General features: G+C 51.6%; 1 protein-coding gene across 1 annotated transcript; it reads left to right on the plus strand.

Moving 5' to 3' along the window:
* The first annotated feature begins 23,547 nt into the window (after positions 1–23,547).
* Positions 23,548–26,850, plus strand: IRF2BPL (interferon regulatory factor 2 binding protein like). The gene is given in 4 exon segments (XM_069950464.1): positions 23,548–23,691; positions 23,694–23,916; positions 23,918–24,271; positions 24,273–26,850. Coding segments are annotated over 4 exon segments (2,073 nt in total). The 5' UTR covers positions 23,548–23,639; the 3' UTR covers positions 25,717–26,850.
* The last annotated feature ends 45,239 nt before the right edge of the window (positions 26,851–72,089 follow it).

A 72,089-nucleotide genomic window follows, 5' to 3' on the forward strand; every position in this document is an offset into this window, starting at 1 on the left:
AAAGTTGCAGGAACCCCACAGATTCCAAAGGGGAGACAGACATATTGGAAAAGGTTAACAGGGTTAACAAAAGCAGACTTTCCTGTAGCACTGTCAGTGAGTGGTACTTGCCAATACCCTTTAGTCAGGTCTAACAGAGAAAAATCTAACATGTTCCAGTCTCTCCACTAACTTATCCACATGTGGCATCGGGTGGTAGTCAAACTTTGACACCTCAATGAACTTCCAAAAATCTTAACAAAACCTCAATGTTCCATCTGGTTTAGGAATCAGGAAAATGGGGCTTTACCATTAGCTCTTGGATTTCTCAATAACCCTGAGGTCCAACGTATTCCTGACCTCCTCTCATATGGCCTACCTAAGGGTCTCTGGTACCTTGTCTTACAACATGTCTCACATCTCACCTAACCAGAACAGTCCGACATGGAGAGAGAGGAGCGGCTGCACATCCCACCTATGGCATATACTAATGCTGCTCAGCCTATTTTTTTTTTTTAAAAAAAAACAACTTCAGAATGTTGGAATATGAATTGATCAAGCCATATGGCCCCGTGTACGAACGTGCAGGTGTCCTGGTTCCCTACGCTAACTCCACACCGTGTCGGTCAGCGACCGCCACCCCCGCAAAGCGTGCACATGCAGGGAAGGTCATGGAACGGCCCTGCAACCCCCATGTCACAGGACCAAACCCAAATTGCCCCCCAAAAGTGCCAGCCAGCACCACTGGCGGGGAAGGCTGCCCCCAAACAACACAAGTATGGATATGGTATTACACTAACCAAAACTGCTGCAGACAGAATGGGAAAAACATAGAGGTACTGTCATGTAAGCACAGGTTAATGCTCTGCTGACATGGGTCTTTTAACCCCTTAACGACATCGGGCGTAAATTTACGCCCTGATGCCGGTAAGGGAGTTCAGAGCGGGGCCGCGCAGCGACCCCGCTCTGAACCGCGGCGGTCCCGGGTGCCGCGTGTAGCCCGGAACCGTAGGTATTAGCGGGCACGGTCCGATCGCCGTGCCCGCTAATACAATAATCAGATGCAGCTGTCAAACATGACAGCTGCATCCGATTACCGGATTCAGCCGTTCCCTGGTGTCTAGTGGGGAGATCGCTCCTCCGGGATGTTATCCCGGAGGAGCGATCTCCGTTTCTAAAGCCGGCCGGGGGGCGCTCCAAGATGGCGCCGTCCTCGGCTCGGCACTCATTTACTTCTGGCTGCAGCAGCCGAAAGCAAACGAGTGCCTATCTCATGGATCTCTGCAGCATATCTATGCTGCAGAAATCTCTATGAGAGATCAAAGCACTTATACTAGAAGTCCCCCAGGGGGGAATAACCCTAACCCCAGGGGGGAATAACCCTAATCCCAGGGGGGAATAACCCTAACCCCAGGGGGGGAATAACCCTAACCCCAGGGGGGGGAATAACCCTAACCCCAGGGGGGAATAACCCTAACCCCAGGGGGGCTTCTAGTATAAGTGTTAAAGTAAAAAAAAAAGTGCTGTTAATAGTAAAAAGCCCCCTCCCCTAATAAAAGTCTGAATCACCCCCCTTTTCCCAGGTTATAAATAAAAGTAAATAAATAAATAAACAAACATGTTTGCTATCGCCGCGTGCGTAATCGCCCAAACTATTAATTAATCACATTCCTGATCTCGCACGGTAAACGGCGTCAGCGCCAAAAAATCCCAAAGTGCAAAATTGCGCATTTTTGGTCGCATCAAATCCAGAAAAATTGTAATAAAAAGCGATCAAAAAGTCGTATATGCGCAATCAAGGTACCGATAGAAAGATCACATCGTGGCACAAAAAATGACACCTGACACAGACCCATAGACCGAAGGATAAAAGCGCTATAAGCCTGGGAATGGAGCGATTTTAAGTGACGTATATTTGTTGACAATGGTTTAAATTTTTTACAGGCCATCAGATACAATATAAGTTATACATGTTACATATCGTTTTAATCGTAACGACTTGAGGAACATATATAACAAGTCAGTTTTACCCCAGGGCGAATGGCGTAAAAACACATTTCCCCCAAATAAACAAAATGCTTTTTTTTTTTCAATTTCACCACACTTTGAATTTTTTTCTGGTTTCGCAGTGTACTTTATGCAAAAATTCAGCCGACATTGCAAAGTACAATTAGTGACGCAAAAAATAAGGGGTCATGTGGGTTTCTAGGTGGAAAAATGCAAGTGCTATGGCCTTTTAAGCACAAGGAGGAAAAAACTAAAACGCAAAAATCGAAATTGGCTCTGTCCTTAAAGGGTTAAAGGGGAGTGCCAGCTGCCGAGAAAGGGGAGAGAAATGCAAAATCTGACATGGAGAGAGAAGCGGCTGCACATCACGCCTATGGCTAATACTAATGCTGCTAAGCATGTGCACGCTCTGCGGGGGCGGTGGTCACTGACCGACATGGTGTGGAGTTAGCGTAGGGACCCGTGTGAACCAGAGGACCTGCACATTGGTACACAGGGCTATTATGGCTTGATCAAATAGATGGGATGTGCAGCCGTTTCTTTCTCTCCAGTTTCCGTGTTTTACAGTTCTCCCTCTCTGAACAGCACGCACTCCTTTATAAGACCCACATGACCAAAATTAGCAGGATATGCCTGTGCTCACATGTCAGTATCTTATGCCTTTCCCATTCTGTCTGCAGCAGTGGTGGTGAGTGTAATACCTTATCCATACCTGTGTCGTTCGGAGGCAGCCTTCCCCGCCGGTGGTGCTGGCCGGGTTTTGGTGGGTCTTTTTGGGTCTGGTCCTGTGACATTGGGGTTGCAGGGCCATTCCATGGCCTCCCTTCCCTGCATGTGCACGCTTTGCGGGGGCGGTGGTCACTGACCGACACGGTGTGGAGTTAGCGTAGGGACCCGTGTGAACCAGAGGACCTGCACGTTGGTACACGGGGCTATTATGGCTTGATCAAATCATATACAGACACTCTGGTGTTGATTTTTAATATAGGCCAAGCGGCATTAGTATCAGCAATAGATGGGATGTGCAGCCGTTCCTTTCTCTCCAGTTTCAGTCTAAGGCTAGGTTCACATTGCGTTTTCAGCGTCCGTTTAACGGATCCGTTTTTTGCAAAAAACGGATGCATTTGTGTGCATCCGTTTTTGATCCGTTTTTCCATTGACTTCCATTATAAAAAAAAAAAAACGGATCAAAACGGATCCGTTTTTTTTGACGCACAATAAAGTACTGTTGACACTACTTTTTTAACCGTTAAAAAAAAACACGGATCCGTTAAACGGCTGCTGAAAACGCAGTGTGAACCTAGCCTAACCACCCAGCCAGCACTGTATCCTTGGTGGCAAGGAGCAGTAGAATTTGTCCAGAACGGCCCTCTTGACCATCTGTGCTGGACTGCACTCCTCTGGTTGTAGCCACTTCCTCACTAGGTGGATAAGGTCATGAATCTTGGAAAGTGGGGGTAGGCTCTCCGAGAATGTCCAGTTGTGCACTCCACCTGCACTTACCTGTATGGTTACTTCTAGTCTAGCCAGGATCTCTGCCTTTAGCTTGATTTAGTTACATGAATCCAATTCGCTTAGGTCATAATATGCCTTTTGGGGTCCACCTGTTAGGAAATGTGCCACTACATCAGCCCACTTGTCCCCAGGTAGCCTTCCACACTCTGCAACTCTCTAGAAGACGGTGAGATTCCATGTCATCTGCTGGAGTCGTTTTATGTCACCTTATGTGGGTTAGCTCAGTAGCTTTGCCTGTATAAAATCCTGCATGTCCAGCACTAAACAGTACAACTGCTGACTATACATGCAGCTTATTACCAGCTAGACGGAACACATAAAACAGAAGAGAACACAGTCCTTTTTACCCCAGTCAGGTATTCAGCTCCTTGGAGGCCAGTAGCCTTAAGGGTCATTTACACATCCGTATAATTCCGTCTGTTCACGGACAGTGTTCTGCGGACTGAACCTGGGAGCACCCAGCATCATGATTAGGAGCTCCTAAACAGTTTAAAAGTTCACGCTAGAGTACTGACACAGACACACGGCTTTTTCTCATGTCTCCGCCAGTGACACCTGTACTTCTCCAATCCTATAGATGTAACAGTTGAACCTCTGTGAAACATAGTGCCCACGTATGATTAACCCCTTCACTGCATCACACAGGACATACAGAAAGTCACAGTAGCCTCTAAAGGAAGGTAAAAGATCATAGAACCCTTGGCCTCTACAACCACCACCAGTTCTTGTACTGACCACTAGATGTCGCATTAGCTCCACCGCATGTTCAGCCACTGAAAACCAGACACAGACGGCGCTATACTGCACACGAGAGCACTACAAATACACAGAAAAATAACAACAGCTATCAACGGATTGTGACAACTTATCTCCACCACACACTGACGGCTACAAGATTAGGGATATGGTGCAACATGGTGGTGTTCATGTCTAGTTACAAGAGACAGCTGTCATGTACAGGGAGATGGCGAAAGGTAGAAGTGCCCTATAGGGGCAGATAGGCTTCATGTAACACCGGAGAGTGTAGGGATTTTCTGTGGACCATACCAGACCTCTGTTTGTTATGTTCCCTCAGAAGCCATATTACGGAGATAGCCTCCCCCCTACACACATGGCCTATGTGACTGCTTAGCATGTTACATGTAAGAAACAGGGAGAGAGCAGTTCTACAGCAGTGAACTGTATGACCACAAGGAGGGGCAGAATACATCTTCTTACACTTTTTCTTCTTTTGTGACTGTTTATGTTGTTGCTGTGTTGATTACATCACAACAGACCTAGAAGGAAATAAAATGGCTGCCGCAGAGGGTGGGGGGTGTTTACTGACTGTAACAGCGAGGAGAAGTGCTCAGCACCATGATTTCTCAGACAAGTTCCAGGAAAACAATCACAGCACGGTCCTGAGCCAGGACGCACCCGACTGCGGCTGACAAATGCGGCCTGTGTGCAGCCAAGGCGGCCAGGAGATGGGACTGCAGCTGGAGTCAGAGCAGTTCAGCCGGGGTCAGATGTGTCATGCGTCCTAAGATTCTGCCAAATGTGTAGTCAGTGTACAGACAGGCAGTACAGGATCCCACAACGTACATGAAAAGTAGTGCACTCCATTATACAGGGATATGCAAATCCAACATGTGTCAAGGAGGACTGCAAATAATACACTGCTAACACGTCTTCTCTGCCATCACACGCCATGACTTGTCTGGCGGCTCTGAAGCATGTGAGAAGTCATGTCCTCCGCACAACAACCAGTACCATTGCCACTTAAAGGAGAGGTCCAGGTTGGGACCTTTTTTTTCAAAAGAGACTCCCAGGCTTCAGCGCCGGGGTCCGCTGTCCTCAGCTCCGGTTCTAGGTCTGAGTGGAGACCTTGGACATGTCAGGCCTGCTCAGCCAGTCAACAGGCATAGCGGGGTCCCACCTCGGCCGCTTACTGGCTGAGAAGGCCTGACACGTAACGTCCCAGGTCCCCACTCAGACCTAGAAGCAATCGGGAATTAGAGTGAAGGACAGCACACCCCTGAGCTGGAGCCGGGGAGGTAAAAGCCCGTACTTATGTTCACCCACCTCCTCCCCGGCTGATTTGAAAAAAAAGTCAGAGCACGGACTTCTCCTTTAAGCTCACCCAGCAACAAAGTAAAAGGAGGCAACACTCTGGGAACTGGGACAGCTAGGTGACTTCTCGGGATCCTCAGGAACATGGGGCTTACACCAAAATTACACAGTAAAAGAATGTGCAGAAACATGACAGAATAAGATGACGGGATCCTTGAGATGCTCCTGGGAGAGTAGATATCCCTATTAGATCAGCAATGGCTCATTGACTCTATAACTGATCGTGTCTGTAACCATCTACAACCTCATGATAGAGCGCCACAAGTGAGGAGATCCATAGAGTAACACCAGGTGTATGAGCAGAGTCCCCGGGAGAGACGCCACAGGTCAGGAGATCCATAGAGTAACACCAGGTGTATGAGCAGAGTCCCCGGGAGAGACGCCACAAGTCACAAGATCACCAGTGTAACACCTGAATCCACAGCAGAGACGCCACAAGTCAGGAGATCCATAGAGTAACACCAGGTGATTGAGCAGAGTCCCCGGGAGAGACGCCACAGGTCAGGAGATCCATAGAGTAACACCAAGTGTATGAGCAGAGTCCCCGGGAGAGACGCCACAGGTCAAGAGATCCATAGAGTAACACCAGGTGTATGAGCAGAGTCCCCGGGAGAGACGCCACAGGTCAGGAGATCCATAGAGTAACACCAGGTGTATGAGCAGAGTCCCCGGGAGAGACGCCACAAGTCACAAGATCACCAGTGTAACACCTGAATCCACAGCAGAGACGCCACAAGTCAGGAGATCCATAGAGTAACACCAGGTGATTGAGCAGAGTCCCCGGGAGAGACGCCACAGGTCAGGAGATCCATAGAGTAACACCAAGTGTATGAGCAGAGTCCCCGGGAGAGACGCCACAGGTCAAGAGATCCATAGAGTAACACCAGGTGTATGAGCAGAGTCCCCGGGAGAGACGCCACAAGTGAGGAGATCCATAGAGTAACACCAGGTGTATGAGCAGAGTCCCCGGGAGAGACGCCACAAGTCACAAGATCCCCAGTGTAACACCTGAATCCACAGCAGAGACGCCACAAGTCAGGAGATCCATAGAGTAACACCAGGTGATTGAGCAGAGTCCCCGGGAGAGACGCCACAGGTCAGGAGATCCATAGAGTAACACCAGGTGTATGAGCAGAGTCCCCGGGAGAGACGCCACAGGTCAGGAGATCCATAGAGTAACACCAGGTGTATGAGCAGAGTCCCCGGGAGAGACGCCACAAGTCACAAGATCCCCAGTGTAACACCTGAATCCACAGCAGAGACGCCACAAGTCAGGAGATCCATAGAGTAACACCAGGTGATTGAGCAGAGTCCCCGGGAGAGACGCCACAGGTCAAGAGATCCATAGAGTAACACCAAGTGTATGAGCAGAGTCCCCGGCAGAGACGCCACAAATCACAAGATCCATAGAGTAACACCAGGTGATTGAGCAGAGTCCCCGGGAGAGACGCCACAGGTCAGGAGATCCATAGAGTAACACCAAGAGTATGAGCAGAGTCCCCGGGAGAGACGCCACAGGCCAGGAGATCCATAGAGTAACCCCAGGTGTATGAGCAGAGTCCCCGGGAGAGACGCCACAGGTCAGGAGATCCATAGAGTAACACCAGGTGTATGAGCAGAGTCCCCGGGAGAGACGCCACAGGTCAGGAGATCCATAGAGTAACACCAAGAGTATGAGCAGAGTCCCCGGGAGAGACGCCACAGACCAGGAGATCCATAAAGTAACCCCAGGGGGGACATTTATGAAGTCTGGCGTTTTTTACGCCGGGCTAACAAATGTCCCCGCAGCTCTGGAGCTCAGGGGATTTATGTAGAGGCGCATTGCCTCTACATAAATCCTGATTGCACGGAGCCCGTCCATGCGAAAAAATTTTAAACCTACGCCAGCTCAGAGCTGGAGTAGGTTTCAGTATCATTTTTCAGCGAAAAAATGATAAATGCGCCGCATGCAGAGGCCACGCTCCGCGTAACGCCCCCTCTCCGCCCCACTGGCGAAGGCGGCGCAGATGCGGAAAAAAAACCATTTGCGAATACTTTTACTCCGATTTGCCCCATCTGCGCCTAAAAAAGGCATTTACACCTTTTCATACGTCCCCCTGGTGTTTAAGCAGAGTCCCTGGGAGAGAGCGCCACAGGTCAGGAGATCTATAGTAACTCAGAGATGAATGAGTCCCCACCATGCAAGTGGCCAGGGCTCGCTTATCAGGGAGAGAAATGATACCGTCCTGGTGGATCCTGGTTATAAACATTGACGGTATGAGACACAAGGGAGCACATTTACCAACGTGTGCCGCTGGCATACGCCACAGAAAGGCCCTACTCACCGGATGGGAGGGTGGGGGTGGGTGAGCACCTAGTTTATCATGGTATTACAAGGCTGGATAGATAGAAGGGCTGTATATACATACATATATATATATATCGTTAGCCATGTCTGTGCAGCCTTTGGTGCGTATATAGAAAATAAAATTATTGCTTACCTCTTGACGCTCCCCGGGGTCCCTCTGTCTGTTCCCATCTCACCGCAGCCACCCCGTCTATGCAGTGACAGGCCGCTCAGCCAATCACTAGCTAAAATGGGACCGCGTTGTGGCTGGTGACTGGCTGGGCGGCCTGTCACTGCACAGACGGCTTCAGCGGTGGCGGCAGGGATCAGGCAGGAGGATGCAGGGAAGCGTGGACAGGTAAGTATATTTTTATTATTATTTTCTATATACTTTCATCAGCCACCGGCCGCGCACCTCCTATTATACAGAACATTACACGGCCGATGATGCAGATTAGCTGAAAGACAACGATCAGCTGAAGATCGGCTCCTCATTCTCTTTATTACACAATTGGGAAGATAGTAGCCTGATATCTGGCTAAATGTGGTGCAAATATTTCATAGCGAATGGGGCGCAAACCAACAAAAGTCGCACAGTGGGATAACTGCACAAGAAATTGACACTTCTTACTGTTTTCAAATAGAAGCTGCATCTGCCCATATATCTTTGCCCCCACTCCTCTGTCTCTTCCTTCTCTCCTCTGTCTCTCCCTTCTCTCCTCTGTCTCTATCGTCTCTCCTCTGTCTCTCCCTTCTCTCCTCTGTCTCTCCCTTCTCTCCTCTGTCTCTCCCTTCTCTCCTGTCTCTCCCTTCTCTCCTCTGTGTCTCTCCTCTGTCTCTCCCTTCTCTCCTCTGTCTCTCCCTTCTCTCGTCTGTGTCTCTCCCTTCTCTCCTCTGTCTCTCCCTTCTCTCCTCTGTCTCTTCCTTATCTCCTCTGTGTCTCTCCCTTCTCTCCTGTCTCTCCCTTCTCTCCTCTGTCTCTTCCTTCTCTCCTCTGTCTCTTCCTTCTCTCCTCTGTCTCTCCCTTCTCTCCTGTCTCTTCCTTCTCTCCTCTGTCTCTCCCTTCTCTCCTCTGTCTCCTCCTTCTCTCCTCTGTGTCTCTCCCTTCTCTCCTCTGTCTCTTCCTCCTCTCCTCTGTCTCTTCCTTCTCTCCTCTGTCTCCTCCTTCTCTCCTCTATGTCTCTCCCTTCTCTCCTCTGTGTCTCTTCCTTCTCTCCTCTGTCTCTTCCTTCTCTCCTCTGTCTCTAACTTCTCTCCTCTGTCTCTCCCTTCTCTCCTCTGTGTCTCTCCTCTGTCTCTCCCTTCTCTCCTCTCTGTCTCTCCCTTCTTTCCTCTGTCTCTCCTTTCTCTCCTCTGTCTCTCCCTTCTCTCCTGTGTCTCTCCCTTCTCTCCTCTGTCTCTCCCTTCTCTCCTTTGTCTCTCCCTTCTCTCCTCTGTCTCTCCCTTCTCTCCTCTGTCTCTCCCTTCTCTCCTCTGTGTCTCTCCTCTGTCTCTCCCTTCTCTCCTCTGTCTCTCCCTTCTCTCCTCTGTGTCTCTCCCTTCTCTCCTCTGTCTCTTCCTTCTCTCCTCTGTCTCTCCCTTCTCTCCTCTGTCTCTCCCTTCTCTCCTCTGTCTCTCCCTTCTCTTCTGTCTCTCCCTTCTCTCCTGTCTCTCCCTTCTCTCCTCTGTCTCTTCCTTCTCTCTTCTGTCTCTCCCTTCTCTCCTGTCTCTTCCTTCTCTCCTCTGTCTCTCCCTTCTCTCCTCTGTCTCCTCCTTCTCTCCTCTGTGTCTCTCCCTTCTCTCCTCTGTCTCTCCCTTCTCTCCTCTGTCTCTCCCTTCTCTCCTCTGTCTCTCCCTTCTCTCCTCTGTCTCTCCCTTCTCTCCTCTGTCTCTCCTTTCTCTCCTCTGTCTCTCCTTTCTCTCCTCTGTCTCTTCCTTCTCTCCTTTGTTTCTCTCCCTTCTCTCCTCTGTCTCTCCCTTCTCTCCTCTGTCTCCTCCTTCTCTCCTCTGTGTCTCTCCCTTCTCTCCTCTGTCTCTTCCTTCTCTCCTCTGTCTCTTCCTTCTCTCCTCTGTCTCCTCCTTCTCTCCTCTATGTCTCTCCCTTCTCTCCTCTGTGTCTCTTCCTTCTCTCCTCTGTCTCTTCCTTCTCTCCTCTGTCTCTTCCTTCTCTCCTCTGTCTCTAACTTCTCTCCTCTGTCTCTCCCTTCTCTCCTTTGTTTCTCTCCCTTCTCTCCTCTGTCTCTCCCTTCTCTCCTCTGTCTCTCCCTTCTCTCCTCTGTGTCTCTCCATTCTCTCCTCTGTCTCTCCCCTCTCTCCTCTGTCTCTCCCTTCTCTCCTCTGTCTCTCCCTTCTCTCCTCTGTGTCTCTCCCTTCTCTCCTCTGTCTCTTCCTTCTCTCCTCTGTCTCTTCCTTCTCTCCTCTGTGTCTCTCCCTTCTCTCCTCTGTCTCTCCCTTCTCTCCTCTGTCTCTTCCTTCTCTCCTCTGTGTCTCTCCCTTCTCTCCTCTGTCTCTCCCTTCTCTCCTCTGTCTCTCCCTTCTCTCCTCTGTCTCTAACTTCTCTCCTCTGTCTCTCCCTTCTCTCCTCTGTGTCTCTCCCTTCTCTCCTCTGTGTCTCTCCCTTCTCACCTCTGTCTCTCCCTTCTCTCCTCTGTCTCTCCCTTCTCTCCAATGTTTCTCCCTTCTCTCCTCTGTGTCTCTTCCTTCTCTCCTCTGTGTCTCTTCCTTCTCTCCTCTGTCTCTTCCTTCTCTCCTCTGTCTCTCCCTTCTCTCCTCTGTGTCTCTCCCTTCTCTCCTCTGTGTCTCTCCCTTCTCTCCTCTGTCTCTCCCTTCTCTTCTCTGTCTCTCCCTTCTCTCCTCTGTCTCTCCCTTCTCTCCTCTGTCTCTTCCTTCTCTCCTCTGTCTCTCCCTTCTCTCCTTTGTCTCTCCCTTCTCTCCTCTGTCTCTCCCTTCTCTCCTCTGTCTCTCTCCCTTCTCTCCTCTGTCTCTTCCTTCTCTCCTCTGTCTCTCCCTTCTCTCCTGTCTCTCCCTTCTCTCCTGTCTCTCCCTTCTCTCCTCTGTCTCTTCCTTCTCTCCTCTGTCTCTTCCTTCTCTCTTCTGTCTCTCCCTTCTCTCCTGTCTCTTCCTTCTCTCCTCTGTCTCTCCCTTCTCTCCTCTGTCTCCTCCTTCTCTCCTCTGTGTCTCTCCCTTCTCTCCTCTGTCTCTTCCTTCTCTCCTCTGTCTCTTCCTTCTCTCCTCTGTCTCCTCCTTCTCTCTTCTATGTCTCTCCCTTCTCTCCTCTGTGTCTCTTCCTTCTCTCCTCTGTCTCTTCCTTCTCTCCTCTGTCTCTTCCTTCTCTCCTCTGTCTCTTCCTTCTCTCCTCTGTCTCCTCCTTCTCTCCTCTATGTCTCTCCCTTCTCTCCTCTGTGTCTCTTCCTTCTCTCCTCTGTCTCTCCCTTCTCTCCTCTGTCTCTTCCTTCTCTCCTCTGTCTCTCCCTTCTCTCCTCTGTCTCTTCCTTCTCTCCTCTGTCTCTTCCTTCTCTCCTCTGTCTCTCCCTTCTCTCCTCTGTCTCTCCTTTCTCTCCTCTGTCTCTCCTTTCTCTCCTCTGTCTCTTCCTTCTCTCCTCTGTGTCTCTCCCTTCTCTCCTCTGTCTCTTCCTTCTCTCCTCTGTCTCTTCCTTCTCTCCTCTGTGTCTCTCCCTTCTCTCCTCTGTCTCTTCCTTCTCTCCTCTGTGTCTCTCCCTTCTCTCCTCTGTCTCTTCCTTCTCTCCTCTGTCTCTCCTTTCTCTCCTCTGTCTCTCCTTTCTCTCCTCTGTCTCTTCCTTCTCTCCTTTGTTTCTCTCCCTTCTCTCCTCTGTGTCTCTCCCTTCTCTCCTCTGTCTCTCCCTTCTCTCCTCTGTCTCTCCCTTCTCTCCTCTGTCTCTCCCTTCTCTCCTCTGTCTCTCCATTCTCTCCTCTGTCTCTCCCCTCTCTCCTCTGTGTCTCTACTCTGTCTCTCCCTTCTCTCCTCTGTCTCTCCCTTCTCTCCTCTGTGTCTCTCCCTTCTCTCCTCTGTCTCTTCCTTCTCTCCTCTGTCTCTTCCTTCTCTCCTCTGTGTCTCTCCCTTCTCTCCTCTGTCTCTCCCTTCTCTCCTCTCCTCTGTCTCTTCCTTCTCTCCTCTGTCTCTCCCTTCTCTCCTCTGTCTCTTCCTTCTCTCCTCTGTCTCTCCCTTCTCTCCTCTGTCTCCTCCGTGTCTCTCCCTTCTCTCCTCTGTCTCTTTCCCTTCTCTCCTCTGTCTCTTCCTTCTCTCCTCTGTCTCTTCCTTCTCTCCTCTGTCTCTCCCTTCTCTCCTCTGTCTCTCCTTTCTCTCCTCTGTCTCTCCTTTCTCTCCTCTGTCTCTTCCTTCTCATCCTTGTTCTCTCCCTTCTCTCCTCTGTCTCTCCCTTCTCTCCTCTGTCTCTCCCTTCTCTCCTCTGTCTCTCTCCTTCTCTCCTCTGTCTCTTCCTTCTCTCCTCTGTCTCTCCCTTCTCTCCTTTGTTTCTCTCCCTTCTCTCCTCTGTGTCTCTCCCTTCTCTCCTCTGTCTCTCCTTTCTCTCCTCTGTCTCTCCTTTCTCTCCTCTGTCTCTCCCTTCTCTCCTTTGTTTCTCTCCCTTCTCTCCTCTGTCTCTCCCTTCTCTCCTCTGTCTCTCCTTTCTCTCCTCTGTCTCTCCTTCTCTCCTCTGTCTCTCCTTCTCTCCTCTGTGTCTCTCCATTCTCTCCTCTGTCTCTCCCCTCTCTCCTCTGTGTCTCTACTCTGTCCTCTCCTTCTCTCCTCTGTGTCTCTCCCTTCTCTCCTCTGTGTCTCTCCCTTTCTCTCCTCTGTCTCTTCCTTCTCTCCTCTGTCTCTCCCTTCTCTCCTCTGTCTCTTCCTTCTCTCCTCTGTCTCTCCCTTCTCTCCTGTCTCTTCCTTCTCTCCTCTGTCTCTTCCTTCTCTCCTCTGTGTCTCTCCCTTCTCTCCTCTGTGTCTCTCCCTTCTCTCCTCTGTCTCTCCCTTCTCTCCTCTGTCTCTAACTTCTCTCCTCTGTCTCTCCCTTCTCTCCTCTGTGTCTCTCCCTTCTCTCCTCTGTGTCTCTCCCTTCTCACCTCTCTCTCCCTTCTCTCCTCTGTCTCCTCCTTCTCTCCTCTATGTCTCTCCCTTCTCTCCTCTGTCTCTCCCTTCTCTCCACTGTCTCTCCCTTCTCTCCTCTGTGTCTCTCCCTTCTCTCCTCTGTCTCTCCCTTCTCTTCATGTCTCTCCCTTCTCTCCTCTGTCTCTCCCTTCTCTCTCTGTGTCTCTTCCTTCTCTCCTCTGTCTCTTCCTTCTCTCCTCTGTCTCTTCCTTCTCTCCTCTGTCTCTCCCTTATCTCCAATGTGTCTCTTCCTTCTCTCCTCTGTCTCTTCCTTCTCTCCTCTGTCTCTAAATTCTCTCCTCTGTCTCTCCCTTCTCTCCTCTGTGTCTCTCCTCTGTCTCTCCCTTCTCTCCTTCTCTGTCTCTCCCTTCTTTCCTCTGTCTCTCCTTTCTCTCCTCTGTCTCTCCCTTCTCTCCTGTGTCTCTCCCTTCTCCTCTGTCTCTCCCTTCTCTCCTTTGTCTCTCCCTCTCTCCTCTGTCTCTCCCTTCTCTCCTCTGTCTCTCCCTTCTCTCCTCTGTGTCTCTCCTCTGTCTCTCCCTTCTCTCCTCTGTCTCTCCTTCTCTCCTCTGTGTCTCTCCCTTCTCTCCTCTGTCTCTTCTTTCTCTCCTCTGTCTCTCCCTTCTCTCCTCTGTCTCTCCCTTCTCTCCTCTGTCTCTTCCCTTCTCTTCTGTCTCTCCCTTCTCTCCTGTCTCTCCTTCTCTACTCTGTCTCTTCCTTCTCTCTTCTGTCTCTCCCTTCTCTCCTGTCTCTTCCTTCTCTCCTCTGTCCTCTCCCTTCTCTCCTCTGTCTCCTCTTCTCTCCTCTGTGTCTCGTCCTTCCTCCCTTCTCTCCTCTGTCTCTCCTCCTTCTCTCCTCTGTCTCCTCCCTTCTCTCCTCTGTCTCTTCCTTCTCTCCTCTGTCTCTCCCTTCTCTCCTCTGTCTCTCCTTTCTCTCCTCTGTCTCTCTCTTTCTCTCCTCTGTCTCTCCTTCTTCCTTTGTTTCTCTCCCTTCTCTCCTCTGTCTCTCCCCTTCTCTCCTCTGTCTCCTCCTTCTCTCCTCTGTGTCTCTCCCTTCTCTCTCTGTCTCGTCCGTTCTCTCCTCTGTCCTTCCTTCTCTCCTCTGTCTCCTCTCCTTCTCTCCTCTATGTCTCTCCCTTCTCTCCTCTGTGTCTCTTCCTTCTCTCCTCTGTCTCTCCTTCTCTCCTCTGTCTCTCACTTCTCTCCTCTGTCTCTCCCTTCTCTCCTTTGTTTCTCTCCCTTCTCTCCTCTGTCTCTCCCTTCTCTCCTCTGTCTCTCCCTTCTCTCCTCTGTGTCTCTCCATTCTCTCCTCTGTGTCTCTCCATTCTCTCCTCTGTCTCTCCCCTCATCTCCTCTGTCTCTCCCTTCTCCTCCTCTGTCTCTCCTTCTCTCCTCTGTGTCTCTCCTCTTCTCTCCTCTGTCTCTCCCTTCTCTCCTCTGTCTCTTCCCTTCTCTCCTCTGTGTCTCTCCCTTCTCTCCTCTGTCTCTCTCCCTTCTCTCCTCTGTCTCTTCCTTCTCTCCTCTGTGTCTCTCCCTTCTCTCCTCTGTCTCTCCCTTCTCTCCTCTGTCTCTCCCTTCTCTCCTCTGTCTCTAACTTCTCTCCTCTGTCTCTCCCTTCTCTCCTCTGTGTCTCTCCCTTCTCTCCTCTGTCTCTCCCTTCTCACCTCTGTCTCTCCCTTCTCTCCTCTGTCTCTCCCTTCTCTCCAATGTTTCTCCCTTCTCTCCTCTGTGTCTCTCCTTCTCTCCTCTGTGTCTCTTCCTTCTCTCCTCTGTCTCTTCCTTCTCTCCTCTGTCTCTCCCTTCTCTCCTCTGTGTCTCTCCCTTCTCTCCTCTGTGTCTCTCCCTTCTCTCCTCTGTCTCTCCCTTCTCTCCTCTGTCTCTCCCTTCTCTCCTCTGTCTCTCCCTTCTCTCCTCTGTCTCTTCCTTCTCTCCTCTGTCTCTCCCTTCTCTCCTCTGTCTCTCCCTTCTCTCCTCTGTCTCTCCCTTCTCTCCTCTGTCTCTCTCCTTCTCTCCTCTGTCTCTTCCTTCTCTCCTCTGTCTCTCCCTTCTCTCCTGTCTCTCCCTTCTCTCCTGTCTCTCCCTTCTCTCCTCTGTCTCTTCCTTCTCTCCTCTGTCTCTTCCTTCTCTCTTCTGTCTCTCCCTTCTCTCCTGTCTCTTCCTTCTCTCCTCTGTCTCTCCCTTCTCTCCTCTGTCTCCTCCTTCTCTCCTCTGTGTCTCTCCCTTCTCTCCTCTGTCTCTTCCTTCTCTCCTCTGTCTCTTCCTTCTCTCCTCTGTCTCCTCCTTCTCTCCTCTATGTCTCTCCCTTCTCTCCTCTGTGTCTCTTCCTTCTCTCCTCTGTCTCTTCCTTCTCTCCTCTGTCTCTTCCTTCTCTCCTCTGTCTCTTCCTTCCTCTGCTCCTCTGTCTCCTCCTTCTCTCCTCTATGTCTCTCCCTTCTCTCCTTTCTCTCCTCTGTCTCTCCCTTCTCTCCTCTGTCTCTCCCTTCTCTCCTCTGTCTCTCCCTTCTCTCCTCTGTCTCTCCCTTCTCTCCTCTGTCTCTCCCTTCTCTCCTCTGTCTCTCCCTTCTCTCCTCTGTCTCTCCTTTCTCTCCTCTGTCTCTCCTTTCTCTCCTCTGTCTCTTCCTTCTCTCCTCTGTGTCTCTCCCTTCTCTCCTCTGTCTCTTCCTTCTCTCCTCTGTCTCTTCCTTCTCTCCTCTGTGTCTCTCCCTTCTCTCCTCTGTCTCTCCCTTCTCTCCTCTGTCTCTTCCTTCTCTCCTCTGTCTCTTCCTTCTCTCCTCTGTCTCTTCCTTCTCTCCTCTGTCTCTCCTTTCTCTCCTCTGTCTCTCCTTTCTCTCCTCTGTCTCTTCCTTCTCTCCTTTGTTTCTCTCCCTTCTCTCCTCTGTGTCTCTCCCTTCTCTCCTCTGTCTCTCCCTTCTCTCCTCTGTCTCTCCCTTCTCTCCTCTGTCTCTCCCTTCTCTCCTCTGTGTCTCTCCATTCTCTCCTCTGTCTCTCCCCTCTCTCCTCTGTGTCTCTACTCTGTCTCTCCCTTCTCTCCTCTGTCTCTCCCTTCTCTCCTCTGTGTCTCTCCCTTCTCTCCTCTGTCTCTTCCTTCTCTCCTCTATCTCTTCCTTCTCTCCTCTGTGTCTCTCCCTTCTCTCCTCTGTCTCTCCCTTCTCTCCTCTGTCTCTTCCTTCTCTCCTCTGTGTCTCTCCCTTCTCTCCTCTGTCTCTTCCTTCTCTCCTCTGTCTCTCCCTTCTCTCCTCTGTCTCCTCCGTGTCTCTCCCTTCTCTCCTCTGTCTCTTTCCCTTCTCTCCTCTGTCTCTTCCTTCTCTCCTCTGTCTCTTCCTTCTCTCCTCTGTCTCTCCCTTCTCTCCTCTGTCTCTCCTTTCTCTCCTCTGTCTCTCCTTTCTCTCCTCTGTCTCTTCCTTCTCTCCTTTGTTTCTCTCCCTTCTCTCCTCTGTCTCTCCCTTCTCTCCTCTGTCTCTCCCTTCTCTCCTCTGTCTCTCCCTTCTCTCCTCTGTCTCTTCCTTCTCTCCTCTGTCTCTCCCTTCTCTCCTTTGTTTCTCTCCCTTCTCTCCTCTGTGTCTCTCCCTTCTCTCCTCTGTCTCTCCTTTCTCTCCTCTGTCTCTCCTTTCTCTCCTCTGTCTCTCCCTTCTCTCCTTTGTGTCTCTCCCTTCTCTCCTCTGTCTCTCCCTTCTCTCCTCTGTCTCTCCCTTTTCTCCTCTGTCTCTCCCTTCTCTCCTCTGTCTCTCCCTTCTCTCCTCTGTGTCTCTCCATTCTCTCCTCTGTCTCTCCCCTCTCTCCTCTGTGTCTCTACTCTGTCTCTCCCTTCTCTCCTCTGTGTCTCTCCCTTCTCTCCTCTGTGTCTCTCCCTTCTCTCCTCTGTCTCTTCCTTCTCTCCTCTGTCTCTCCCTTCTCTCCTCTGTCTCTTCCTTCTCTCCTCTGTCTCTCCCTTCTCTCCTGTCTCTTCCTTCTCTCCTCTGTCTCTTCCTTCTCTCCTCTGTGTCTCTCCCTTCTCTCCTCTGTCTCTCCCTTCTCTCCTCTGTCTCTAACTTCTCTCCTCTGTCTCTCCCTTCTCTCCTCTGTGTCTCTCCCTTCTCTCCTCTGTGTCTCTCCCTTCTCACCTCTCTCTCCCTTCTCTCCTCTGTCTCCTCCTTCTCTCCTCTATGTCTCTCCCTTCTCTCCTCTGTCTCTCCCTTCTCTCCAATGTCTCTCCCTTCTCTCCTCTGTGTCTCTCCCTTCTCTCCTCTGTCTCTCCCTTCTCTTCAATGTCTCTCCCTTCTCTCCTCTGTCTCTCCCTTCTCTCCTCTGTGTCTCTTCCTTCTCTCCTCTGTCTCTTCCTTCTCTCCTCTGTCTCTTCCTTCTCTCCTCTGTCTCTCCCTTCTCTCCTCTGTTTCTCTCCCTTCTCTCCTCTGTGTCTCTCCCTTCTCTCCTCTGTCTCTCCCTTCTCTCCTCTGTCTCTCCCTTCTCTCCTCTGTCTCTTCCTTCTCTCCTCTGTCTCTCCCTTCTCTCCTCTGTCTCTCCCTTCTCTCCTCTGTCTCTCCCTTCTCTCCTCTGTCTCTCCCTTCTCTCCTCTGTGTCTCCCTTCTCTCCTCTGTGTCTCTCCCTTCTCTCCTCTCTCTCCCTTCTCTCCTCTGTCTCTCCCTTCTCTCCTCTGTCTCTTCCTTCTCTCCTCTGTCTCTTCCTTCTCTCCTCTGTCTCTCCCTTCTCTCCTCTGTCTCTTCCTTCTCTCCTCTGTGTCTCTCCCTTCTCTCCTCTGTGTCTCTCCCTTCTCTCCTCTGTCTCTTCCTTCTCTCCTCTGTGTCTCTCCCTTCTCTCCTCTGTCTCTCCCTTCTCTCCTCTGTCTCTCCTTTCTCTCCTCTGTCTCTCCCTTCTCTCCTCTGTCTCTCCTTTCTCTCCTCTGTCTCTCCCTTCTCTCCTCTGTCTCTCCTTTGTCTCTCCCTTCTCTCCTTTGTTTCTCTCCCTTCTCTCCTCTGTCTCTCCCTTCTCTCCTGTCTCTTCCTTCTCTCCTCTGTCTCTTCCTTCTCTCCTCTGTCTCTCCCTTCTCTCCTCTGTCTCTCCCTTCTCTCTCTGTCTCCCTTCTCTCCTGTCTCTCCCTTCTCTCCTCTGTCTCTCCCTTCTCTCCTCTGTCTCTCCTTTCTCTCCTCTGTCTCTCCTTTCTCTCCTCTGTCTCTCCCTTCTCTCCTTTGTGTCTCTCCCTTCTCTCCTGTTTCTCTCCCTTCTCTCCTTTGTTTCTCTCCCTTCTCTCCTCTGTCTCTCCCTTCTCTCCTCTGTGTCTCTCCCTTCTCTCCTCTGTCTCTCCCTTCTCTCCTCTGTCTCTCCCTTCTCTCCTCTGTCTCTCCTTTCTCTCCTCTGTCTCCTTTCTCTCCTCTGTCTCTTCCTTCTCTCCTCTGTGTCTCTCCCTTCTCTCCTGTGTCTCTCCCTTCTCTCCTCTGTGTCTCTCCCTTCTCTCCTCTGTGTCTCTCCCTTCTCTCCTCTGTCTCCTCCTTCTCTCCTCTGTCTCTCCCTTGTCTCCTCTGTCTCTCCCTTCTCTCCTCTGTCTCTCCTTTCTCTCCTCTGTCTCTTCCTTCTCTCCTGTGTCTCTCCCTTCTCTCCTCTGTGTCTCTCCCTTCTCTCCTCTGTGTCTCTCCCTTCTCTCCTCTGTCTCCTCCTTCTCTCCTCTGTCTCTTCCTTCTCTCCTCTGTGTCTCTCCCTTCTCTCCTCTGTCTCTCCCTTCTCTCCTCTGTCTCTCCTTTCTCTCCTCTGTCTCCTTTCTCTCCTCTGTCTCTTCCTTCTCTCCTCTGTCTCTTCCTTCTCTCCTCTGTCTCTCTCTTCTCTCCTTTGTTTCTCTCCCTTCTCTCCTCTGTCTCTCCCTTCTCTCCTCTGTCTCTCCCTTCTCTCCTCTGTCTCTAACTTCTCTCCTCTGTCTCTAACTTCTCTCCTCTGTCTTTTTCTTCTCTCCTCTGTCTCTCCCTTCTCTCCTCTGTGTCTCTCCTCTGTCTCTCCCTTCTCTCCTCTGTGTCTCTCCTCTGTCTCTCCCTTCTCTCCTCTGTCTCTCCCTTCTCTCCTCTGTCTCTCCCTTCTCTCCTCTGTCTCTCCTTCTCTCCTCTGTCTCTTCCGTCTCTCCTCTGTCTCTTCCGTCTCTCCTCTGTTTCTTCCTTCTCTCCTCTGTCTCTTCCTTCTCTCTGTGACATGAGTTTCAGCTCCTGTGCTCAGTCCGGAGCTCCCTCATATACGTGTGACCAAAGCCTGGAGTCCCCACACTGATCCCCACATCTAGGGGTCCCCACACTGATCCCCACATCTAGGGGTGCCCACACTGATCCTCACATCTAGAGGTCCCCACACTGATCCCCACATCTAGAGGTCCCCACACTGATCCTCACATCTAGGGGTCCCCACACTGATCCCCACATTTAGGAGTCCCCACACTGATCCCCACATCTAGGAGTCCCACACTGATCCCCACATCTAGCAGTCCCCACACTGATCCCCACATCTAGGGGTCCCCACACTGATATCCACACTGATCCCCACATCTAGGAGTCCCCACACTGATACCCACATCTAGGGGTCCCCACACTGATCCTCACACTGATCCCCACACTGATCCCCACATCTAGAGGTCCCCACACTGATCCCCACATCTAGGGGTCCCCACACTGATCCCCACATCTAGGGGTCCCCACACTGATCCCCACATCTAGGGGTCCCCACACTGATCCCCACATCTAGGGGTCCCCACACTGATCCTCACATCTAGGGGTCCCCACACTGATACCCACATCTAGGGGTCCCCACACTGATCCTCACATCTAGGGGTCCCCAAACTGATCCCACATCTAAGGGTCCCCACACTGATCCCCACATCTAGGGGTCCCCACACTGATCCTCACATCTAAGGGTCCCCACACTGATCCCCACATCTAGGGGTCCCCACACTGATCCCCACATCTAAGGGTCCCCACACTGATCCCCACATCTAGGGGTCCCCACACTGATCCTCACATCTAAGGGTCCCCACACTGATCCCCACATCTAGGGGTCCCCACACTGATCCCCACATCTAGGGGTCCCCACACTGATCCCCACATCTAGGGGTCCCCAAACTGATCCCCACATCTAAGGGTCCCCACACTGATCCCCACATCTAGGGGTCCCCACACTGATCCCCACATCTAGGGGTCCCCAAACTGATCCCCACATCTAGGAGTCCCCACACTGATCCTCACATCTAGGGGGTCCCCACACTGATCCTCACATCTAGGGGTCCCCACACTGATATCCACACTGATCCCCACATCTAGGAGTCCCCACACTGATCCCCACATCTAGGAGTCCCCACACTGATCCCCACATCTAGGAGTCCCCACACTGATCCCCACATCTAGGAGTCCCCACACTGATCCCCACATCTAGGGGTCCCCACACTGATCCTCACATCTAGGGGTCCCCAAACTGATCCCCACATCTAGGAGTCCCCACACTGATCCCCACATCTAGCAGTCCCCACACTGATCCCCACATCTAGGGGGTCCCCACACTGATCCCCACATCTAGCAGTCCCCACACTGATCCCCACATCTAGAGGTCCCCACACTGGTCCCCACATCTAGGGGTCCCCACACTGATCCCCACATCTAGGGGTCCCCACACTGATCCCCACATCTAGGAGTCCCCACACTGATCCCCACATCTAGGGGTCCCCACACTGATCCCCACATCTAGGGGTCCCCACACTGATCCCCACATCTAGGGGTCCCCACACTGATCCCCACATCTAGGGGTCCCCACACTGATCCTCACATCTAGGGGTCCCCACACTGATACCCACATCTAGGGGTCCCCACACTGATCCTCACATCTAGGGGTCCCCAAACTGATCCCCACATCTAAGGGTCCCCACACTGATCCCCACATCTAGGGGTCCCCACACTGATCCCCACATCTAAGGGTCCCCACACTGATCCCCACATCTAGGGGTCCCCACACTGATCCCCACATCTAAGGGTCCCCAAACTGATCCCCACATCTAGGAGTCCCCACACTGATCCCCACATCTAGGGGTCCCCACACTGATCCCCACATCTAGGGGTCCCACACTGATCCTCACATCTAAGGGTCCCCACACTGATCCCCACATCTAGGGGTCCCCACACTGATCCCCACATCTAGGAGTCCCCACACTGATCCTCACATCTAGGGGGTCCCCACACTGATCCTCACATCTAGGGGTCCCCACACTGATATCCACACTGATCCCCACATCTAGGAGTCCCCACACTGATCCCCACATCTAGGAGTCCCCACACTGATCCCCACATCTAGGAGTCCCCACACTGATCCCCACATCTAGGAGTCCCCACACTGATCCCCACATCTAGGGGTCCCCACACTGATCCTCACATCTAAGGGTCCCCAAACTGATCCCCACATCTAGGAGTCCCCACACTGATCCCCACATCTAGGGGTCCCCACACTGATCCTCACACTGATCCCCACACTGATCCCCACATCTAGGAGTCCCCACACTGATCCCCACATCTAGGGGTCCCCACACTGATCCTCACATCTAGGAGTCCCCACACTGATCCCCACACTGATCCCCACATCTAGGAGTCCCCACACTGATCCCCACATCTAGGGGTCCCCACACTGATCCTCACACTGATCCCCACACTGATCCTCACATCTAGGAGTCCCCACACTGATCCCCACACTGATCCCCACATCTAGGAGTCCCCACACTGATCCCCACACTGATCCCCACATCTAGGAGTCCCCACACTGATCCCCACACTGATCCCCACATCTAGGAGTCCCCACACTGATCCTCACATCTAGGAGTCCCCACACTGATCCTCACATCTAGGAGTCCCCACACTGATCCCCACACTGATCCCCACATCTAGGAGTCCCCACACTGATCCCCACATCTAGGGGTCCCCACACTGATCCTCACACTGATCCCCACACTGATCCTCACATCTAGGAGTCCCCACACTGATCCCCACACTGATCCCCACATCTAGGAGTCCCCACACTGATCCCCACATCTAGGAGTCCCCACACTGATCCCCACATCTAGGGGTCCCCACACTGATCCTCACACTGATCCCCACACTGATCCTCACATCTAGGAGTCCCCACACTGATCCCCACATCTAGGAGTCCCCACACTGATCCCCACATCTAGGGGTCCCCACACTGATCCTCACACTGATCCCCACACTGATCCCCACATCTAGGAGTCCCCACACTGATCCCCACACTGATCCCCACATCTAGGAGTCCCCACACTGATCCCCACATCTAGGAGTCCCCACACTGATCCCCACATCTAGGGGTCCCCACACTGATCCCCACATCTAGGGGTCCCCACACTGATCCCCACATCTAGGAGTCCCCACACTGATCCCCACATCTAGGGGTCCCCACACTGATCCCCCCATCTAGGAGTCCCACACTGATCCCCACACTGATCCCACATCTAGGGTCCCCACACTGATCCTCCACATCTAGGGGGTCCCCACACTGATCCTCACATCTAGGGTCCCCCAAACTGATCCCACATCTAGGAGTCCCCACACTGATCCCCACATCTAGGGGTCCCCACACTGATCTCACACTGATCCCCCACACTGATCCCCACATCTAGGAGTCCCCACACTGATCCCCACACTGAATCCCACATCTAGGAGGTCCCACACTGATCCCCACATCTAGGGGGTCCCCACACTGATCCCACATCTAGGGGTCCCCACACTGATCCCCACACTGATCCCCACACTGATCCCCACATCTAGGAGTCCCCACACTGATCCCCACATCTAGGGGTCCCCACACTGATCCCCACATCTAGGGGGTCCCCACCATGGAGAGGAGTCCTCGGAGGCTTCGGGACAGGGAAGAGTTAAGTCTGGTGGGTGGAGCTAGAGAGCGCTGTTCTCGGGGTCTCCATGACAACTGAGAGGCATCTAGGGGGCGGGGCCTGGCCGGGTGCCAGCACTAGCCAACTCCCATAATCCTTTGCTGGACATTCGCCCGAAGTAACAGCCAGACAGAATGGGGCGCCCGCCCGCCCGCTCCCCTCCCCCTCACACCCAGGTCACCATTATTAGTCACACTACGTCATGGAGGAAGTGTGTGAGGACAGCGGCCGCCGCGGGAAGTGTGAACGGTGCCGTGCCCACACTCTCCGCCCCTCCTTCTCACCGCGGGCTCGCTGACACCTGTAGTCCTCCCCGGGCTAGCGAGTAAAGCCGCGCGGGTCACGTGTCCGCCCTTCGTCACGTGCGCTCGGGGCCGCAGACAGGGCGGGACGCGGCAGGGCGCATGCGCGGGATAATTCCAGCGACGCCACGGCTTGTTTGTGAAGGCGGTGACGTCACGGCCAGGTGGCATTCCTCGGCTGGAGGGGGCGCGGCGTCATCACGGAGCTCGGCACGCACGCATGCGCGGAGCGACAGCCCTGCCTGACCGAACCTGCGCGACCCCGTGATTGCGCGCTCCGGGCGGGCTGCGGCTTGCAGAGAAGCTGAGGAGAGACGGAGGCAGAGCACGCCGGGGAGCGGAGAGCAGAGCGAGCAGTACCGGAGCCGCGGCAGCCGCCAGCCATCCTCCCAGCCTGCCGGAGCCCGTGCATGCCCCCCTCCCCCCCCGGCGCAGCATGTCAGCCGCACAGGTGTCCTCGTCCCGCCGGCAGTCGTGTTACCTGTGTGACTGCCCCGGATGCCATGGGCCATGATCTGGGACTTCACCGAGCCCGTGTGCCGCGGCTGCGTCAACTACGAGGGGGCTGACCGCATTGAATTCGTCATTGACACGGCCCGCCAGCTGAAGCGCAGCCATGGCTTCCAAGATGGCCGCTCTCCGGGGCCACAGGGGCCCGGATCTGGTGGAGCAGCCAAGACGCATCCGGGCCGTGCAGGCCGCCCTGACCGCCAAGGACACGGCGCAGCTCAACCACCTGGATGGTGCTTCTAAGGCCGCCGCCTCTGGACTGGACAGGTACGGCCTGGCCACGGAACGCGGACGCTTCGAGTACACCCTGGCCGCTGCCGCACGACTTCCCAACGGCCTCAATGGCTTTCCTAAACCGGGAGAGGATGGACCCCCAGAACTTAACCGCCAGAGCCCCAACTCCCGAGGCCGCACGGGCCATGGACTGATCCCGCAACTGGGGCCCGGACAGCTCAGCGTTCCCCCCAACCTGCTGCCACAGACCCTGCTGAATGGCCCGCCCACAGCGTCCTCCTCTGCGGCCCCACATGTGCTGGGTAGGGGCCCAGTGGATCCAGTGGCCTTAACGTCCCCCCTCCCCCACGGCCACCTCTTCGGGTGACCCCAAGCGCCCTGGCTCGGTATCCAGCACTGATCAGGAGCGGGAGCTGAAGGAGAAGCAGCGTAACAGCGAGGCGCTGTCCGAACTAACGGAGAGTCTGCGCAGCCGGGCCGAGGAGTGGGCTGGGAAACCCAAGCCGGTGCGAGACACCCTGCTCACCCTGTCCGCCTGCACGCCCTTCGATGTCCGCTTCAAGAAAGACCACTCTCTTCTGGGGCGAGTCTTTGCCTTCGATGCCACATCCAAGCCGGGGCTCCTGGACTACGAGCTGAAGTTGTTTGTGGAATACCCCAGCGGCTCGCTCAACGTCTTCAGCTCGGCCTCGGGGGTGGCCAAGCAGATGTATCAGGACTGCATGAAAGACTTTGGCCGTGGCCTCTCTTCTGGATTTAAATACTTAGAGTATGAGAAGAAGCATGGCTCTGGGGACTGGCGGCTGTTGGGGGACTTGCTACCTGAGTCAGTGCGCTTCTTTAAGGAGATGGTTGGAGCGGACATGCTGCCACAACCCTACCTTGACCCCGGCTGCCCCATGCTACCCAGTGCACTAGTGAACCTGCCTCGTGCTCTGGCAGCCGCCGCCGCGTCCTCCTCCGCCGGGGCCAGCGGTCAGGCTCGCGGTGGAGTAAGGAAAAGAAAGGCCTCTCCTGAACCAGACTCTGCTGATGGTCAGGTGTGGATTGGTCAGCCAGATGCTATAAAGCTGGGCCTGTCAGCTGCTGGAGGCGCTCCATCCTCCTCATCTTCAGCAGCCTCTTATGGTGGTCCAGCTCCCCCGCCTCCACCACTTGGTCCTGGGCACCCACAAAGAACCACACCACCTGAGAGTACTCCACCAAACGGCCCCTCACCTATGGCTGCCCTGCAGTCCGTGACAGATACTTTAGGTACAGCTCATTCTCCCAAGGACGGTCAGACAGGTGGGGGGCCTCCGGTGCACTCCACCACTTCTTCGGCTCGCAGGAATAGTAGCAGCCCAGTGTCTCCGGCATCAGTGCCCGGGGCAAGACGACTGAACTCTCGTAATGGTGCAGGTTCTGGGGAACTTAATCTTCAAGTGGCACCTGCAGGTGGAGCGCCTCACCCAGGAATGGACCAAGTGCACCCCCAGAACATTCCCGACTCCCCCATGGCCAACAGTGGCCCTCTCTGCTGCACCATCTGCCATGAACGTCTGGAGGACACACACTTTGTCCAGTGCCCGTCTGTACCCAGCCACAAGTTCTGTTTCCCCTGCTCTCGAGAAAGCATCAAAGCCCAAGGGGCAACAGGTGAGGTCTACTGCCCCAGCGGAGAGAAGTGCCCCCTGGTGGGATCCAATGTTCCTTGGGCTTTCATGCAGGGGGAGATTGCCACGATCCTTGCAGGAGATGTAAAGGTGAAAAAGGAGAGAGACCCGTAGTATGGGGGGATAACAATGACTCCTGTGAACAGACCCTTTCCCCCACCTCTAACCTGCTGAGCACGGATAGGCACCTGCTGTGGTGGGGGGGGGACTCGGGGCTCCTGGACCTTGTACATTTTGCATCTACTTCACTCTATCCCATTGTGCCCTGGACCTGTCCACGTGAGACCATGTAACCCGATGATCAGCCCATCCACAGGTCTGGGGGCCATTCTGGGAATTGGAGCTGTGATCTGGGACACTTTCTACTCTTCATCTTTTTTGGGGATAATGTGCTGGATTTTATTATCGTAAAAAAAATTAGGGGAAAAAAAACAAACGTACAAAAATTAAAAAAAAAAAAAAACCCTTCCCTGATGCCGGCCCTCCCTGCCTCGGGCAGAACTTGGATTGTGGCCCCTCTGGACAGTGGCAGGACAGGCTTGTATAAAGCTTTGTGGCCCCCTGGACAGCAGCAGGATGAGGCCTGTTGAGCTTCGTGGCCCCCCTGGACAGCAGCAGGACGGAGCCCTATAAAGCTTTGCGGCCCCCCGGACTGCCGGCCGCACTGACTTAGTCTTATGTACAGATCTTATTTTTGTGTTTGGGAAGTTTGCGGCACTTGATGGTGTGAGGCGGGGGTGCGGGTGGTCTTACATGTCCTTCTTCCTCCTCTCCCTCCCTCTCTTTTCCTTTTCTCGTCTGTTTTTCCCGCTTTTGTGGCGATTTGTGTCACTAGGTTCTGGTTATAGCACTTAGCGCCAGGCTGCTGGTGTGTAAGTTCTTGTCCCGGGGGTGGGGTGGGGGGTGGAGAGAGTATATAGATATATATGTACGGACACGTCCATCTCCCCCACACTACGGAGGGGGGGGGGGTCTACACTTAATGCGGTTGTGATTGGTTTAACCCATGGAGTGCCGGCAGGCAGTGCGGTCTCCAGGCCAGTACCTATTTCTTTATATAGATGACTATAAATATATATATATTTTTCTTTTTGCACGGATGCTTCTCGGCAGTAGAGCAGATCGCCGTCTGTACATTGGGGGGAGGGGGGACCTTTTCTTTGTCCAGAATACATTTCTGTAGTACGACAGACCACTGTTATGTGCCTTGGAGCTGATGACATTGTAATAAATCTGATTCATACTATTGCTTTTGGAAACGGCGTTTTTTTTTGTGAGTGCGGCGCAGAGTGATGTCTGGATGCTGCACCCCCCTAAGGGTTAATGATGTCCCCGCTGCACGCACCCCCCCTAATAACAGTGTGACATGGCGGCAGGTAGTATACTAACATGGTGCAGACCCCTCAGGGGGAGCGATGGGTTAATGATGTCCCCGCTGCCTCCCCCCCCTAATAACAGTGTGACATGGCGGCAGGTAGTATACTAACATGGTGCAGACCCCTCAGGGAGAGCGATGGGTTAATGATGTCCCTGCCCCCCCAATAACAGTGTGACATGGCGGCAGGTAGTATACTAACATGGTGCAGACCCCTCAGGGAGAGCGATGGGTTAATGATGTCCCCGCTGCCCCCCCCCCCCCCAATAACAGTGTGACATGGCGGCAGGTAGTATACTAACATGGTGCAGACCCCTCAGGGAGAGCGATGGGTTAATGATGTCCCCGCTGCCCCCGCCTAATAACAGTGTGACATGGCGGCAGGTAGTATACTAACATGGTGCAGACCCCTCAGGGAGAGCGATGGGTTAATGATGTCCCCGCTGCGCCCCCCCCCCCCCCCCCTAATAACAGTGTGACATGGCGGCAGGTAGTATACTAACATGGTGCAGACCCTCAGGGGGAGCGATGGGTTAATGATGTCCCCGCTGCCCCCCCCCCTAATAACAGTGTGACATGGCGGCAGGTAGTATACTAACATGGTGCAGACCCCTCAGGGAGAGCGATGGGTTAATGATGTCCCCGCTGCCCCCCCCCCTAATAACAGTGTGACAAGGCGGCAGGTAGTATACTAACATGGTGCAGACCCCTCAGGGAGAGCGATGGGTTAATGATGTCCCCGCTGCCCCCCCCCCCCCTAATAAGTGTGACATGGCGGCAGGTAGTATACTAACATGGTGCAGACCCCTCAGGGAGAGCGATGGGTTAATGATGTCCCTGCTGCTCCCCCCCCCCCCAATAACAGTGTGACATGGCGGCAGGTAGTATACTAACATGGTGCAGACCCGTCAGGGAGAGCGATGGGTTAATGATGTCCCCGCTGCCCCCCCCCCCCCCTAATAACAGTGTGACATGGCGGCAGGTAGTATACTAACATGGTGCAGACCCCTCAGGGAGAGCGATGGGTTAATGATGTCCCCGCTGCCCCCCCCCTAATAACAGTGTGACATGGCGGCAGGTAGTATACTAACATGGTGCAGACCCCTCAGGGAGAGCGATGGGTTAATGATGTCCCCGCTGCCCCCCCCTAATAACAGTGTGACATGGCGGCAGGTAGTATACTAACATGGTGCAGACCCCTCAGGGAGAGCGATGGGTTAATGATGTCCCTGCTGCTCCCCCCCCCCCCCCCCCAATAACAGTGTGACATGGCGGCAGGTAGTATACTAACATGGTGCAGACCCCTCAGGGAGAGCGATGGGTTAATGATGTCCCTGCTGCTCCCCCCCCCCCCCAAATAACAGTGTGACATGGCGGCAGGTAGTATACTGTTGCGGCGTGTCCCGGCCTGTCGGTGTACTCTCGGCAGTGACATAAGAGGCGGTATGAATGATGGATTGTATGTGTGCTGATCTCAGGAAGGTAACAACACTGAGTCATCCGGGGGGAGGAGGCGCTCATGACTAATGACTTTCGGGAGGGGGGGGGAGCACACTTATAGAGTGGAAACCAGTAATAAACAATGTCGCCCTGGAAATGAGGGACGTTGTAGTGGTGTGGGTGTAGCACAGACGAGAGGTGCTAGTGCTGGCTACACACGGATCCCTGAGACATAGCGGGATACAGAGAGGTGGAGCGCCATCTACTGCAACATGTGTGACTCAATACTGCCTGCAGTGTGACTGCTTATACAGTGCGGTATATGATGTATAATCCCCCGTACAGTGCAGTGTATGATGTATAATCCCCGTACAGTGCGGTGTATGATGTATAATCCCCGTACAGTGCGGTGTATGATGTATAATCCCCGTACAGGGCGGTGTATGATGTATAATCCCCCGTACAGTGCAGTGTATGATGTATAATCCCCGTACAGTGCGGTGTATGATGTATAATCCCCGTACAGGGCGGTGTATGATGTATAATCCCAGTACAGTGCGGTGTATGATGTATAATCCCCATACAGTGCAGTGTATGATGTATAATCCCCGTACAGTACAGTGCGGTGTATGATGTATAATCCCCCGTACAGTGCAGTGTATGATGTATAATCCCCGTACAGTACAGTGCGGTGTATGATGTATAATCCCCGTACAGTGCAGTGTATGATGTATAATCCCCATACAGTACAGTGCGGTGTATGATGTATAATCCCCGTACAGTGCAGTGTATGATGTATAATCCCCATAACAGTACAGGGCGGTGTATGATGTATAATCCCCGTACAGGGCGGTGTATGATGTATAATCCCAGTACAGTGCGGTGTATGATGTATAATCCCCCTACAGTGCGGTGTATGATGTATAATCCCCATACAGTACAGTGCGGTGTATGATGTATAATCCCCGTACAGTGCAGTGTATGATGTATAATCCCCGTACAGTACAGTGCGGTGTATGATGTATAATCCCCCGTACAGTGCAGTGTATGATGTATAATCCCCGTACAGTACAGTGCGGTGTATGATGTATAATCCCCGTACAGTGCAGTGTATGATGTATAATCCCCATACAGTACAGTGCGGTGTATGATGTATAATCCCCGTACAGTGCAGTGTATGATGTATAATCCCCATACAGTACAGGGCGGTGTATGATGTATAATCCCCGTACAGTACAGTGCGGTGTATGATGTATAATCCCCCGTACAGTGCAGTGTATGATGTATAATCCCTGTACAGTACAGTGCGGTGTATGATGTATAATCCCCCTACAGTGCGGTGTATGATGTATAATCCCCATACAGTACAGTGCGGTGTATGATGTATAATCCCCGTACAGTACAGTGCGGTGTATGATGTATAATCCCCCTACAGTGCGGTGTATGATGTATAATCCCCATACAGTACAGTGCGGTGTATGATGTATAATCCCCATACAGTACAGGGCAGTGTATGATGTATAATCCCCATACAGTACAGGGCGGTGTATGATGTATAATCCCCGTACAGTACAGTGCAGTGTATGATGTATAATCCCCATACAGTACAGTGCGGTGTATGATGTATAATCCCCGTACAGTGCAGTGTATGATGTATAATCCCCATACAGTACAGGGCGGTGTATGATGTATAATCCCCATACAGTACAGTGCAGTGTATGATGTATAATCCCCATAACAGTACAGGGCGGTGTATGATGTATAATCCCCGTACAGTACAGGGCGGTGTATGATGTATAATCCCCGTACAGTACAGGGCGGTGTATGATGTATAATCCCCGTACAGTACAGTGCAGTGTATGATGTATAATCCCTGTACAGGGCGGTGTATGATGTATAATCCCAGTACAGTGCGGTGTATGATGTATAATCCCAGTACAGTGCGGTGTATGATGTATAATCCCTGTACAGGGCGGTGTATGATGTATAATCCCTGTACAGGGCGGTGTATGATGTATAATCCCAGTACAGTGCGGTGTATGATGTATAATCCCAGTACAGTGCGGTGTATGATGTATAATCCCTACTGTGCGGTGTATGATGTATAATCCCTGTACAGTACAGGGCGGTGTATGATGTATAATCCCCATACAGTACAGGGCGGTGTATGATGTATAATCCCCGTACAGTACAGGGCGGTGTATGATGTATAATCCCTCGTACAGTGCAGTGTATGATGTATAATCCCCGTACAGTACAGTGCGGTGTATGATGTATAATCCCCGTACAGTACAGTGCGGTTTATGATGTATAATCCCCATACAGTACAGTGCGGTGTATGATGTATAATCCCTGTACAGTACAGGGCAGTGTATGATGTATAATCCCTGTACAGTGCGGTGTATGATGTATAATCCCTGTACAGTACAGTGCAGTGTATGATGTATAATCCCTGTACAGTACAGGGCAGTGTATGATGTATAATCCCCCGTACAGGGCGGTGTATGATGTATAATCCCCATACAGTACAGTGCGGTGTATGATGTATAATCCCCATACAGTACAGTGTGGTGTATGATGTATAATCCCTGTACAGGGCGGTGTATGATGTATAATCCCCGTACAGTGCGGTGTATGATGTATAATCCCCGTACAGTACAGTGCGGTGTATGATGTATAATCCCTGTACAGTGCGGTGTATGATGTATAATCCCTGTACAGTGCGGTGTATGATGTATAATCCCCGTACAGTACAGGGCGGTGTATGATGTATAATCCCTGTACAGTGCGGTGTATGATGTATAATCCCTGTACAGTACAGGGCGGTGTATGATGTATAATCCCCGTACAGTACAGGGCGGTGTATGATGTATAATCCCCGTACAGTACAAGGCGGTGTATGATGTATAATCCCCCGTACAGTACAGGGCGGTGTATGATGTATAATCCCCCGTACAGTGCGGTGTATGATGTATAATCCCCGTACAGTGCGGTGTATGATGTATAATCCCCGTACAGTGCGGTGTATGATGTATAATCCCCATACAGTACAGTGCGGTGTATGATGTATAATCCCCGTACAGTGCAGTGTATGATGTATAATCCCTGTACAGTACAGGGCAGTGTATGATGTATAATCCCTGTACAGTGCGGTGTATGATGTATAATCCCCGTACAGTACAGGGCGGTGTATGATGTATAATCCCCGTACAGTACAGTGCGGTGTATGATGTATAATCCCCGTACAGTACAAGGCGGTGTATGATGTATAATCCCCGTACAGTACAGGGCGGTGTATGATGTATAATCCCCGTACAGTAGTGTGGTGTATGATGTATAATCCCCATACAGTACAGTGCGGTGTATGATGTATAATCCCTGTACAGTACAGTGCGGTGTATGATGTATAATCCCTGTACAGTGCGGTGTATGATGTATAATCCCCATACAGTGCAGTGTATGATGTATAATCCCCGTACAGTACAGGGCAGTGTATGATGTATAATCCCCGTACAGTACAGTGCGGTGTATGATGTATAATCCCTGTACAGTGCGGTGTATGATGTATAATCCCCATACAGTACAGTGCAGTGTATGATGTATAATCCCCATACAGTACAGTGCGGTGTATGATGTATAATCCCCATACAGTACAGTGCGGTGTATGATGTATAGTTGCCCCTCATGCCTAACTCGTTGTCAGTCCAGTTGTGGTCATCACAGCAGATCACACGCTACATACATACACGCATACATATATCTACACGCAAACATCACATGACAGGATGGCGGCCAAAATGGACCACAAGAGCTGAGCGTTCTCACTATACATATGCGGGGCAGCCGCACCATGGATGACTAGCCAGGAAAAAGTGGAAGAACCAAGGTGGATCTCACACACTGCTACACTACAGCTGATCTCATCCATGAGGAAACAACGGCCTATGATGTCACCGCTGATCTCTAGTGATGGATAGGCTGTATTCTCAGTGATGTCACTGATCTCTAGTGATGGATAGGCTGTATTCTCAGTGATGTCGCTGATCTCTAGTGATGGATAGGCTGTATTCTCAGTGATGTCACCGCTGATCTCTAGTGATGGATAGGCTGTATTCTCAGTGATGTCACTGCTGATCTCTAGTGATGGATAGGCTGTATTCTCAGTGATGTCACTGATCTCTAGTGATGGATAGGCTGTATTCTCAGTGATGTCACTGCTGATCTCTAGTGATGGATAGGCTGTATTCTCAGTGATGTCACCGATGATCTCTAGTGATGGATAGGCTGTATTCTCAGTCATGTCAACGCTGATCTCTAGTGGTGGATAGGCTGTATTCTCAGTGATGTCACCGCTGATCTCTAGTGATGGATAGGCTGTATTCTCAGTGATGTCACCGCTGATCTCTAGTGATGGATAGGCTGTATTGTCAGTGATGTCACTGATCTCTAGTGATGGATAGGCTGTATTCTCAGGGATGTCACTGATCTCTAGTGATGGATAGGCTGTATTCTCAGTGATGTCACTGATCTCTAGGGATGGATAGGCTGTATTCTCAGTGATGTCACTGATCTCTAGTGATGGATAGGCTGTATTCTCAGTGATGTCACCGCTGATCTCTAGTGATGGATAGGCTGTATTCTCAGTGATGTCACTGATCTCTAGTGATGGATAGGCTGTATTCTCAGTGATGTCACTGATCTCTAGTGATGGATAGGCTGTATTCTCATGGATGTCACTGATCTCTAGTGATGGATAGGCTGTATTCTCTCTGATGTCACTGATCTCTAGTGATGGATAGGCTGTATTCTCAGTGATGTCACTGATCTCTAGTGATGGATAGGCTGTATTCTCAGTGATGTCACTGATCTCTAGTGATGGATAGGCTGTATTCTCAGTGATGTCACCGCTGATCTCTAGTGATGGATAGGCTGTATTCTCATGGATGTCACTGATCTCTAGTGATGGATAGGCTGTATTCTCAGTGATGTCACTGATCTCTAGTGATGGATAGGCTGTATTCTCAGTGATGTCACCGCTGATCTCTAGTGATGGATAGGCTGTATTCTCAGTGATGTCACTGCTGATCTCTAGTGATGGATAGGCTGTATTCTCAGTGATGTCACTGATCTCTAGTGATGGATAGGCTGTATTCTCAGTGATGTCACTGATCTCTAGTGATGGATAGGCTGTATTCTCAGTGATGTCACTGCTGATCTCTAGTGATGGATAGGCTGTATTCTCAGTGATGTCACCGATGATCTCTAGTGATGGATAGGCTGTATTCTCAGTCATGTCAACGCTGATCTCTAGTGGTGGATAGGCTGTATTCTCAGTGATGTCACCGCTGATCTCTAGTGATGGATAGGCTGTATTCTCAGTGATGTCACCGCTGATCTCTAGTGATGGATAGGCTGTATTGTCAGTGATGTCACTGATCTCTAGTGATGGATAGGCTGTATTCTCAGGGATGTCACTGATCTCTAGTGATGGATAGGCTGTATTCTCAGTGATGTCACTGATCTCTAGTGATGGATAGGCTGTATTCTCAGTGATGTCACCGCTGATCTCTAGTGATGGATAGGCTGTATTCTCAGTGATGTCACTGATCTCTAGTGATGGATAGGCTGTATTCTCAGGGATGTCACTGATCTCTAGTGATGGATAGGCTGTATTCTCATGGATGTCACTGATCTCTAGTGATGGATAGGCTGTATTCTCTCTGATGTCACTGATCTCTAGTGATGGATAAGCTGTATTCTCAGTGATGTCACTGATCTCTAGTGATGGATAGGCTGTATTCTCATGGATGTCACTGATCTCTAGTGATGGATAGGCTGTATTCTCAGTGATGTGCGCAGTACTGATGTGTGTGTGCGCAGTACTGATGTGTGTGTGTGCAGTACTGATGTGTGTGTGCGCAGTACTGATGTGTGTGCGCGCAGTACTGATGTGTGTGTGCGCACAGTACTGATATGTGTGTACTGGTGTGCAGTGCTGGTGTGTGTGTGTGTGCAGTACTGATGTGTGTGTGCAGTATTGATGTGTGTGTGTGTGCGTGCAGTACTGGTGTGTGTGTGTGTGTGTGCGCGCACTACTGGTGTGTGTGTGTGCGCAGTACTGATGTGTGTGCAGTGCTGGTGTGTGTGTGTGCGCAGTGCTGATATGTGTGCAGTACTGATGTGTGTGTGTGTGTACTGGTGTGTGTGTGTGCGCGCAGTACTGATGTGTGTGTGCGCACGCACAGTGCTGATATGTGTGCAGTACTGATGTGTGTGTGTATACTGGTGTGTGTGTACTGGTGTGCAGTGCTGGTGTGTGTGTATGCGCAGTACTGATGTGTGTGTGTGTGTACTGGTGTGCAGTGCTGGTGTGTGTGTGCGCAGTACTGATGTGTGTATACTGGTGTGCAGTGCTGGTGTATGTGTGTGTGCGCGCAGTACTGGTGTGTGTGTGTGTGTGTACTGGTGTGCAGTGCTGGTGTGTGTGTGTACTGGTGTGCAGTACTGGTGTGTGTGTGTACTGGTGTGCAGTGCTGGTATGTGTGTGTGTGTGTGCGCAGTACTGATGTGTGTGTGTGTACTGGTGTGCAGTGCTGGTGTGTGTGTGCGCAGTACTGATGTGTGTGTACTGGTGTGCAGTGCTGGTGTATGTGTGTGTGCGCGCAGTACTGATGTGTGTGTGTGTGTGTGTGTGTACTGGTGTGCAGTGCTGGTGTGTGTGCAGTGCTGGTGTGTGTGTGTACTGGTGTGCAGTGCTGGTGTGTGTGTGTGTGCGCAGTACTGATGTGTGTGTGCGCAGTACTGATTGTGTGTGTGTGTGTACTGGTGTGCAGTGCTGGTGTGTGTGTGTGTGTACTGGTGTGCAGTGCTGGTGTCTGTGTGCTCAGTACTGATGTGTGTGTGTGTGTACTGGTGTGCAGTGCTGGTGTCTGTGTGTGCGCAGTACTGATGTGTGTGTGTGTGTGTACTGGTGTGCAGTGCTGGTGTCTGTGTGTGCGCAGTACTGGTGTGTGTGTGTGTGTGTACTGGTGTGCAGTGCTGGTGTGTGTGTGCGCAGTACTGATGTGTGTACTGGCGTGCAGTGCTGGTGTGTGTGTGCGCAGTGCTGATGTGTGTGTGTACTGGTGTGCAGTGCTGGTGTATGTGTGTGTGCGCGCAGTACTGATGTGTGTGTGTACTGGTGTGCAGTGCTGGTGTGTTTGTGTGTGTGTGTGTGCGTGCAGTACTGATGTGTGTGTGTACTGGTGTGCAGTGCTGGTGTGTGTACTGGTGTGCAGTGCTGGTGTGTGTGTGTGTGTGCGCAGTACTGGTGTGTGTGTGTGTGTGTGTACTGGTGTGCAGTACTGATGTGTGTGTGTGTGTGTACTGGTGTGCAGTGCTGGTGTGTGTGTGTGCGCAGTACTGATGTGTGTGTGTGTACTGGTGTGCAGTGCTGGTGTCTGTGTGTGTGTGTACTGGTGTGCAGTGCTGGTGTGTGTGTGCGCAGTACTGATGTGTGTACTGGTGTGCAGTGCTGGTGTGTGTGTGCGCAGTGCTGATGTGTGTGTGTACTGGTGTGCAGTGCTGGTGTATGTGTGTGTGCGCGCAGTACTGATGTGTGTGTGTGTGTGTACTGGTGTGCAGTGCTGGTGTGTTTGTGTGTGTGTGCGTGCAGTACTGATGTGTGTGTGTACTGGTGTGCAGTGCTGGTGTGTGTACTGGTGTGCAGTGCTGGTGTGTGTGTGTGTGTGCGCAGTACTGGTGTGTGTGTGTGTGTACTGGTGTGCAGTGCTGGTGTGTGTGTGTGTGTGTACTGGTGTGCAGTGCTGGTGTGTGTGTGTGCGCAGTACTGATGTGTGTGTGTGTACTGGTGTGCAGTGCTGGTGTGTGTGTGCGCAGTACTGATGTGTGTTTACTGGTGTGCAGTGCTGGTGTATGTGTGTGTGCGCGCAGTACTGATGTGTGTGTGTGTGTGTACTGGTGTGCAGTGCTGGTGTGTGTGTGTACTGGTGTGCAGTGCTGGTGTGTGTGTGTGTGTGTGTGTGTACTGGTGTGCAGTGCTGGTGTGTGTGTGTACTGGTGTGCAGTGCTGGTGTGTGTGTGTACTGGTGTGCAGTGCTGGTGTGTGTGTGTGTACTGGTGTGTGTGTGTGTGTGTGTGCGTGCAGTACTGATGTGTGCAGTGCTGGTGTGTGTGTGTACTGGTGTGCAGTGCTGGTGTGTGTGTGTGCGTGCGCAGTACTGATGTATGTGTGCAGTGCTGGTGTGTGTGTGTGTGCGTGCGTGCGGAGTACTGATGTGTGTGTGCAGTGCTGGTGTGTGTGTGTGTGTGTGCGTGCGTGCGGAGTACTGATGTGTGTGTGCAGTGCTGGTGTGTGTGTGTGTGTGCGTGCGGAGTACTGATGTGTGTGTGCAGTGCTGGTGTGTGTGTACTGGTGTGCAGTGGCCTCAGCTCCCACCACTTACTGGAGAGACTGGTTAGGGTGGGGGAGGGGCTGTCATGCAGTCAGCAGGGTGTGACATGCGGCTGCTGTTGTGCAATAATGTGAATTCCTGTGCAGAGTGTAACCCAGATGATGAGCCCCGGGCTATTCCTCCCCCAGAGGCCCACAGGCTATTCCTCCCCCAGAGGCCCACGTGGCTGCATAACATATTAACCCTTTGTATCAGGAAGCACAGGCTGCTGCAGCTGATGCACTACCTCTTTCCTGCTTAGTTAATACATTACAGTGGAGATTATATACCTGCTGTATAGTGTATGACGTCCTGGGTTAGTGTACCATGTATACAGGATAACAGCCGGGTTATAGTACACCATGTATACAGGATAACAGCCGGGTTATAGTACACCATGTATACAGGATAACAGCCGGGTTATAGTACACCATGTATACAGGATAACAGCCGGGTTATAGTACACCATGTATACAGGATAACAGCCGGGTTATAGTACACCATGTATACAGGATAACAGCTGGGTTATAGTACACCATGTATACAGGATAACAGCCGGGTTATAGTACACCATGTATACAGGATAACAGCCGGGTTATAGTACACCATGTATACAGGATAACAGCTGGGTTATAGTACACCATGTATACAGGATAACAGCCGGGTTATAGTGTACCATGTATAGAGGATAACAGCTGGGTTATAGTACACCATGTATACAGGATAACAGCCGGGTTATAGTACACCGTGTATAGAGGATAACAGCCGGGTTATAGTGTACCATGTATACAGGATAACAGCTGGGTTATAGTGTACCATGTATACAGGATAACAGCTGGGTTATAGTGTACCATGTATACAGGATAACAGCCGGGTTATAGTACACCATGTATACAGGATAACAGCTGGGTTATAGTACACCATGTATACAGGATAACAGCCGGGTTATAGTACACCATGTATACAGGATAACAGCCGGGTTATAGTACACCATGTATACAGGATAACAGCTGGGTTATAGTGTACCATGTATACAGGATAACAGCCGGGTTATAGTACACCATGTATACAGGATAACAGCTGGGTTATAGTACACCATGTATACAGGATAACAGCCGGGTTATAGTGTACCATGTATACAGGATAACAGCCGGGTTATAGTGTACCATGTATACAGGATAACAGCCGGGTTATAGTACACCATGTATACAGGATAACAGCCGGGTTATAGTACACCATGTATACAGGATAACAGCCGGGTTATAGTACACCATGTATACAGGATAACAGCTGGGTTATAGTACACCGTGTATACAGGATAACAGCCGGGTTATAGTGTACCGTGTGTAGAGGATAACAGCTGGGTTATAGTGTACCGTGTATAGAGGATAACAGCCGGGTTATAGTGTACCATGTATACAGGATAACAGCTGGGTTATAGTGTACCGTGTATAGAGGATAACAGCTGGGTTATAGTGTACCGTGTATAGAGGATAACAGCCGGGTTATAGTGTACCGTGTATAGAGGATAACAGCCGGGTTATAGTGTACCGTGTATAGAGGATAACAGCTGGGTTATAGTGTACCATGTATACAGGATAACAGCCGGGTTATAGTACACCATGTATACAGGATAACAGCTGGGTTATAGTGTACCATGTATACAGGATAACAGCTGGGTTATAGTGTACCATGTATAGAGGATAACAGCCGGGTTATAGTGTACCATGTATACAGGATAACAGCCGGGTTATAGTACACCATGTATACAGGATAACAGCCGGGTTATAGTACACCATGTATAGAGGATAACAGCCGGGTTATAGTGTACCATGTATACAGGATAACAGCCGGGTTATAGTACACCGTGTATACAGGATAACAGCCGGGTTATAGTGTACCGTGTGTAGAGGATAACAGCTGGGTTATAGTGTACCATGTATACAGGATAACAGCCGGGTTATAGTGTACCGTGTATACAGGATAACAGCTGGGTTATAGTGTACCGTGTATAGAGGATAACAGCTGGGTTATAGTGTACCGTGTATACAGGATAACAGCTGGGTTATAGTGTACCGTGTATAGAGGATAACAGCCGGGTTATAGTGTACCGTGTATAGAGGATAACAGCCGGGTTATAGTGTACCATGTATAGAGGATAACAGCCGGGTTATAGTACACCATGTATACAGGATAACAGCCGGGTTATAGTGTACCGTGTGTAGAGGATAACAGCTGGGTTATAGTACACCGTGTATAGAGGATAACAGCTGGGTTATAATGTACCATGTATACAGGATAACAGCCGGGTTATAGTGTACCGTGTATACAGGATAACAGCCGGGTTATAGTGTACCATGTATACAGGATAACAGCTGGGTTATAATGTACCATGTATACAGGATAACAGCCGGGTTATAGTGTACCGTGTATACAGGATAACAGCCGGGTTATAATGTACCATGTATACAGGATAACAGCCGGGTTATAATGTACCATGTATACAGGATAACAGCCGGGTTATAATGTACCATGTTTACAGGATAACAGCCGGGTTATAGTGTACCGTGTATACAGGATAACAGCTGGGTTATAGTGTACCGTGTATAGAGGATAACAGCTGGGTTATAGTGTACCGTGTATAGAGGATAACAGCCGGGTTATAGTGTACCATGTATAGAGGATAACAGCCGGGTTATAGTACACCATGTATACAGGATAACAGCCGGGTTATAGTGTACCGTGTGTAGAGGATAACAGCTGGGTTATAGTACACCGTGTATAGAGGATAACAGCTGGGTTATAATGTACCATGTATACAGGATAACAGCCGGGTTATAGTGTACCGTGTATACAGGATAACAGCCGGGTTATAGTGTACCATGTATACAGGATAACAGCTGGGTTATAGTGTACCATGTATACAGGATAACAGCCGGGTTATAGTGTACCGTGTATACAGGATAACAGCCGGGTTATAATGTACCATGTATACAGGATAACAGCCGGGTTATAATGTACCATGTATACAGGATAACAGCCGGGTTATAATGTACCATGTTTACAGGATAACAGCCGGGTTATAGTGTACCGTGTGTAGAGGATAACAGCCGGGTTATAGTGTACCGTGTATACAGGATAACAGCCGGGTTATAGTGTACCGTGTATAGAGGATAACAGCCGGGTTATAGTGTACCGTGTATAGAGGATAACAGCCGGGTTATAGTGTACCGTGTATAGAGGATAACAGCCGGGTTATAGTGTACCATGTATACAGGATAACAGCCGGGTTATAGTGTACCGTGTGTAGAGGATAACAGCCGGGTTATAGTGTACCGTGTGTAGAGGATAACAGCCGGGTTATAGTGTACCGTGTATACAGGATAACAGCCGGGTTATAGTGTACCGTGTATAGAGGATAACAGCCGGGTTATAGTGTACCGTGTATAGAGGATAACAGCCGGGTTATAGTGTACCGTGTATAGAGGATAACAGCCGGGTTATAGTGTACCATGTATACAGGATAACAGCCGGGTTATAGTGTACCGTGTGTAGAGGATAACAGCTGGGTTATAGACATGTTGGGGGTTATAGTACACTATGTAGAGAAGATAGCTACGTTAGACATGTTGTGAGTTGTAGTCATGGCTGACTGGTGAACATTCACATACATCACATCTGCTGCTCCGTATTCGCTGTACAGCGTCGCTCTTTCTGCCGTAAGACAATGGGCTATAGAGTTTAGTTACAGAATGCACAGACGCCCATGGTGGACAGGGCAGATAAGGATCAAACCTCTTTAAACTACCAATGATGCTGAAAGTCGGGCAGGACAGGGCAAGAATGGATGTCATGATGGTTCCTGATCTCTCAAGGTGACCCTTCACTGCGGCACTGGCAGAAGCCTCCATGTTGTGCTCCCTGCTTTATGGTAGTGTGAGGCAGTAATAGACGAGCGCTGTGTCCTCAGCCATGTTCCCCTCCCCTCTACCCCACATTACAGCGTATGGGAGGCTCTAGAGCAGCCGTGACATCACTGCGCCCAGCAACCAGCCGTGTGCATGGAGGGGGGTGGGGGGCCGTGCTCTGTGTGTGAGGACACAATCTGTGACCTTCTACATTCCTGGCTGTTTTTAGCCTCCCCCTTACTGGAACAGGTCAGGCTGACAATCCTGGATAATCTCCAGGCCTGAGATAACATCTCCCATCCTCCCCCTGCACAGCCATGAGAGCCTTATCCTCCTCCTCCAGGAACAGAGAGGAGACCTTCAGGCCTCAGCACTGAGCCTCAAAGATGGCTGCCAGCCTGGGAAGCCTGAACAAGATGGCTGCCAGCACCCTGGAAAGCCTAGACAAGATGGCTGTCAGTGGCCCTGGAGGTCCAAACAAGATGGCTGGCATGCCTGTGCCCACTCTGGCCTTCTCAGCAAGGAGCAGGGTGATGTGTGAACATGATGAGGCTAAGGCGGAGGGGAACAGTAGGTGTGTATATATATATATGTGTATATGGTGCCCCTGGCAGCCATTAAACACATGTAATTCTTCTCATACATACAGCATATTGTTACACTAAAAACGTATGGTGGAAAACTCCATGAAAGTACAGACATTGAGGTACATCGCCATATGCCATGGTCTGAGCTGGGGCACAATATCTTCCTACCCTTCCTATATTCTGTTATGCACCTTGTCCACATGAAGGCGCTCCCCATGTTACCCTTATGGACGTGTAAGGCGGCTATCACATGTATGTGCCACATTATAAGGATAGCTGTGGGATGAGCATGCTGCGGAGACAAGCAGTGACGCCTGCCCCCCCGAAGCGGTGACACCTGCCCCCCCCCCCCCTGAAGCAGTGACACCTGCCCCCCCCCCCCCCCCGAAGCGGTGACGCCTGCCCTCCCCCCCCCGAAGCAGAGACGCCTGCCCCCCCCCCGAAGCGGTGACACCTGCCCCCCCCCCCCAAAGCAGTGACGCCTAAACACCCCCCCACCCCCCGAAGCGGAGATGCCTGCCCCCCGAAGCTGTGACGCCTGCCCCCCCCCCCCCCCCGAAGCGGTGATGCCTGCCCCCCCCCCCCGAAGCGGTGACGGCTGCCCCCCGAAGCGGTGATGCCTGCCTCCTGAAGCGGAGATGCCTTCCCCCCCCCCGAAGCGGAGACGCCTGCCCCCCCCGAAGCGGAGACGCCTGCCCCCCCCGAAGCGGTGACGCCTGCCCCCCCCGAAGCGGTGGCGCCTGCCCCCCCCCCCCCCCCCGAAGCGGTGACGCCTGCTCCCCCCCCCAAAGCTGTGACGCCTGGCCCCCCGAAGCGGTGACGCCTGCCCCCCCGAAGCCGTGACGCCTGCCCCCCGAAGCGGTGACGCCTGCCCCCCTGAAGCGGTGACGCCTGCCCACATCCACCTGCTGGGGTCTCGGTTGTTATATATATTGGACTGGGAATGATCTGGATGAGACACAGCTGTAATGCGGCAGTCCATTTAGTAGGATTTCCCACCTGCACAGGATTGGGGGGGTGGGATTTCTGGTCGATAACGTCCCCTGTGAGAAGAGAAGCTCCTATAAGGTGCAGTTACAGAGATCAGACGTTTCCTGGAGGTCCTGACCAGGGGATTGTGTCCCACTCCATACACATCTTCTCTACATCTGTCGGGTTTCGGGGCTGTCGCTAGAGACTGGCTAGGCTTGTCACTGAGCCACACCTTAGTTGTTCCGGCTCTGGGTCTTGGGTCATTGTCATACTGGAAGACCCAGTCACAACAATCCTCCTTGCTCCCCCAATGGTCAATGGGGATGTCACCGGTAGAGCTGAGCGAATACGGCCTATTGCTATGGGTGTATCCCAGTTTTCCGGGCGGTCCTCCGGCTGCATCCACCCTCTTCACAGAGGCTGCAGACACCGGGAATCAGATGCCGAGAGTTCAGGTTCATACAAACCCGAACCTCGGCAGGTTCACTCATCTCTAGTCACCGGGCCTGGACATGTGCTGGTGTGATCCATGACGGTGTGGTGTGTTACTAGCAGTAATCTATGAGACTGTGGTCCCAGCTCTCTTCAGGTCAGTGACCGACTCCTCCTGTGTACTTCTGGACTGATTCCTGAGCTTTTTCAGAATCCTCCTTACCCCATGAGGTGAGATCCTGCATGGAGCCTCGGACCAAGGAAGATTGACAGTCATCTTATTTCCTCCATTTTCTAATATTTGCGCCAACAGTTCCTGCCTTCTTACCAAGTTGCTTGCCTATTGTCCTGTAGCCTATCCCAGCCTTGTGCAGGTCTACAGTGTTGTCCCTGGTGTCCTTAGACAGCTCTTTGGTGTTGGACATGATGTAGAGGTTGGAGTGTGATGAGTGTGAGGACAGGTGATTATTATACAGGTGACGAGATGACACAGGTGCAGGTAATGAGGGCAGAGGGGGAGGAGCTTCTTATAGAGACACTGACAGCTCTGTGAGCCGCAGAATTCCTGCTGGCCGGTGGTCATATCCTTACTTTTTGCAATAACTGTTCATTATAAACCTTACAGCGTGATTTTTTCACATTTCTTTATAGATTCTGTCTTTCACAGGTGAAGTTACCTACAATAACAATTACACATCAAATCTTACAGAATCTGCAGTGTATCAAATACTGATTTTCCCCAATGTGTATAATGTCCAGGGATCAGTGACTGGGTATTATCAGGATGGGATCAGACAGCGCTGTAATATTATATATATAATGTCCAGGGATCAGTGACTGGGTATTATCAGGATGGGATCAGACAGAAGTGTAATATTATATATAGTGTCCAGGGATCAGTGACTGGGTATTATCAGGATGGGATCAGACAGCGCTGTAATATTATATATAATGTCCAGGGATCAGTGACTGGGTATTATCAGGATGGGATCAGACAGCGCTGTAATATTATATATATAATGTCCAGGGATCAGTGACTGGGTATTATCAGGATGGGATCAGACAGAAGTGTAATATTATATATATATAATGTCCAGGGATCAGTGACTGGGTATTATCAGGATGGGATCAGACAGAAGTGTAATATTATATATAGTGTCCAGGGATCAGTGACTGGGTATTATCAGGATGGGATCAGACAGAAGTGTAATATTATATATATATAATGTCCAGGGATCAGTGACTGGGTATTATCAGGATGGGATCAGACAGCGCTGTAATATTATATATAATGTCCAGGGATCAGTGACTGGGTATTATCAGGATGGGATCAGACAGTGCTGTAATATTATATATATAATGTCCAGGGATCAGTGACTGGGTATTATCAGGATGGGATCAGACAGAAGTGTAATATTATATATAATGTCCAGGGATCAGTGACTGGGTATTATCAGGATGGGATCAGACAGAAGTGTAATATTATATATATATAATGTCCAGGGATCAGTGACTGGGTATTATCAGGATGGGATCAGACAGAAGTGTAATATTATATATAATGTCCAGGGATCAGTGACTGGGTATTATCAGGATGGGATCAGACAGCGCTGTAATATTATATATATAATGTCCAGGGATCAGTGACTGGGTATTAACAGGATGGGATCAGACAGCGCTGTAATATTATATATAATGTCCAGGGATCAGTGACTGGGTATTATCAGGATGGGATCAGACAGCGCTGTAATATTATATATATAATGTCCAGGGATCAGTGACTGGGTATTATCAGGATGGGATCAGACAGAAGTGTAATATTATATATAATGTCCAGGGATCAGTGACTGGGTATTATCAGGATGGGATCAGACAGAAGTGTAATATTATATATAATGTCCAGGGATCAGTGACTGGGTATTATCAGGATGGGATCAGACAGAAGTGTAATATTATATATAATGTCCAGGGATCAGTGACTGGGTATTATCAGGATGGGATCAGACAGACGTGTAATATTATATATAATGTCCAGGGATCAGTGACTGGGTATTATCAGGATGGGATCAGACAGACGTGTAATATTATATATAATGTCCAGGGATCAGTGACTGGGTATTATCAGGATGGGATCAGACAGAAGTGTAATATTATATATATAATGTCCAGGGATCAGTGACTGGGTATTATCAGGATGGGATCAGACAGACGTGTAATATTATATATAATGTCCAGGGATCAGTGACTGGGTATTATCAGGATGGGATCAGACAGAAGTGTAATATTATATATAATGTCCAGGGATCAGTGACTGGGTATTATCAGGATGGGATCAGACAGAAGTGTAATATTATATATAATGCTCTAGAAGTGATTATTGCACAGGGGTCAGATATAAGAGCAGATCTTGCGTTCAGGAAAGGTTAGCCGCCGCCGCCGCTGCTGCTCTGAATTCTGGACATGTCGCTAGAAATGAGCAGCAAATAGGAATGTTACCATGGAAACTGGAAAAGGAAAGCCTCAGAGTAGAACCAGGAATATTAACCCTTCAGATCATGTATTACACCTATCTATATGGAGGTAAGTATTGGGCCTTGGATTTCATGATTCATTTCAGCCCAGGGCGGGGCGGAGCCGGGATCACCCCAGGGTGGGGCGGAGCAGGTATCAGCTCAGGGCGGGGCGGAGCAGGGATCAGCCCAGGGCGGGGCGGAGCAGGGATCAGCCCAGGGTGGGGCGGAGCAGGTATCAGCTCAGGGCGGGGCGGAGCAGGTATCAGCCCAGGGCGGGGCGGAGCAGGGATCAGCCCAGGGCGGGGCGGAGCCGGGATCAGCCCAGGGCGGGGCGGAGCAGGTATCAGCCCAGGGCGGGGCGGAGCAGGGATCAGCCCAGGGTGGGGCGGAGCAGGTATCAGGGCGGGGCGGAGCAGGGATCAGGGCGGGGCGGAGCAGGGATCAGCCCAGGGCGGGGCGGAGCCGGGATCAGCCCAGGGTGGGATACAGTTGGGTCTGTATTTTGCCATTAACAGTGAACTGTTGCATTTTTTGGGGGGTTTTTGTGTCTGGGATCAGTTCCGGATGGGATACGGCCGGGATAAGGTTAGGATGGGAGAGTTGGGATCAGTCCAGGATGGGATAGGGCAAGGAACAGGCCAAGGTGGGATAGGGCCCGGATCATCCCAGGGGACAGGCCAAGGTGGGATAGGGCCCGGATCATCCCAGGGGACAGGCCAGGGTGGGATAGGGCCCGGATCATCCCAGGGGACAGGCCAGGGTGGGATAGGGCAAGGATCAGGCCAGGGTGGGATAAGGGATAATCCCAGGGGACAGGCCAGGGTGGGATAAGGGATAATACCAGGGGACAGGTCAGGGCAGGATAAGGGATAATCCCAGGGAACAGGCCAGGGTGAGATAGGGCCCGGATCATCCCAGGGGACAGGCCAGGGTGGGATAGGGCAAGGATCAGGCCAGGGCGCGATAAGGGATAATCCCAGGGGACAGGTCAGGGTGGGATAGGGCCCGGATCATCCCAGGGGACAGGCCAGGGTGGGATAGGGCAAGGATCAGGCCAGGGCGGGATAAGGGATAATCCCAGGGGACAGGCCAGGGAAGGATAAGGGATAATCCCAGGGGACAGGTCAGTGCAGGATAAGGGATAATCCCAGGGGACAGGCCAGGGCGGGATAGGGGATAATCCCAGGGAACAGGCCAGGGTGGGATAGGGTAAGTGAATGTATAATAAAGAATGGTTTACAGATTGGCCTGAGGAGATCCACCTGCAGGGCTATTCTCTTCTGTGTGTGGGGGGTGGGGGGGGGGGCGGTGACTACAGAAGGGATCGGGGGAATCTAAGGTTATGGCTAAAATGATAAAATAGGAAAATAATGATTGTGATAAATAGGTGAAATATCTAGTTGTCTGGCAATGCTGTCAGCAGCACACAGGTAATACAGCCGGCCGTGTAATGGTGGACGTGTAAATGTGGTGGATTTATAGCTTCATAAAGAATCCGGCTGCTGAGAAGGCAGGACGCTCCAGAAAGGAGAACCTCAACGTGCAGGAAGACCGGGCAGCCGTTACCTAGGAAACCACACTAGAGACTGGCTGTCACCATGGAAACCAGCTGAGAGCGGAGCACGTCTAGATATAGTAAAATTAATCATGATCAGTACAGCTGGCAACGTCCCCAAGGTGCAGTGCCAGTCTGAGAGCGGGGGTGATGCCAGCGATATCACAGGCTCGGGCAACCATATCAAAGCATCAGCCCTGAAGTCTGTATGAGGAATAAGCTGTATGGGCACAGTGTGAGCTCTACCCCGCGTGCGGGGTTCTCGTGAGATCTACCCCTATCTGCGGGGTTCTCGTGAGCTCTATCACTATCTGCGGGGTTCTCATCAGTTCTATCACTATCTGCGGGGTTCTCATCAGTTCTATCACTATCTGCGGGGTTCTCATCAGTTCTATCACTATCTGCGGGGTTCTCGTGAGCTCTATCACTATCTGCGGGGTTCTCGTGAGCTCTATCACTATCTGCGGGGTTCTCGTGAGCTCTATCACTATCTGCGGGGTTCTCGTGAGCTCTATCACTATCTGCGGGGTTCTCGTGAGCTCTATCACTATCTGCGGGGTTCTCGTGAGCTCTATCAATATCTGCGGGGTTCTCGTGAGCTCTATCACTATCTGCGGGGTTCTCGTGAGCTCTATCACTATCTGCGGGGTTCTCGTGAGCTCTATCACTATCTGCAGGGTTCTCATCAGTTCTATCACTATCTGCGGGGTTCTCATCAGTTCTATCACTATCTGCGGGGTTCTCATCAGTTCTGTCACCATCTGCAGAGTTCTCATCAGTTCTATCACTATCTACAGGGTTCTCATCAGTTCTATCACCATATGCAGAGTTCTCATGGGCTCTATCATTATTTGTGCCATTCTCATGTGTTTTAGCATTCCATAAGTGCTATCATTGTCAGTGTCCTCATTCCTACCATTGTCTGCAGTGTTCTATCATGGTGCAAAATATTCCTATGGGTTCTATCATGGTGCTCAATGTTCCTATGGGTTCTATCATGGTGCACAATGTTCCTATGAGTTCTATCATGGTGCTCAATGTTCCTATGGGTTCTATCATGGTGCTCAATGTTCCTATGGGTTCTATCATGGTGCTCAATGTTCCTATGGGTTCTATCATGGTGCACAATGTTCCTATGGGTTCTATCATGGTGCTCAATGTTCCTATGGGTTCTATCATGGTGCTCAATGTTCCTATGGGTTCTATCATGGTGCACAATGTTCCTATGGGTTCTATCATGGTGCACAATGTTCCTATGGGTGCTATCATGGTGCTCAATGTTCCTATGGGTTCTATCATGGTGCACAATGTTCCTATGGGTTCTATCATGGTGCACAATGTTCCTATGGGTTCTATCATGGTGCACAATGTTCCTATGGGTGCTATCATGGTGCTCAATGTTCCTATGGGTTCTATCATGGTGCTCAATGTTCCTATGGGTTCTATCATGGTGCACAATGTTCCTATGGGTTCTATCATGGTGCTCAATGTTCCTATGGGTTCTATCATGGTGCTCAATGTTCCTATGGGTTCTATCATGGTGCTCAATGTTCCTATGGGTTCTATCATGGTGCACATTGTTTCTATGGGTTCTATCATGGTGCTCAATGCTCTTATGGATTCTGTCATTGTTTGATGCATTCCTACAAGTCCTCGCATTGTCTGCATTGTTCTTGTAAGCTTCTATTTTGGTGCATAGCATTTTTGTGAGTAGTTTTCCAGCACAGTGCCATACAATGTTTATCTATTAACAACAACACTTGTACAACCCATACAACGTCTCTAGAAATCTTGTTGTACTTGACTTTCTAAATATCACTTCCCAAAATTGTCCAGAAGACATAAAGGGAGGCGGGGTACATGAGTTGTAATGGCAGAAGGATAGAAATATTGGCTTGTCCTCCTCATTGCTCGCTCTCCTTCCCCCTCCACTGTGGAAATGATTCTGTCTCTATCTCCTTCCTGTCTAGCCATTTACTATTGGCAACAAGCCTGAGAGGGAGGTAAAGACATCAGAGAGAGAGGAAGGGAGGGAGAGGAGAGACGTGTGGAGGAAAGACATGGAGGGGTTGTAGAAATGACAGGGATGAAGGGCACTGGAGACCACGTCTACATCCCTGTATCGTCATCTACTGACACAGTAACATGGCACCCAATCCTGGCTCCAGAGGTGCACATTGTTGGTCTCTTCTTTATCATTTTGCCAAACCTATGACAGGCTGTAAAATAGAAGAGAAAACCATTGTGTGACCTTCCTGATCCGCTCCATGCCGTTCCAGCCGTCCTCCATTTATCAGAAAAGCCTTTTGTCTGTAGGGTGGCCATACTTGCAAAGCACAAAAAGTCAGGGCTGTCTATCACGGCAATCAGCTGCAATAACTTTTATACATTCAAGCATAGGAACATCATCCAGTCAGATGATTTCTGACATTTCTTCTTTCTGTAACATCATGGAGCCACCTCCAGGACATCATACAGTGTCATGTGTGTTACAGCGTGTGAGGTCATAGATGATTTCTGATGTTTCTTCTTTCTGTGACATCATGGAGCCACCTCCAGGACATCATACAGTGTTACAGCATGTGAGGTCATAGATGATTTCTGATGTTTCTTCTTTCTGTGACATCATGGAGCCACCTCCAGGACATCATACAGTGTCATGTGTGTTACAGCGTGTGAGGTCATAGATGATTTCTGATGTTTCTTCTTTCTGTGACATCATGGAGCCACCTCCAGGACATCATACAGTGTTAGAGCATGTGAGGTCATAGATTATTTCTGATGTTTCTTCTGTGACATCATGGAACCACCTCCAGGACATCATACAGTGTTACAGCATGTGAGGTCATAGATAATGTCTGATGTTTCTTCTGTGACATCATGGAGCCACCTCCAGGACATCATACAGTGTTACAGCATGTGAGGTCATAGATAATGTCTGATGTTTCTTCTGTGACATCATGGAGCCACCTCCAGGACATCATACAGTGTCATGTGTGTTACAGCGTGTGAGGTCATAGATGATTTCTGATGTTTCTTCTGTGACATCATGGAGCCACCTCCAGGACATCATACAGTGTTACAGCATGTGAGGTCATAGATGATTTCTGATGTTTCTTCTGTGACATCATGGAGCCACCTCCAGGACATCATACAGTGTCATGTGTGTTACAGCGTGTGAGGTCATAGATGATTTCTGATGTTTCTTCTGTGACATCATGGAGCCACCTCCAGGACATCATACAGTGTTACAGCATGTGAGGTCATAGATGATTTCTGATGTTTCTTCTTTCTGTGACATCATGGAGCCACCTCCAGGACATCATACAGTGTCATGTGTGTTACAGCATGTGAGGTCATAGATGATTTCTGATGTTTCTTCTTTCTGTGACATCATGGAGCCACCTCCAGGACATCATACAGTGTTAGAGCATGTGAGGTCATAGATGATTTCTGATGTTTCTTCTGTGACATCATGGAGCCACCTCCAGGACATCATACAGTGTCATGTGTGTTACAGCGTGTGAGGTCATAGATGATTTCTGATGTTTCTTCTGTGACATCATGGAGCCACCTCCAGGACATCATACAGTGTCATGTGTGTTACAGCGTGTGAGGTCATAGATGATTTCTGATGTTTCTTCTGTGACATCATGGAGCCACCTCCAGGACATCATACAGTGTCATGTGTGTTACAGCATGTGAGGTCATAGATGATTTCTGATGTTTCTTCTTTCTGTGACATCATGGAGCCACCTCCAGGACATCATACAGTGTTAGAGCATGTGAGGTCATAGATGATTTCTGATGTTTCTTCTGTGACATCATGGAGCCACCTCCAGGACATCATACAGTGTTACAGCATGTGAGGTCATAGATAATGTCTGATGTTTCTTCTGTGACTTCATGGAGCCACCTCCAGGACATCATACAGTGTCATGTGTGTTACAGCGTGTGAGGTCATAGATGATTTCTGATGTTTCTTCTTTCTGTGACATCATGGAGCCACCTCCAGGACATCATACAGTGTTACAGCGTGTGAGGTCATAGATGATTTCTGATGTTTCTTCCGTGACATCATGGAGCCACCTCTAGGACTTCATACAGTGTCACATATGTGTTTACAGTGTGTCAAGTTGTAGATGATTTCTGAAGTTCTTTCCTCCGCGAGGCTCAGTTTTGGGGTTGTCTGTACCCGCGTCGTGTTTACCAGACTCCTGGCTGGCACAGAGCCCAGTGTTCCTGCTGCTGGTCGGTGTAGGCATGTCAGGAATACTAGGAGGGATTATCCTGCACTGGAATGGTTCTCCAGCTGTGACAGCCAAAGCTTAACCCTTGTTGTCCTGCACCGATCACAGAGAGACACAAATCAAGAGCCAATGATATGTGAAATCAGCAAAGTATCATCCATGTTTCCTCTTACATCTCCTTCTGCTCCTATTCCCATCATCAGGATTTAGATTTTGTTTAGTCAAAGCCAGAACTGGATGACAAAGAATAAGTATAGTCAGCGTTGTACTCCTTGTATACGTTGTATCCACACCTCCCATCCTGCCTCAGAGAACATCATTTCTGAGCTGAAGTGACGGGCCGCTCACCCAATCACTGGCCCAGATGGGACAGCACCACAGCCAGTGATTGGCTGAGCGGCTTGTCACTTCAGAGACTGGCTAGGAGGTTCCAGACACGGCTGCGGGCAGAAGCTCGAAGGACACTAGAGAGCGTGGACAGGTATGCATAAGGTTTAATTATTTTTTTTTTACACATTCAGCCATCAGCCTTGTATTGGTATTACATGTAGAGATGTCCGCCCGTCTGCCGATGATTTTTAGGCTGGAATAAACTACAACAATCAGCCAATAATCATTTCAACGGCTGAACATTGTCTTTAACAAAAAATAATAATCTGCTGGATCGGCCTTATTTGACAGATTATCACTCCATGTAATGGGCCCTTACAGTCATGTAGATGGAATCAGTGAACTGTATTGTGTCAGCACAAAGAAGTCTCCATGCTGTAGCTTTGTGAGGGTTCACATACTTCTGTAGGTCAGGTTGCTGTGAGCCCCTGTGGACATGTACAGAGCAGGAGATCTATATATAGAAAGGTGACAGCTGCTCACGTCCACACACTTTCCTGATACAACATGGTGACCAACTGTTTGTCTAATCAAATTACTGACATCATGACAAATTCTTGTGACACCAAATGTCTCCTGGCTGAGCTTCTCCGGATCTTGTCCATAACATGCTTGAGCTCTCAGAATAGGCCCATCTCTTCCGACATTACCTTCTGAACAAGCAGCAACCATGAAAACAATAGACAAACAACACCAGGGAAACACAGGCACAACTCCTACCAATCCTCAAGATTCAACAGATTCACCTATGGCTTCCTTTCCATCGAGACAGATACAACTATGGCTCCCATCCAGACAGATACAGTTATGGCTCCCATCCCATCAAGACAGATACAACTATGGCTCCCATCCCATCGAGACGGATATAGCTATGGCTCCCATCCCATCAAGACAGATACAACTATGGCTCCCATCCCATCGAGACGGATATAGCTATGGCTCCCATCCCATCGAGACAGATACAACTATGGCTTCCATCCCATCGAGACAGATACAACTATGGCTCCCATCCAGACAGATACAGTTATGGCTCCCATCCCATCAAGACAGATACAACTATGGCTCCCATCCCATCGAGACGGATATAGCTATGGCTCCCATCCCATCGAGACAGATACAACTATGGCTCCCATCGAGACAGATGTAGCTATGGCTCCCATCCAGACAGATACAGCTATGGCTCCCATCCCATCGAGATGGATATAGCTATGGCTTCCATCGAGACAGATACAGCTATGGCTCCCATCCCATCGAGATGGATATAGCTATGGCTTCCATCGAGACAGATACAGCTTTGGCTCCCCTCGAGACAGATACAGCTTTGGCTCCCATCAAGACAGATACAGCTATGGCTCCCATCCTATCGAGACAGATATAGGTATGGCTCCCATACCATTGAGACAGATACAACTATGGCTCTCATCGAGACGGATATAGCTTTGGCTCCCATCGAGACAGATACAGCTATAGCTCCCATCCCATCGAGACAGATACAACTATGGCTCCCATCGAGACGGATATAGCTATGGCTCCCATCCAGACAGATACAGCTTTGGTTCCCATCCCATCGAGACCGATACAACTATGGCTCCCATCGAGACGGATACAGCTATGGCTCCCATCGAGACAGATACACTTATGGCTCACGTCCCATCAAGACAAATACAGCTATGGCTCCTGTCCCACGAAGACAGATACAGCTATGGCTCCAGTCCCACGAAGACAGATACAGCTATGGCTCCAGTCCCACGAAGACAGTTACAGCTATGGTTCCCTTCCCATCAAGACAGATATAGCTATGGTTCCCCTCCCATCGAGACAGATACAACTATGGCTCCCATCCAGACAGATACAGCTATAGCTCCCATCGAGACAGATACAGCTTTGGCTTCCATCCCATCGAGACAGATACAGCTTTGGCTTCCATCCCATCGAGACAGATACAGCTTTGGCTTCCATCCCATCGAGACAGATACAGCTTTGGCCTCCATCCCATCGAGACAGATACTACTATGGCTCCCATTGAGACGGATATAGCTATGGCTCCCATCCAGACAGATACAGCTATGGCTCCCATCCAGACAGATACAGCTATGACTCCCATCCAGACAGATACAGCTATGGCTCCAGTCCCATCAAGACAGATACAGCTATGGCTCCCGTCCCATCAAGACAGATACAGCTATGGCTCCCATCGAGACAGATACAGCTATGGATCCCATCCCATCACAACAGATACAGCTATGGCTCCCGTCCCAGCAAGACAGATACAGCTATGGCTTCCATCGAGACAGATACAGCTATGGCTCCAGTCCCACGAAGACAGATACAGCTATGGCTCCAGTCCCACAAAGACAGTTACAGCTATGGTTCCCTTCCCATCAAGACAGATACAGCTATAGTTCCCCTCCTATCGATACAGATACAGCTATGGTTCCCCTCCCATCGAGACAGATACAGCTATGGTTCCCCTCCCATCAAGACAGATACAGCTATGATTTCCGTCCCATTGAGACAGATACAGTTATGGTTCCTCTCCCATCAGAATGTCGTGATCACTAATGACAGCTCCTCCCATTATTGCCAGTCACGTTTGTACACTAATAATAGTAATATATTCTTTACAGATATCTAGAGGATAGCCAGGTGTCAGGGGCTTATATCCCCTTCAGGATAGGCACGCCTGTACACTAAAAATAGTAATATATCATATATCATTGCCAGATGGTGGAGTGCAATGCCAATCCTGTGGTGGTTGGCCGAGATGTAACCGGACCATAGGGGGTTGTGTCGTGATGCCAGTGTCGGTTGGGCACACAGGCATGGTGGCACACCTGCTTTTATTTTGGAGGGCCAGATACACCTTGTTCCCCTATGGTCAGTGACCTGCCGGGCTGCTAAGGGGTCGCTGGGGCTAATATCATGGTGGGCCAGAGTGGAGTAGTGACCCTTCTGAACTATTGGTACTGCCACCCACATAAAGGGGAAAAGTCCAAAGGAGTGAGTGTATACTGTGCTGGTGTAGAAGAAGAATCACAGCGTCTCTTTACCATAAATAATCTTTTGTTTACTCTGAAAATACTTGTGTGCAGCTGAACATACAGCTGTGCATTGACACAATACGTTACACTTGATAATACACTGGATAATACAGGATCCAGATCTGTGATAGGAGCATGGCCGTGCTGACTGGGTTGCGTGTTGAGAGATAGGTAGAAGAATCAGAGGAGCAGAGAGGAGGATGTCGTGAGAGTCCCAACCCATGTAGTAATGTGCTCTGCCGGGATGGTGGAGGATGAGGTAGAAATATAAGAATACTTGAGAGAGAACACTTGTGCCCTTGCATCGACCTTTGTCGGAATGAACCACCTGTTGCCCTACCAGTGTCCGGGGACCTGTCCTAGAGGGTGACACAAGCCTCAGACCCTTTTGCCTAGGATGAGCGGAATGCTGAGGGTTTCTTGCTGACAACCGCGCTGCGAGATTATAGGCTTCTAGCAACTATGCTCTATCCGGATCAGTTCCTAGCATTTTGCCTTTTGTGGATACTGTCCTGCACTGTGACTCTCCTAGTTCATGACGTGGGTTGAGATAATCTCTGACGTATCCTCTTTTGTAAGGGGTTTAACACTGCAAAGTGCAAGGTAAGGTTACTTAAAGGAAAACTGTAAGGTGCGTCTTGTCTTGCTTCCTCACCATACAGGAACCTGACTAAGACTACTCTTTAAGGCTGGGGACCTGGCAGAGGGCCAGGGCCCAAAGGGACCACTGTAGGGAGCGTTCTCTATCTTGCATCCTTCCCCTACGACGTCCCTACTTCCTGTAAGGTGGGCTGTGAAAGGACAGAAGAAGATACTCCCATAGGTTCACAGATCCATGTGACATATAAGTAAACACTAACCCTTTCCATACTTCAGCGGTGCAGCAACTGAGTAAACATACCTACAATAGCGACATCTAGTGGCCAAACTTCATCATTACTACATCACCACTTACAATAAGTACAGCCTTTTGCGAAGGGTGTAACCAATAGCAACACCCATGGTGGGAAACTACATAAGGATAGTGACATAGAAGAAGGGTTGGTGGGTAAAGATAGTGACATAGGAGAAGGGTTGGTGGGTAAGGATAGTGACATAGGAGAAGGGTTGGTAGGTGAGGACAGTGACATAGGAGAAGGGTTGGTAGGTAAGGATAGTGACATAGGAGAAGGGTTGGTAGGTAAGGATAGTGACATAGGAGAAGGGTTGGTAGGTGAGGACAGTGACATAGGAGATGGGTTGGTGGGTAAGGATAGTGATATAGGGGAAGGTTTGGTGGGTAAGGATAGTGATATAGGAGAAGGGTTGGTAGGTAAGGATAGTGACATAGGAGAAGGGTTGGTGGGTAAAGATAGTGACATAGGAGAAGGGTTGGTAGGTAAGGATAGTGACATAGGAGAAGGGTTGGTAGGTAAGGATAGTGACATAGGAGAAGGGTTGGTAGGTAAGGATAGTGACATAGGAGAAGGGTTGGTAGGTAAGGATGGTGACATAGGAGAAGGGTTGGTAGGTAAGGATAGTGACATAGGAGAAGGGTTGTTAGGTAAGGATAATGACATAGGAGAAGGGTTGGTGGGTAAGGATAGTGACATAGGAGAAGGGTTGGTGGGTAAGGATAGTGATATAGGAGAAGGGTTGGTAGGTAAGGATAGTGATATAGGAGAAGGGTTAGTAGGTAAGGATAGTGACAGGGCTGATTTTAAGGATTTAGAGGATAAGAGGATAGCCAGGTGCACACGTATCTTGTATCTCCTACAGGATAGTATAGAGGATAGCTGGGTGTGGAGGCTTGTATTGTCTGCAGGATAGTTATGGCTGTTTATCTGCTGGAGGGTGGGCTTGGCCAACTATCTCATCTGGGGTCTGATCACATCACAAGTTTTAAAGCACAATTCTCTTGGGAAAATGAGTTCCTACCTATCAACACTCGCTTCCCATTAGTTCTCCGCAGAAGGGGCCGCCCAAAGACCCTTAGATTGTTTGGGTGGCCCATTAAAGTCAGAGGTGGTCTGCTGCTGCTCCTATTACACGGAGTGGCAAGCAGCAGTCGCTGACAGTATCGCGATCTTTCAGTGTGTTAAAAGGTCACAATCTGCTGACATCGTGCACGTTGCCTAAATGTTGCCTAAGGGGGACATTATTTGCGCCAGGCTTAAAACTGTCCCCGCAGCGCTGTACCGAGCTCCCTCCCCCCCCCCCCGCCCCGCCCCGCGTAATGGGTTTAAAATGGCCCGATGCAAAAATGTATGAATAAATATATTCACGACAGGCCATTTTATGCTAAATGCCCCCTGAATAATGATCGGCCTGAATGATCGGTAATCAGCCAAGTAAGGCTGCTCCTCCAGCAAGGATATCTGCAAGAAGGAATTGTAGCATTTGGTGTAGCAGAGCCGGAGCGTTCACCAGGCCAGACGCAGCGACATGTGACTAGGCTGGCCCTGCTTTGTATCTTCATCTACGAGTTACGCTCTATACTACATTTATAGATAAAAGTTCCTAACACACCACAGCAGTGTGAACAGGGACCATGTTATGTAGGGATCTCTACCCTCACCAGCAACATACACAAGGAGGTTATTAATAATAGTGTCTGGAGTCTGCGGACGACGGATTCCCTGTGAAAATTCTGCAACAAAACAAGGAGTGAGAGGGAAAAGAGCCATAAATGTGGAGGAACATGACTATGGGGAGGGGGGACGTAAGGATCGGTGTGCACAGAGCAGGGAGGGGGGAGGGAGGAATAAGCAGGGGGCAGGGAGGAAGGATGGGGGGGGGGTCACAGTGTTCATGGAAGCTGTCAGGAAATAAATAAACACAATCTAAAGCCCCATCCAGGAATAGATCTGCTGACGTCAATGAATTCCACAGTTGTGGCCTCAGTGAGAGGGGAAGGAAATGAGAAGGGAGGGGGAAGAAGAGCCTGGAGGGGAAAGAAGAGCCTTGAGAGGGAGGAGAGCAGTCACAGGGCTGGAGGGAAGAAGAGCCTGGAGGGGGAAGAAGAGCCTTGAGAGGGAGGAGAGCAGTCACAGGGCTGGAGGGAAGAAGAGCCTGGAGGGGGAAGAAGAGCCTGGAGAGGGAGGAGAGCAGTCACAGGGCTGGAGGGAAGAAGAGCCTGGAGAGGAAGGAGGAGAGCAGTCACAGGGCTGGAGGGAAGAAGAGCCTGGAGGGGGAGGAGGAGAGCAGTCACAGGGCTGGAGGGAAGAAGAGCCTGGAGGGGGAGGAGGAGAGCAGACACAGGGCTGGAGGGAAGAAGAGCCTGGAGGGGGAGGAGGAGAGCAGACACAGGGCTGGAGGGAAGAAGAGCCTGGAGGGGGAAGAAGAGCCTACAGAGGGAGGAGAGCAGTCATAGGGCTGGAGGGAAGAAGAGCCTGGAGGGGGAAGAAGAGCCTGGAGAGGGAGGAGAGCAGTCACAGGGATGGAGGGAAAAAGAGCCTGTAGTGGGAAGAAGAGCCTGGAGAGGGGGGAGGAGAGCAGACACAGGGCTGGAGGGAAGAAGAGCCTGGAGGGGGAGGAGGAGAGCAGACACAGGGCTGGAGGGAAGAAGAGCCTGGAGAGGGAGGAGAGCAGTTACAGGGATGGAGGGAAGAAGAGCCTGGAGAGGGAGGAGGAGAGCAGCCACAGGGCTGGAGGGAAGAGGAGCCTGGAGGGGGAAGAAGAGCCTGGAGAGGGAGGAGAGCAGTTACAGGGATGGAGGGAAGAAGAGCCTGGAGAGGAAGGAGGAGAGCAGCCACAGGGCTGGAGGGAAGAAGAGCCTGAGGGGGAAGAAGAGCCTGGAGAGGGAGGAGAGCAGTCACAGGGCTGGAGGGAAGAAGAGCCTGGAGGGGGGAAGAAGAGCCTGGGGAGGGAGGAGAGCAGTCACAGGGCTGGAGGGAAGAAGAGCCTGGAGGGGGAAGAAGAGCCTGGAGAGGGAGGAGAGCAGTCACAGGGATGGAGGGAAGAAGAGCCTGGAGGGGGAAGAAGAGAAGTCACAGGGCTGGAGGGAAGAAGAGCCTGGAGAGGGAGAAGGAGAGCAGCCACAGGGCTGGAGGGAAGAAGAGCCTGGAGGGGGAAGAAGAGCCTGGAGGGAGAGCAGTCACAGGCCTGGAGAGGAAGGAGGAGAGCAGCCACAGGGCTGGAGGGAAGAGGAGCCTGGAGGGGGAAGAAGAGCCTGGAGAGGGAGGAGAGCAGTTACAGGGATGGAGGGAAGAAGAGCCTGGAGAGGAAGGAGGAGAGCAGTCACAGGGCTGGAGGGAAGAAGAGCCTGGAGGGGGAAGAAGAGCCTGGAGAGGGAGGAGAGCAGTTACAGGGATGGAGGGAAGAAGAGCCTGGAGAGGAAGGAGGAGAGCAGCCACAGGGCTGGAGGGAAGAAGAGCCTGGAGGGGGAAGAAGAGCCTGGAGAGGGAGGAGAGCAGTCACAGGGCTGGAGGGAAGAAGAGCCTGGAGGGGGAAGAAGAGCCTGGGGAGGGAGGAGAGCAGTCACAGGGCTGGAGGGAAGAAGAGCCTGGAGGGGGAAGAAGAGCCTGGAGAGGGAGGAGAGCAGCCACAGGGCTGGAGGGAAGAAGAGCCTGGAGGGGAAAGAAGAGCAGTCACAGGGCTGGAGGAAGAAGAGCCTGGAGAGGGAGAAGGAGAGCAGCCACAGGGCTGGAGGGAAGAAGAGCCTGGAGGGGAAGAAGAGCCTGGAGGGAGAGCAGTCACAGGCCTGGAGAGGAAGGAGGAGAGCAGCCCAGGGCTGGAGGGAAGAAGAGCCTTGAGGGGGAAGAAGAGCCTGGAGAGGGAGGAGAGCAGTCACGGGCTGGAGGGAGAAGCAGCCTGGAGGGGGAAGAAGAGCCTGGAGAGGGAGGAGAGCAGTCACAGGGCTGGAGGGAAGAAGAGCCTGGAGGGGAAAGAAGAGCAGTCACAGGGCTGGAGGGAAGAAGAGCCTGGAGAGGAAAGGAGAGCAGTCACAGGGCTGGAGGGAAGAAGAGCCTGGAGGGGAAGAAAGAGCTGGAGGAGAGCAGTCACAGGCCTGAGAGGAAGGAGGAGAGCCCACAGGGCTGGAGGGAAGAAGAGCCTGGAGGGGGAAGAAGAGCCTGAGAGGGAGGAGAGCAGTCACAGGGCTGGAGGGAAGAAGAGCCTGGAGGGGGAAGAAGAGCCTGGAGAGGAGAGAGCATCACAGGGCTGGAGGGAAGAAGAGCCTGGAGAGGAGGAGAGAGCAGCCACAGGGCTGGAGGGAAGAAGAGCCTGGAGAGGGAGGAGGAGAGCAGTCACAGGGCTGGAGGGAAGAAGAGCCTGGAGAGGGAGGAGAGCAGTCACAGGGCTGGAGGGAAGAAGAGCCTGGAGAGGGAGGAGAGCAGTCACAGGCTGGAGGGAAGAAGAGCCTGGAGGGGGAGGAGGAGAGCAGTCACAGGGCTGGAGGGAAGAAGAGCCTGGAGAGGGAGGAGGAGAGCAGTCACAGGGCTGGAGGGAAGAAGAGCCTGGAGAGGGAGAAGAGCAGTCACAGGGCTGGAGGGAAGAAGAGCCTGGAGAGGAAGGAGGAGAGCAGTCACAGGGCTGGAGGGAAGAAGAGCCTGGAGAGGAAGGAGAGAACACAGGGCTTGAGGGAGAAGAGCCTGGAGAGGGAGGAGAGCAGTCACAGGGATGGAGGAAGAAGAGCCTGGAGAGGAAGGAGAGCAGACACAGGGCTGGAGGGAAGAAGAGCCTTGAGGGGGAGGAGAGCAGTCACAGGGATGGAGGGAAGAAGAGCCTAGAGAGGAAGGAGGAGAGCAGTCATAGGGCTGGAGGGAAGAAGAGCCTGGAGAGGAATGAGAGCAGACACAGGGCTGGAGGGAAGAAAAGCCTGGAGAGGAAGGAGGAGAGCAGTCACAGGGATGGAGGGAAGAAGAGCCTGGAGGGGGAGGAGGAGAGCAGTCATAGGGCTGGAGGGAAGAAGAGCCTAGAGAGGAAGGAGGAGAGCAGACACAGGGCTGGAGGGAAGAAGAGCCTAGAGAGGAAGGAGGAGAGCAGTCATAGGGCTGGAGGGAAGAAGAGCCTGGAGAGGAATGAGAGCAGACACAGGCTGGAGGGAAGAAAAGCCTGGAGAGGGAGGAGAGCAGTTACAGGGATGGAGGGAAAAAGAGCCTGGAGAGGAAGGAGGAGAGCAGACACAGGGCTGGAGGGAGGAAGAGCCTATAGAGAAGGAGGAGAGCAGTCATAGGCTGGAGGGAAGAAGAGCCTGGAGATGAAGGAGAGCAGACACAGGGCTGGAGGGAAGAAAGCCTGGAGAGGGAGGAGAGCAGTTACAGGGATGGAGGGAAAAAGAGCCTGGAGAGGAAGGAGGAGAGCAGACACAGGCTGGAGGGAAGCTGTCTGATATATACAGGGAGGAGAGCAGTACACGGGATGAAGGGAAAAGAGCTGGAGAGGAAGGAGAGCCTGGGAGGAGGAGAGCACACCAGGGCTGGAGGGAGAAAAACCTGGATAGGAAGGAGGAGAGCAGTCACAGGGATGGAGGAAGAAGAGCCTAGAGAGGAAGGAGGAGAGCAGACATAGGCTGGAGGGAAGAGCTGGAGAGGAATGAGAGCAACACAGGGCTGGAGGGAAGAAATCTGGATAGGGAGGAGAGCAGTTACAGGGATGGAGGAAAAAAGTCCTAGAGAGGAAGGAGGAGAGCAGACACAGGGCTGGAGGGAAGCTGTCTGATATATACAGGGAGGAGAGCAGACACAGGGCTGGAGGAAAGCTGTCTGATATATACAGGGAGGAGAGCAGACACAGGGCTGGAGGGAAGCTGTCTGATATATACAGGGAGGAGAGCAGACACCAGGCTGGAGGGAAGCTGTCCGATATATACAGGGAGGAGAGCAGACACCGGGCTGGAGGGAAGCTGTCTGATATATACAGGGAGGAGAGCAGACACCGGGCTGGAGGGAAGCTGTCTGATATATACAGGGAGGAGAGCAGACACAGGGCTGGAGGGAAGCTGTCTGATATATACAGGGAGGAGAGCAGACACCAGGCTGGAGGGAAGCTGTCTGATATATACAGGGAGGAGAGCAGACACAGGGCTGGAGGGAAGCTGTCTGATATATACAGGGAGGAGAGCAACACCAGGCTGGAGGGAAGCTGTCTGATATATACAGGGAGGAGAGCAGACACCAGGCTGGAGGGAAGCTGTCTGATATATACAGGAGGAGAGCAGACACAGGCTGGAGGGAAGCTGTCTGATATATACAGGGAGGAGAGCAGTTACCAGGCTGGAGGGAAGCTGTCTGATATATACAGGGAGGAGAGCAGACACCAGGCTGGAGGGAAGCTGTCTGATATATACAGGGAGGAGAGCAGACACAGGGCTGGAGGGAAGCTGTCTGATATATACAGGGAGGAGAGCAGACACCAGGCTGGAGGGAAGCTGTCTGATATATACAGGGAGGAGAGCAGACACAGGCTGGAGGGAAGCTGTCTGATATATACAGGGAGGAGAGCAGACACGGGCTGGAGGGAAGCTGCCGGATAGGGAGGAGAGCAGACACAGGGCTGGAGGGAAGCTGTCTGATATATACAGGAGGAGAGCAGACACCAGGCTGGAGGGAAGCTGTCTGATATATACAGGGAGGAGAGCAGACACAGGGCTGGAGGGAAGCTGTCTGATATATACGGGAGGAGAGCAGACACAGGCTGGAGGGAAGCTGTCTGATATATAGGGAGGAGAGCAGACCCAGGCTGGAGGGAAGCTGTCTGATATATAGAGGGAGGAGAGCAGACACCAGGCTGAGGGAAGCTGTCTGATATATACAGGGAGGAGAGCAGACACCACAGGCTGGAGGGAAGCTGTCTGATATATACAGGGAGGAGAGCAGACACCAGGCTGGAGGGAAGCTGTCTGATATATACAGGGAGGAGAGCAGACACCAGGCTGGAGGGAAGCTGTCCGATATATACAGGGAGGAGAGCAGACACCAGGCTGGAGGGAAGCTGTCTGATATATACAGGGAGGAGAGCAACACCAGGGCTGGAGGGAAGCTGTCCGATATATACAGGGAGGAGAGCAGACACCAGGCTGGAGGGAAGCTGTCTGATATACAGGGAGGAGCAGACACCAGGCTGGAGGGAAGCTGTCTGATATATACAGGGAGGAGAGCAGACACAGGCTGGAGGGAAGCTGTCCGATATATACAGGGAGGAGAGCAGACACCAGGCTGGAGGGAAGCTGTCTGATATATACAGGGAGGAGAGCAGACACAGGCTGGAGGGAAGCTGTCTGATATATACAGGGAGGAGAGCAGACACCGGGCTGGAGGGGCTGCTCTGATATATACAGGGAGGAGAGCAGACACCAGCTGGAGGGAAGCTGTCTGATATATACAGGGAGGAGAGCAGTTACCAGGCTGAGGGAAGCTGTCTGATATATACAGGGAGGAGAGCAGACACAGGGCTGGAGGGAAGCTGTCTGATATATACAGGGAGGAGAGCAGACACCAGGCTGGAGGGAAGCTGTCTGATATATACAGGGAGGAGAGCAGACACCAGGCTGGAGGGAAGCTGTCTGATATATATACAGGGAGGAGAGCAGTTACCAGGCTGGAGGGAAGCTGTCTGATATATACAGGGAGGAGAGCAGACCAGGCTGGAGGGAAGCTGTCTGATATATACAGGGAGGAGAGCAGACACAGGGCTGAGGGAAGCTGTCTGATATATACAGGGAGGAGAGCAGACACCAGGGCTGGAGGGAAGCTGTCTGATATATACAGGGAGGAGAGCAGACACAGGGCTGGAGGGAAGCTGTCTGATATATACAGGGAGGAGAGCAGACACCAGGCTGGAGGGAAGCTGTCTGATATATACAGGGAGGAGAGCAGACACCAGGCTGAGGGAAGCTGTCTGATATATACAGGGAGGAGAGCAGACACCAGGCTGGAGGGAAGCTGTCTGATATATACAGGGAGGAGAGCAGACACCGGGCTGGAGGGAAGTTTGGATATAATGTAGGACATGCTCCTCATTCATTCTTACTTCTTACAGTATATACAGAGGTCAGCCTGTCCTGGAGGAACCCTAAGCTGCTGAGCAGACCTCCCCTGGGTGGGACAGACCTGTCTGATATATACAGGGAGGAGAGCAGACACCAGGCTGGAGGGAATCATTTACACTGACATCCGCCCCAGGCAACATACCTCCTACCCCACAGGAATGCTAAGCTCTCATTAAACCCTCGAGCTGCGGCCAAAGCGAGAATGGCCTGTGCAGCATTTAGAGCCAGGGCCGAGAGCTGCTCATTCTCTTCCAGCTGTTGGATTGCCCATGCACATGTTATAATTGCATATAAAAGACGCAGCAGACGATGGCAGGGAAGTTCCCTGATATATACAGGTGCTAGAAGAGCAGATACCTGGGAAGATACGGTAGCACACATCATGGAAGGAATAGCATTAGGGCTCGTTTCCCACTGAGCAAAAGCACTGAATTTCTGGGCTGATCAGCGCTGAAATTTCAGCGTTAAATAGGTGCAGAGCTAATTTCTATTGTGTTGAATGGAAATTCTGCTCTGCAGTTCACACGGTGGAATTTCCGCACTGAACTAAATCCGCTTTCCGCCAGAAGAATGAACATGTTCATTCTTCCGCTAGCGGAAGCCTATACAAATCAATGGGGCTCTGATTTTCTGTTTCAGCGCGGATTCAGCGCGAATACAAGCATAATACAAGCGGAAATTAACTCGCTGAATCAGCGCGGAAATGGGGAAAAGGGGGGGGAGGAGGATTCTAGTATATGTTCTGGTATAGTCTAGTTTACTCACCAAATACTCGCTGAATTTCAGCGCTGAATGCATGCGGATTCAGCGCGGATTCCTCGAGTATTCCGCGCTGAATTTGTCAAGAGCTGATTACGAGCTGAACACTTTCCTAGCAGAATACGCAGGGATTCTGCTTGCATTCTGCTTATATTCTGCTCGGAATTCAGCGTCAGTTGATTTCAGGCGGAAATATTTCCTTGCGTAATCCGCTCCTTTTGCTCTGTGTGAACGTAGCCTTATTAAAGTGTATGAAATAGAGTACGACACACACAGGCACTAAACCTCCAATAGTCTAAGGAAGTGGAGCAGTCTATGTATACAGCTCATAAACATTACGCATGTTCGCTGGTGGAGAGAGACGCCATTGCTGGATAGCTCATTGACTGTGGTGCTGGCCAATGGTGGCCGCAGACAATGATATTAGGGGCTTAGGGATGGTAAAATGGTAGAGACAAGCGCCATATTGTCATGAGGTGTAAAATCTATGACCTTCCAACCATCATGGCCACTTACAGCTCACAGCCAGAGCCCCCAGGGCCCGGGGACGAGCCTCTGCGCCCCAACAGCCTTTCCAAGAAGCTCCATGTATCAGGGCTCGGCTGCCATTACCATCAGATACACATGTAATGGTGCCGGATTTGGTTCTGCCATACACCCCCATCGGGGACTGGTCTGAGCCACCTTGCAGAATCTACGTTTGGGCCTCAACCTGGCCTCTCTATACAGGGAAGCAGTCCATACAGTTTCATCTACAGATGAAGCCACCAGATATGGCCAGCACGCAAGGAGTTAAAACGGAGACATTTCCTGGAGCCCGTAACCTAGCAACACAGAGACCAAGGACTCACTGGGGACCCGGCCTAATTAATCCTAACGATGCTATCTCCATAGCAACAGGAATCTGATCAGAGCATCCTCAGCTCACAGTATGATACATGGAGTATTGGCCCCACCTGACTGCTGATCTACACGGATCCCTATACGTAGCACTGCTAGCAAGATGGAGGTGTGATAGCCGAGGAGGCCACGATGGCTGAGGATGCCCTGATAGCCCAGGAGGCCACGATGGCTGAGGATGCCCTGATAGCCCAGGAGGCCATGATGGCTGAGGATGCCCTGATAGCCGAGGCGGCCATGATGGCTGAGGATGCCCTGATAGCCGAGGAGGCCACGATGGCTGAGGATGCCCTGATAGCCCAGGAGGCCACGATGGCTGAGGATGCCCTGATAGCCCAGGAGGCCACGATGGCTGAGGATGCCCTGATAGCCCAGGAGGCCACGATGGCTGAGGATGCCCTGATAGCCGAGGCGGCCACGATGGCTGAGGATGCCCTGATAGCCGAGGCGGCCACGATGGCTGAGGATGCCCTGATAGCCCAGGAGGCCACGATGGCTGAGGATGCCCTGATAGCCGAGGCGGCCACGATGGCTGAGGATGCCCTGATAGCCGAGGAGGCCACGATGGCTGAGGATGCCCTGATAGCCGAGGCGGCCATGATGGCTGAGGATGCCCTGATAGCCCAGGAGGCCATGATGGCTGAGGATGCCCTGATAGCCCAGGATGCCCTGATAGCCGAGAATACTCTGATAGCCGAGGAGGCCATGATGGCTGAGGATACCCTGATAGCCCAGGATACTCTGATAGCCCAGTATGCTCTGATAGCCGAGGAGGCTATGATAGCCCAGGATGCCCCGATAGCCAAGGATGCTCTGATAGCCCAGATGCCTCTGATAGCCGAGAATACTCTGATAGCCCAGGATGCCCTGATAGCCAAGGAGGCCATGATGGCTGAGGATGCCCTGATAGCCCAGGATGCTCTGATAACCCAGGATGCTCTGATAGCCCAGGATGCCCTGATAGCCGAGGCGGCCATGATGGCTGAGGATGCCCTGATAGCCGAGGCGGCCATGATGGCTGAGGATGCCCTGATAGCCCAGGAGGCCACGATGGCTGAGGATGCCCTGATAGCCCAGGAGGCCACGATGGCTGAGGATGCCCTGATAGCCGAGGCGGCCACGATGGCTGAGGATGCCCTGATAGCCGAGGGCGGCCACGATGGCTGAGGATGCCCTGAATAGCCGAGGCGGCCACGATGGCTGAGGATGCCCTGATAGCCGAGGCGGCCATGATGGCTGAGGATGCCCTGATAGCCGAGGAGGGCCATGATGGCTGAGGATGCCCTGATAGCCGAGGGCGGCCATGATGGCTGAGGATGCCCTGATAGCCGAGGCGGCCATGATGGCTGAGGATGCCCTGATAGCCGAGGCGGCCATGGATGGCTGAGGATGCCCCTGATAGCCGAGGAGGGCCATGATGGCTGAGGATGCCCTGATAGCCCAGGAGGCAGGATGGCTGAGGATGCCCTGATAGCCGAGGCGGCCATGATGGCTGAGATGCCCTGATAGCCGAGGCGGCCATGATGGCTGAGGATGCCCTGATAGCCGAGGCGGCCATGATGGCTGAGGATGCCCTGATAGCCGAGGCGGCCATGATGGCTGAGGATGCCCTGATAGCCGAGGCGGCCAAGATGGCTGAGGATGCCCTGATAGCCGAGGCGGCCACGATGGCTGAGGATGCCCTGATAGCCGAGGCGGCCACGATGGATGAGGATGCCCCTGATAGCCCAGGAGGCCACGATGGCTGAGGATGCCCTGATAGCCGAGGCGGCCATGATGGCTGAGGATGCCCTGATAGCCAAGGAGGCCATGATGGCTGAGGATGCCCTGATAGCCGAGGCGGCCATGATGCTGAGGATGCCCTGATAGTCCCAGGATGCCCTGATAGCCAAGGAGGCCATGATGGCTGAGGATGCCCTGAATAGCCGAGGCGGCCATGATGGCTGAGGATGCCCTGATAGCCCAGGATGCCTGATAGCCAAGGAGGGCCATGATGGCTGAGGATGCCTGATAGCCCAGGAGGCCCTGATAGCCGAGGATACTCTGATAGCCGAGGAGGCCATGATGGCTGAGGATGCCCTGATAGCCCAGGATAGCCCAGGATACTCTGATAGCCAGTATGCTCTGATAGCCGAGGAGGCCATGATAGCCCAGGATGCCCCGATAGCCAAGGATGCTCTGATAGCCCAGGATGCTCTGATAGACCGGGAATACTCTGTTAGCCAAGGAGGCCATGATGGCTGAGGATACCCTGATAGCCGAGGCGGCCATGATGGCTGAGGATGCCCTGATAGCCGAGGAGGCCATGATGGCTGAGGATGCCCTGATAGCCGAGGCGGCCATGATGGCTGAGGATGCCCTGATAGCCAAGGAGGCCATGATGGCTGAGGATGCCCTGATAGCCAGGATGCCCTGATAGCCGAGGATACTCTGATAGCCGAGGAGGCCATGATGGCTGAGGATGCCCTGATAGCCCAGGGATACTCTGATAGCCCAGTATGCTCTGATAGCCGAGGAGGCCATGATAGCCCAGGATGCCCCGATAGCCCAGGATGCTCTGATAGCCGGGAATACTCTGTTAGCCAAGGAGGCCATGATGGCTGAGGATACCCTGATAGCCCAGGATGCCCTGATAGCCAAGGAGGCCCAGATGGATGAGGATGCCCTGATAGCCCAGGATGCTCTGATAACCCAGGATGCTCTGATAGCCCAGGATGCCCTGATAGCCGAGGCGGCCATGATGGCTGAGGATGCCCTGATAGCCCAGGATCCTCTGATAGTCGAGGAGGCCATGATGGCTGAGGATGCCCTGATAGCCGAGAATACTCTGATAGCCCAAGGAAGCCATGATGACTGAGGATGCCCTGCTAGCCCAGGATGCTCTGCTAGCCCAGGATACTCGGATAGCCAAGGAGGCCATGATGGCTGAGGATACCCTGATAGCCCAGGATGCTCTGATAGCCGAGGAGGCCATGATGGCTGAGGATGGCCAGATAGCCCAGGATGCTCTGGTAGGCAAAAGGACCATGACAGCAGAGATAGCCATGATAAAACACTGAGCCATGACAGCCGAGGATTCCCTGATAGCAAAACCAGGCCATAATAGCCGAGGGGGCCATGATAGCGAGCAGAGCCATGATAGCAGAAATAGTCATAATCGCAAGCTGAGCCATGATGGCCAAGGGGGGGGGCATGATATCAAACCAAGCCAAAATAGCCAAGGGAGCCTTTATAGCAAGCCAGACAAAGATAGCGGTGGGAGTTGTGATAACAAAACCAAGTCTTGATAGCCGAGGGGAGCTGTGATAGCCGACCGAGCCATGATAGCCAAGGGAGCTGTGATAGCCGACCGAGCCATGATAGCCGAGGGAGCTGTGATAGCAAGCCGAGGGCTGATAGCTTGAGGGATCCGTAATAGCAAGCCAAGGGCTGATAGCCGAGGGAGCCGTGATAGCAAGCCAAGGGATGATAGGTGAGGGAGCCGTGATAGCAAGCCAAGGGATGATAGGTGAGAGAGCCGTGATAGCAAGCCAAGGGATGATAGGTGAGGGGAGCCATGATAGCACGCCAAGGGATGATAGGTGAGGGAGCCATGATAGCAAGCCAAGGGATGATAGGATGAGGGAGCCGTGATAGCAAGCCAAGGGATGATAGGTGAGGGAGCCATGATAGCAAGGCCAAGGGATGATAGTCAAGGGAGGCCATGATAGCACGCCAAGGGATGATAGGTGAGGGAAGCCATGATAGCACGCCAAGGGATGATAGGTGAGGGAGCCATGATAGCAAGCCAAGGGATGATAGCAGAGGGAGCCATGAAAACAGAGGGGAGCCATGATAGCAGATCAAGGGATGATAGGCGAGGGAGCCGTGATAGCTGAGGGAGCCGTGGATAGAAAGCCAGGCTGTGTAGCAAGCCAGGCCATGATAGCCAGCCAAGCAATACTTGAGGAAGCCTTGCTCACTGACCAAGCTGTGACAGCCAAGGGGAGCTTTAACACAAGCCTTGATTTATTCACTTTTGAGACGGTGCTGTCCACATTGACAATGAATGGATCCCCCAGATGATCCTCAGTGCCTGGGGTTCAGGCTTCACATGAATGGAGGGGCAGATTGTGCTACACATAGCCTCCCGTTAACACATAATTTGCATTGTATGAACCCTTAAATACAGCTTCATACATCTCTAGTTCCAATTAGTTTTGAGCCTTTTCTTTTGAAGGACGTGTAGGCGTCCTTGCCAGAAAGCGTCATGTAGAAGCCTACTCCTAGCAGGTGTAACGCATGGCAGATGGTACAGCACGGGCCTCACCAGGATGGCACACTGTAAGATTTCCAGGGTTAGGATTATCTGCATAAAGGGGGAATGCTGCTGTGTTACTGAATATACACTAGCCAGAAGGCTGGCATGTCTACGGAGCCACTGATCATGCTGGCACAGCGACCACTTCTTGCAGCTTCCTTGTACCATGTTGATTCCCCATTCACAATATTGGCCCCTATGGCTGGGGGCCTCTCGCTTTATTTTGCTTGTCATTTTACTGTTTCTCCCTGGAATCTGTTGGCACTAATATATGTGTATTGTGGTGATACTGTACACTCATATTACCGAGAATTCTAGACCCAGTAATGTGTTCCCTCCAGCATCGGGCCCCGGGGTCATCATGGTTGGCATGTGAGTGGTTGGACTTGTACAACTTGTAATTCTGCAGATGTCAGACCTGTATTGTACAGCTGGAAAGTATCAGGGCTGCATTAACAGCTACTGCTGCCCTAGGCACTAAGCCTGAAGACGTTCCATCTACACGCACCTATTGGCGATACCAGACCTGACCAATACCAGCCATACCCCCCACCTCTGGAAAAGAGACCAGATTTACTGGCAAGTCTGAACGGAGGAGGGAAACTAAAAATATAAAAACAACAAAATTAGTTTTTTCTGTCCCCCTGCTCTCTGGTGCTGCCCCCCTGCAAGGTGCTGCCCTAGGCACCGGACCACGGGTGCCTAAATGGTAAATACGGCCCTGGAAAGTATTCTACCGCCTGCTAGAAGGTAAATGGGCTTAATATTATCCATCAGGAGCACACTGCCATCTAGTGGACGCTTCTTTCTTTAACCGACAAAAGGCCCAAAAAGGGGCCAGATGCTTAAAGTGAATATACCATCATGACTACAGAATTTTTTCAAAACGTTGCCTGGTTCCCACACTCAGCTCCATTTTCTTCTTGTGCACCAGCCCAGCACCCCCAGTGTAACAATATTCCCTGCCCTCAGTGATGGGTCTCCATTGGAATCTAGCAGGACTGCGTCACTAAGGGGGGATATCATTACATAGGGGGCGCCGAGCCAGTCTCCAGTGCTGAGCCCTAAAAATAGAGCCGCATTTTGAAAAAAAAAAGGACCTTGCCACTGGCGCCAATGGTACATCAATTCAAAGGGGTCGTTCTGGACACAGGTGGGCATCAGTTATGAAAGGAAGCCACCATGTTTTCTAATGTCTTTAGGGTGCGTTCACACAGGACAGACACTGCAGATTATAAATCCACTTTGTTTTCTTTAAAGGGAATCTGTCAGCTCCCGGGCCCTACCTTAGGTGGTGACAGTGTGCTGTAGCTGTACCTTAGGTGCTGACAAGTGTGCTGTAGCTGTACCTTAGGTGGTGACAGTGTGCTGTAGCTGTACCTTAGGTGCTGACAAGTGTGCTGTAGCTGTACCTTAGGTGGTGACAGTGTGCTGTAGCTGTACCTTAGGTGGTGACAAGTGTGCTGTAGCTGTACCTTAGGTGGTGACAGTGCGCTGTAGCTGTACCTTAGGTGCTGACAAGTGTGCTGTAGCTGTACCTTAGGTGGTGACAAGTGTGCTGTAGCTGTACCTGAGGTGGTGACAGTGTGCTGTAGCTGTACCTGAGGTGGTGACAGTGCGCTGTAGCTGTACCTGAGGTGGTGACAGTGTGCTGTAGCTGTACCTGCGGTGGTGACAGTGTGCTGTAGCTGTACCTGAGGTGGTGACAGTGTGCTGTAGCTGTACCTTAGGTGGTGACAGTGCGCTGTAGCTGTACCTTAGGTGGTGACAGTGTGCTGTAGCTGTACCTTAGGTGCTGACAAGTGTGCTGTAGCTGTACCTTAGGTGGTGACAAGTGTGCTGTAGCTGTACCTGCGGTGGTGACAGTGTGCTGTAGCTGTACCTGCGGTGGTGACAGTGTGCTGTAGCTGTACCTGAGGTGGTGACAGTGTGCTGTAGCTGTACCTTAGGTGGTGACAGTGTGCTGTAGCTGTACCTGCGGTGGTGACAGTGTGCTGTAGCTGTACCTGCGGTGGTGACAGTGTGCTGTAGCTGTACCTGAGGTGGTGACAGTGTGCTGTAGCTGTACCTTAGGTGCTGACAAGTGTGCTGTAGCTGTACCTGAGGGGGTGACAGTGCGCTGTAGCTGTACCTGAGGTGGTGACAGTGTGCTGTAGCTGTACCTTAGGTGCTGACAAGTGTGCTGTAGCTGTACCTTAGGTGGTGACAGTGCGCTGTAGCTGTACCTTAGGTGCTGACAAGTGTGCTGTAGCTGTACCTTAGGTGGTGACAGTGCGCTGTAGCTGTACCTGAGGTGGTGACAGTGTGCTGTAGCTGTACCTTAGGTGCTGACAAGTGTGCTGTAGCTGTACCTTAGGTGGTGACAGTGCGCTGTAGCTGTACCTTAGGTGCTGACAAGTGTGCTGTAGCTGTACCTGAGGTGGTGACAGTGTGCTGTAGCTGTACCTTAGGTGGTGACAAGTGTGCTGTAGCTGTACCTTAGGTGGTGACAAGTGTGCTGTAGCTGTACCTGAGGTGGTGACAGTGTGCTGTAGCTGTACCTGAGGTGGTGACAGTGTGCTGTAGCTGTACCTGAGGTGGTGTGCTGTAGCTGTAGCTGAGGGGGTGACAGTGTGCTGTAGCTGAGGGGGTGACAGTGTGCTGTAGCTGTACCTGAGGGGGTGAC

This window comes from Dendropsophus ebraccatus, chromosome 13 (assembly GCF_027789765.1).
Source record: "Dendropsophus ebraccatus isolate aDenEbr1 chromosome 13, aDenEbr1.pat, whole genome shotgun sequence".
Taxonomy (NCBI): Eukaryota; Metazoa; Chordata; class Amphibia; order Anura; family Hylidae; genus Dendropsophus; species Dendropsophus ebraccatus.